Source organism: Malus domestica, chromosome 02, assembly GCF_042453785.1.
Source record: "Malus domestica chromosome 02, GDT2T_hap1".
NCBI classification, from domain to species: domain Eukaryota; kingdom Viridiplantae; phylum Streptophyta; class Magnoliopsida; order Rosales; family Rosaceae; genus Malus; species Malus domestica.
The window spans coordinates 3,259,863-3,329,512 of NC_091662.1; the positions used below are offsets into that span (position 1 = coordinate 3,259,863).

Consider the following 69,650-nt stretch of genomic DNA (forward strand, 5'->3'; position numbering starts at 1 on the left):
ATTTTTGTGAGAGCTGTCGAATATATATTACATGCGGCTACCTTTTTTTAATAGGACTGTAAATTTGACTATGTTCTCATATATTTTATACAACAAGATTATTTAACCGTTAAATTTTGATCATTATCGATCTAGACAAATCTCAATGAAAATGGTGGCCGATGTGGAAGAATAAGGTATGAGCAGTAACCAATCACATAGAAACAGCCAACAAAAGACCACAGCATAGAAAGAACCAACACAACACTACAGCTGCTCTCAACGGTGGATTGAGATCCTCTCCGGATCTAAAACACTCATGAGTCTGTGAACCGTGCAATTCAGAGCGTTCAAGAGAGAGATACATATATATATATATATATATATAGAGAGAATGTGTGTGAGTCTGTGAGATGAGCCAATAATATAGACTAATAAAAATCACATGATTTAAATTGAACGGTCAATATTAATCAATTAGGTAGTTCTAGAGTGTGAGATTCGGAAAGAATCTCAATTCTTCATTGGCTTCCAAAATCTTGGCCCGGCAGTCTATCTTAGTCTTACATGTCTAGTCTCTACCACGTGCGCTATCACTGTTTTTCTGATTAGTGACAGCAAAATGGGGAAGAAAAAAAAACACTGGGCAATCCGGTCCTGGTGTAAACTTGAAGCCACCGAGCACGAGTTTTGGCTTCCTTCTATGGACCACAATTTTAGGCCTAAGTCACGTTCTACACCACCATTCAAGTCTTCGTATCAAAATGAGCCACGAGCTTCGCATTTTTATAACATCTCGACGACATTTTGACATTCAACTGATTTATACTTTTTGACAAGTTTTGGTGTTAACTAATGACGTGGAAGAGATGGATCCACTCACAAAACATTGTCGATGTGATTCTTGCTCTACAAATGAGCCGTTAATGGTTGACTAGATTATCAACCTACAAGGGTGTAAATTGGACAAATGTCTTAAAAGTTGAGGGGCAATGTGAAAAATTATAACCTCGTGACTCATTTAGAAATCCATCTCTAACCTCGATGGCGGGAAGTGTCCTTAGTCTAAAATTCTACTATTTAATTTTTAACCGTTAAATCCGTAGTCAAGAATTTAATACCAAAGATTTAACGGTATAAAATCATCGTGTATAAAATACACTGAAATATACTAGAAACTCTCCAAAGATTTTTTTTTTGGGGTCAATAAACTCTCCAAAGAATAGTTTCTACAGAATAAAACATTCGAAGAATCGGGAGAACCGCCCTTGTCAGTACCAATATGGGTCACTCAGAAATGTCAGAGGCCCATTGACAAGGATTGTCAGGGGATAAAGATAGGCCCAAAGGCCCACTTAAACCATGGATATTTATGGATTCCTTCAGTCGAGGAGTGCTCCTTCACTAGGCCCACAGTATAATGGTTTCTTTTTCTCTTTTCGGAAAATTGCATAAAGTTATGAGTAAATTGTAGCTATGGTCCATTAACTTTAACTCAATTGGAGCAATGGTCCCTCAACTAAAAATCCATTACCTTTGGTCCCTCAACTTATCAAAACGTGCAGCTATGGTCTCTCAATTAAAAATTCATTACCATTGGTCCCTGAACTTTAATTCAAGTGGAGAAATGATCATTTAACTTTAATCTAATTGTAGCAATGGTCCTTACAATATAACTCATTTTGACAATTTTTTTAACATAGTTGACGAAAAGAACCATAATTATACATTTTGATGAGTTGAGGGACCCTAATTATATAAATGGTCATTCCAACATAGCTTATTTTGACAAAATTTTGACAAAATTGATGAAAATGACTATAGCTACACATTTTGATAAGTTGAGGGACCAATGGTAATGGATTTTTAGTTGAGGGACCATTGCTCCAATTTGATTAAAGTTGAAGGACCATTTGTACAATTTACTCTAAAGTTATATTACATCACCGCAAGTATTTACTAACAAAAATATTAAACACACATCTTTCTTTATTTTCTTATCTGTTTTTTATTTGTTGTTTTCATTTGATTTACTCATTTTATCAACAATTTAAAAAAAATACGTGGAAAATTACCTCTTTGGAAATAGTAGACAAATTATATTTTTAGATCATATTTTGTAAACCAAAAGATGTAGCGGTTAATGGTTGGATTTCATTTTAGTGATTTTAAAAATAAATCAACTATTAAACATTTTATCATGTGGTTGAGGATATGATCTCTAAACATCATTCAGAATGAGACCCACTCCGAATTTGTGTTTGGAGTCCGCAGATCAAGAGATTTGGACCATTCAAGAGAGAGAAAGAGAACTATGTAGTTTTAATTTTTTGAATTTTTGAGGTAGGCGAATGAGATGAGCTAATGAGATCGTCGGGATCTCTCTATCTACGAGCTATGAACAAATATCTAGAGTAGATCTCAATTTATTAGGAACTATAAAATTGAAATCGAATGATCTAAATCTCTTGCGGACACAGAAATCGGAAGTAGATCTCAATCCAACACCACCCCAGCCCTCTTATCACTATAATTCGTATTTTTGATTAAAAATTCAGGTCAAATAAATGAAAGTCAATTGTAATTATATTTCCCAAATCAAAACGAAATTATGGGAGCTATCAGCTCAAGGCTCAAGCTATCGACTGTTCAACTGTACTTACAATGCCGACTAGACTGTAATTTTCAAAAATCAGCATCAAACAAATCAATCAGTGTTTTTCGTTCTTTTGCAAAAGGATTTGGATGAGGCAGACAACAGATAGGTTCATTTGTGTGGTTCATCGGTTTCCACGATTCCCAACAAGGCAACGTAGACCCCCACCATTTTTGGAGGCAACCAAAACCTCCCTCTGCAGCAAACCTCACTGCTAAACCCCCACTGAAATTTGAGCTTAGACCCATGATCCTTTCATCTCCTCCGTCTGATCAAATCGTTCGAGCAGTTTGATTCGATCCAATGTCGTCCTTATCGTCGAAATTTGCTCTCAAGGATTTCAAGCTGAGAACATGCGACGCTTTCTGCAGGCCAGCTGCTTCTTTATCTGCAAGGAGGCTGCAGTCTCATCTGGGTACGTTGGATATAATATTTCGTTGATTTTTGTTTCTGGATTGTGATTTTTATTTGCGGAATTTGGCAATTGGGTTCTGGTTGTTTTGATGATTTATCTGTAAAGTTTTGTGCTTTGGGACTTTAAATTTGCTGACAAGAAATTTGGGTTAAGCTCGTTTTGATGTTTTATCTGTAAATTTTTGTGCTGTGAGACTTTGATTTGATCATTTTCGGGTTCCTGAATTGTGGGGAGTGTGACATTTATTTATGCCCCTCCGTTTCTAGCATTTATTTTTCCAACATTGATTGGTGTTTCAGACTTAAGAGGTGAACTTTCTGTGCCTGAGAATGTAAGGTGCTGTGCGATCCAAAGCAAGAAATGGAGTCCCATCGTTGCGAAACCACCTTCTTCGATAATTCAAACATCAAGGTATGTTTTATGTTTCTTGTTACCTTTGTTTGATGAAAGAAATGCGCATATATGTTAGCATATCAATGTGATCATGCACAAGAGTTACTGTTTAATGCTGGTGGGAACAATAGTGGTCTCGTAGTTCAATTTTGTAAAGGCAATCGGAATAAGTGTGTTTAGTCTTGGAGGAGAATGTGGAATATACACCAGTTGGATGATGTAGGACAATAACGGTCTCAACCATTTACGGTCTAGGCTGTCCTAATTTTAGCCATTTATTTGTAAAGATGATTACCGTTTTCATGCACTTCCTGGTTATGAATACCTAAGTCTACATTCATCAGCTTGTTGACAACTATATGTAGGAACCCCAAAGTTTTCTGCAAGGCTGCAACAAATTTATCTGGAGATCTTCCTAGTAGTACTCCTAGTGGGATGAACCTGTATGAGAAAATAATCGAAACTTTGACAACTCTATTTCCTGTGTGGGTAGGTGTTACATTGTATTTAACCAGATTCTCGTCTTTGGTACTTCTTAATTGCTTACTTCTGTGTATATTTAAAATAAAGCTTTCCCAAGAACACCTGCAAGTTTTAAATCTACTTCCGTGGACAGGTCATATTGGGCACCATCCTTGGGATCTACAAGCCAGCTGCGGTAATCTCTCTGTCTGCTACTTCATTGTGTGGCATATCAACTAGTGTATAACTAGCTTATTTATGGCGTTTCTACAGGTAACTTGGTTGCAGACAGACCTTTTCACGCTTGGCCTTGGTTTCCTCATGCTTTCCATGGGGTTGACATTGACCTTTGAGGACTTTAGACGATGTTTGCGTAATCCTTGGACAGTGAGTAGCATCCACTCACATTTAAATCACGGACAGTATCTGAAACAGAATAATCTAGTTTTAAATTATAATTAATTTTTCTGTTGCAGGTGGGTGTAGGTTTTCTTGCACAGTACATGATCAAACCCCTACTAGGTTTTGTTATTGCCCTGGTAATTCTTCGTCAAAACTTTTGTTGTCTGTCATGTAATTTACTAGTGAAATGTTTTACAGTTGTAATTAAATTTTTACTCAATTCAGACTTTAGCCAAAAAATCTCATGTTTACTGCCAGTGTTTGAAGATCTTCTCTTCTATTACAAAGAAGGGGAATGTTGACTGGATTAAGTTTATGGATTACATATTTTGGATTCTATATTGGTTAACAGCTTGCGAGTGTTTAGATGCAGGTGTAACATTGATGAAATATAAGTGTTATCTAAAATTCATTTTGATTTTCAGACTCTCAAACTTTCTGCACCTATTGCGACTGGTCTTATCTTGGTCTCGTGCTGTCCTGGTGGTCAGGCATCAAATGTTGCAACTTATATCTCTAAGGGAAACGTAGCGCTTTCTGTTCTCATGACAACGTAAGTTACATGCCCTCAAATGTTTTTGTTTGTTTTGACTTTTGGCAGGTCCTGGATATGTTTGCAGTATTTATTAACTTATACTGCTACTGAAGTATGATAAAACCAGACTCGACAGCCTTTTGTTTATCGTAATGTCACATATTGAAGCAACAATTATTTTGTGGTCATTCTGTAGGTGTTCAACAATAGGAGCTATTATTATGACACCACTTCTTACCAAGCTTCTTGCTGGCCAGCTTGTTCCAGTTGATGCTGTGGTAAGTTGGAACATGGTTAACAAACTTTGTTGATAAATTATGTAATACTTGAACTTCTTCAGTTTATAAGTAATACTTGCTGGCCAGCACTTCCAATAGTAATTAAAGAAATTTTACGGATAAAATATAAGGATACGGAAATAGTCTGTTTACGCTGAGATTTTCTCCCCGCCATCTTTGCAGGGCCTGGCTCTCAGCACTTTCCAGGTTGTTTTAATGCCAACAATTGTAGGAGGTAAATAGAAGGTTTTTACAGTTATCCTTGGAATTTGAAATCTTTCTACAAATCATAGCTTATTTCCAATATCTGGACATAAATTTATAATCAACCCTCTCCCCCCCTGCTTTCCATGACAGTACTGGCAAATGAGTTCTTCCCCAAATTCACTTCAAAAATAGCCGCGGTGACACCTTTAATTGGAGTAATGCTCACCACTCTACTCTGTGCCAGCCCGGTAAGTTGCAAACATATACTGAATTGACTTCCATATGGATACATTTTGTTTCTCCTCAGTAAATTCATAGTAGTTACATTACGAATCTAATAGGGTAACTTGTATGCGCATAATTGTTAAGATCGGGCAAGTTTCGGAAGTCTTGAAAACACAAGGAGCGCAACTGATACTCCCGGTGGCTATTCTGCACGGTGCTGCATTTGGTATTGGTTACTGGATTTCGAAATTATCATTTGGTGAATCTACATCTCGTACCATATCCATAGAGTGTGGGATGCAGGTAGTCATCTTCTATTCAGTATTTTCTTACTGATTTTCGCAGAGTGTTTGTCAAGTTGAACGAGTTCATACATTTAAGTACCCTCTAACTACTTTCTCGATATTTCGTTTGCAGAGCTCAGCACTTGGATTTTTACTTGCTCAAAAACATTTTACAAACCCTCTTGTTGCCGTCCCTTCTGCTGTCAGCGTTGTTTGCATGGCGGTATGATTATCTAAAACTCCCTTAATTTCCTTCTTAACTACCCTTTTGAGTTAATTAATTATGGGAGTTCTACAAATTACAACGTTATTTACTATCATCGTGCATTGTCCCTCCGAACAGCTTGGTGGGAGTGCTCTTGCTGTCTTCTGGAGAAACAGACCAATTCCAATCGATGACAAGGATGATTTCAAGGAATGAGAAACTTGGCCTCCCTTTTTGTCTGGGTATTTTTTACTTGATTACTTGTTAGAGATGGTACTTTTTATTACCAAGTTATATGTGCATTAGACATCAGTTTTATGTCAAGTTTTATTACTGTTAAAGCTATTAACACGGGGCTTTTCGCTCAAGTTGTTAAACGCTTACCATTGCGTTGAGATCCTGTGTTCGAATCTCGTCTCTTCTTCTATCAAGAAAAGGGCTTTGCATGTATATTGTTGGAAATTTGAGTAGTTTGAGTAAAAATTTCCTTGTCCCACATTGGCCATTCCCAAAAGCTTTTATCACTTTATAAGGTTTTGTCCTTTAAAGAGAGTGATTGGAGTAATAGGCCTGGAGACTAAAATTGGGCTCACCCTTAGGGTTGGGCTTTGGGGTGTAATAATTATTTGGTAATTAATATATAATTAATATATATTTAATTGTCAAAAGATGGACCTTGGGCATTGGGCTCTAATAATTAAATTATTTAATTAATTATTTTTCGGATTTACTTAATTATTTTTTAATTAAATTCGAATTTAATTAATTTTTTTTTTTATGAAAAGACTCATCATTTCAGATGAAGTCCGAGAGTTCTTTCTGAACACAGAGCAAAGCATCTCTTTGAAGAGATGTCTCCCAACAGTCACATCTCATTCTCATACCTGTTGCAAACAGGCATCCATCTGCTATATATACATCTATCTGCATAGCATTTAAAACACAAAAAAATAATCATCTTCATCTTGTACACTCCTAAACCTTCTTACTGAGAGAACCACACTAAATTCGCCATAAGTTAAATTTTTAGGTGCTGGAATTTTAACTTGATCGTTGAATCCTGGTGAAGCAGACGTCCGTAGAACTACAAGCACAGAGTAGGGACGAAATTTCTGTTTCAAGGACATTGCGGTAGGCAAGCCTCGATCTTCAAAGTTGTCTGTTTTATAATTCATATTCTAGTTTATATTCTGTTAGTTTCTATTGCATTTATTATTTATTAACATATATAAATTATCACAGATTGTTGACTTATATCCAACACACATTGGAGGAAGTGCTTGAATTCAACCATGTGATTTATGGCAGATTTTTGTACACAACTGGGTTTATAATTTTTTTTTTTTGGAAGGACTGGGTTTATAATTTATATATGCAATCAGTTTATTTTTTATTCCCTTGTTATGCATCAGTTCTGGGATTAGGGTTTTTTCAGGAAACTGGAATTGAAAGTTCATGAGCTAATGGTATGCTCTACACTAATCATAAATTAATCAGCTTTTAATTATAAAAATGGAGGAATAAAGGGTCATGAATGGTTGTTTATTTTTTAAAAAGAGAACAACCGGTTGCGAACCACCGTATCAACTCCTTTCGAACCCGGAAGAAGATACTTAGGAATTACAATCCATATGCGACCGCAATCAAACAATTTTACGGAAAAAGATTTTCTACGGATCTCTTTCATCAAGATCACCTGATCAAATGATCTGGATCTTTAAAATTTCATCAAACGATAAAAAATTATTATAACTTTTAAATAATCAAAATAGATGGACCGTTTAATGAAATTTTAAAAATTCAGATCGTTTTGATCTGGTAATCTTGACGAAGGAAATCCGAAATTTTACAACCCAAGTATTTGAACGCAAGACCTTTTAGAAAAAATTGAGAGGACTGGAATTGCCCAACCACCTATCTTTTGACTTCTGTGACCCCTTTTCAGCAAATCCGCGAAAGCATGTCCAACTCTTTTGGTTCCTTTTCTCTGGCACCAATGAAGACAATTAGCAGTAAATATTATAAACTGTGATGTGATTGATATATGCATACTTTTTACCGACCACAGATTGAAAAAGAGATAGAGGATCACTCCAAACTTATTCTCATCTTTTGACCAATCTGTGTGTCCTACTGTGATTGAATCAAAGAAAACTCGAAGTAGAACAGTTCCATCAGCTAGTTAGTCAAGTATTGGAACAAGATTACATGTATTGAAAGTTGTACTTATATAATCGGATGATATCTAAACATGGAATAAGTTGTTCTCTTGTTAGCGTGTTGACTGGTTAAGTACTCTTTCAAGTCAAAATAACATTAAAAACCACTTGTTAGGTTGCCCTATCTCTTTAATGCAAAGACAAGGAGAAGTAAAATGCCTTACGTCAAAATAAATTACATAAGAAAAACAATTGAATTATAGAAAAAAATGAGACCATTAAAATTAGGGAGTTTTAATGAAAAACCCGCGGTATTGTTCACTTTAACGAAAAATCATATTTTTACACTAAAAAGTCAAACCTGGTACTATTTATTTTACCCTTTATTTTGTCATTATCGTTAAAATTCAAAGTTTTCAATCTATTTTTATTAGTTTTCCTTTAAAATTATTTGATGTGGAAATCATGGTTTAAATGATATAAACATGGATGTTTTGCTTGCAACCAAGTTATTAAAAAATTGGCAAAAATAGAACTCCCAACGAACATTTTAAAAATACATAAATTAAAGACCAACATGTTTCTGCACGGGTTGCGTGCCATTTTAGAATTGTGTGTAACTTTTCTTTTAATATAGAGGCATCCACCGATTACAATTTTTTTTTTAATGCAATCTTGATAGAATGAGGCGGCAATACATTTTTGTTTATAAATTCAATGGCCCATAAAAAATTCATCTTTGTTCACCGTTAATTATTTTAATTATTTTGTGAAAAATCTACATTAAATAAATATAAAATGACAAAAATATTTTCAAGTTTATCAAATTATTTTGGTCAATTGTTTATTAAAAGTGTTATTTTATTTTGATTCTTGTTTAACAGAATTTTTACAGAATGATTAAAATAATTAATAGTAAATAAACTTAAAAACCACTTCAAACTCAGGAACTAAAATGCAAAAGTTACGTTAATTCAGGAACTATTTCGGCAAAAATGCCAAATGGAAATTATTATTTTAGTGGTGACTTAATGAGGGGGTGACCGTCTTCCTTCAACTTTCTTTTATAAGTTTAATAGAATGAGAAAGAGAATATATTTTGTCAAAAAAAAAAATAAAAAATAGAAAGATAGAATATTAAAAAAAAAACAATAAACAACAACAACAAACCAACTCTCAGTTGCTTCCGCAGAACAAAAAAAGACAGAGCCTCCGACATTCTACTTCATCATCATCTGCGAAGTGTCCCAAGTTTCGGATTTTCCTGCAAATTAAACTTGCTGCGAATATCTTAGTCATGTCTCAGAGCCAGACCAATTGGGAAGCTGATAAAATGTTAGTAATTTTGCACTGTAAAATTTCCTTTTCTCCTAACGTTATTTTGGTCGAAATTTTTCTGGGGTTTTTCACGTTCTTACTGCCATGGCAGCAACTTGGATTCTGGGGGTTTTTTTGTAGTGAGTTTTTGGTTGTAGGGTTTTGGTGGGTACTATTGTTTTCTCATCTTTTATTCCAAATGGGTATTTTATGGTGTTTTGCTTTTTGGCATTTGGGTTTGTTTCACTTATGTTGTTCGTTTTCTCGCATAAATAACCATCCTTTCGTTTAAAGATTGAACCTTTGCTGTTGGGTTGTGGTAAATTTGTGTTTTTTCATGTTTTGCTGACCTTAATCTGTATTGGGTTGTTTGATTTTTACATGTTTTTGCAAGCTATTTCGAGATATCCTCAATGTTTTTTTTGTGTATGATAAGGTTGTGTTCTTGTTGTTGGTAAAGCCCTGGCTGTCTGGCTCCCAGTTTTCTATTTTTTCCTCGTGCTCCAGAAAAAAAAGGGGAAAATAAGAAAGAAATTTAACTTTCCAGACTTGTATGGGGACACTGGGGATCCAAAAAGTTGTTTTTCTTACATTTTCTTAGCGGAAGTAAAGCAACATGGCTTTTGGTGCTGTGGATTTCTTAAAACGGTTTAAAATTTTGTTTCTCGTGTTTGATTCAGTTAGTTCTAGGAACTAAATAATTCGCTTCAACAAAATTTGACATTAAAAAAGATAATTAGTGATAAGAATTTGAGTTTTCGGGGCTCGAAGATCTTCACTTTTAATAGTTCCATTCATTTTCTTGGCACTGGGTTGGTGGATTATCATCATGTGAGATGTTATGTTTCTGCATTTTGTACCTTCTGCCACTGTTATTTTCTGCAGATTCTCAAGTGTTAAGAGTTTTTTTTTGGATTCGTGACGTGTGGAAACATTATAATGTGTTTGGATCACAGGTTGGATGTGTATATCTATGATTACCTTATGAAGAGAAAATTACATGCTTCTGCAAAGGCATTTCAAGATGAAGGAAAAGTTTCCACGGATCCTGTAGGTGAGAATATACTTAAATCTGCCAAAGAAAAGAGATTCATTGTATATACGTGAATTTATATCTGAAATTGAATTTAACTAAATTTCTTTGATTTTATGGTTGCTTCAGCTATTGATGCACCTGGTGGCTTTCTTTTCGAATGGTGGTCTGTCTTTTGGGACATATTCATTGCTAGGACGAATGAGAAGCACTCAGAAGCAGCTGCATCTTACATTGAGGTATGGACTTAGATTTGACTTCATTCCTGGCTCTATTGTTTTTGCCGCCTTTGCAATATAGTTGGCATCTTTTGAATTTCTCCATTTTAAGTCGTTTCAATGATTGTCTGGATGTGTTAGACTCAAGTGATAAAGGCGAGGGAGCAGCAGCAGCAGCAGAAGCCTCAGCTGCAAGATCAAATGCAAATGCAGCAGCTTCTATTACAAAGGCATGCTCAGCAGCAACAGCAGCAGCGACAACAACAACAACAACAGCAGCAGCCACAGCAGCAACAGCAACAGCAGCAGCAGCGTCGAGATGGGACCCAGCTTCATAATGGCACTGCCAATGATTCTCTTTTGAGGCAGAACCCTGCAACTGCAAATTCTATGGCAACAAAAATGTACGAGGAGAGATTAAAGCTTCCACCACAGAGAGATGCTATAGATGATGCAGCTATCAAGGTAATGAGTTTTGCCATATTACTCCGAGAGACTTTCTTTCTATCTTATATTCGTTTAATCTAGTTACAAACTCACAATACATATACCATGCAGCAAAGGTTAGGCGATAATATGAGTCAGCTTTTGGATCCCAATCATGCGTCGATGATGAAAGCAGCCACAGCAGGTGGCCAGCCTCCTGGGTATTTCTCTTAAGATTCCACATTTATCATGACTCAGCTTTACGGTGTAACACATGTTCTTTGCATGCAATTGATACTTAGTATGAAAGTGGTTCAACTCCTTTACAGTCAAATGCTGCATGGTACACCTGGAGGTGTGTTGGGGAATCTTCAACAACCTCACAGTCGGAGTCAGCAACTTCCTGGTTCTTCACAGGTGATTATCATCAGTGATCTGTTTCCTCGTCTTTTATCCCTACAATTTGATTTTCTTATTGTGGGTGTGTTTTCTATGATGAAACAGGACATAAAGAGTGAGGTGATGAACCCCAGAGCTGTTGCTCCAGAAGGATCATTGATTGGCGCTCATGGTACTGAATCTACTGATTGATATCATCAGTTAGGACTCATATTTAATGCAGAAAATGCAATTTCCATATCAGTCTGTTGCATATTTCATTGCATGTTAATGTGAAGAAATCATTACTCATATTTGTGTTTAATTCTTCTCTTACAAATGATTCGTGTTTACATTTTAGGATCAAATCAAGGCAATAACAATTTGACTCTGAAAGGATGGCCTTTAACGGTAGGACTGAATATACCCTTCCACTCTATATAATTGTAATGTATCTTTTCTGTGTGTTTCTTTCAAATTAGATAAACAGTGGTTTTCTGATTGAGTTACACCTTTTTAGGGATTTGATCGGCTTCGATCTGGGATTCTTCAGCAGCAAAATTCTTTGATGCAGTCCCCACAACCCTATAATCAACTTCTGCAACAGCAGCAACTTATGCTAGCACAACAAAATTTGGCTTCCCCATCTTCCAATGATTTGGACAATAGGCGGATGAAAATGCTTCTCAACAATCGAAATATGGTTCTTGGGAAGGATGGTCAATTAAGTTCTGTCGATGTACCTAATGTTGGATCACCAGCGCAAGTTGGTTGCCCGGTCTTGCCTCGTGGAGATGCTGACATGCTAATGAAGGTATCATTTCTTCGTCTACACTAGATTTTTTTAATAGCTTAACTATTATCACTAGATGTCAACTTCATGCTTCCTATATATATTTGCTTATATAGCCAACTTATCAGTTACAGCAACAGCAGATGCAAAGCAACAATCAACAGCAGCAGCCATATTCGCAGCATCCGCTTTCAGGTCAGCATTCTCAGAATTCAAGCCAACACCTTCAGCAGCATGAAAAAATTATGGGTTCTGGCAGCATGGCGCCAGATGGTAGCATGCCTAACACCTTACAAGGGAATGATCAGGTTTTCTGTTACTGCCTATTGAATTCATGTGTTCTGTAGCTATGTCCTTTTTCTTATCTATCTCTTTCTTTTCTTCAACTTGATCATTCAGTAAAAACGTTTTATAAATATATTGTGTAGTTTGCATGCTTTAACTTCCATCCTACATAACTGGTTTTATAATACTAAACTCAATTTCATCATATTTCTAGAGCCAATGGCTTTTTTATCTGTATTTTCGCTGTGAACATGATTAGTGTTGAATACTGTTATATGAGATTCTCACTTTAGTTTTCCTTGTTTAAGGCTTCAAAGAATCAACTTGGGCGAAAGAGAAAGCAGCCAGTGTCATCTTCGGGTCCTGCCAATAGCTCAGGGACAGTTAATACCACAGGACCATCTCCCAGTTCACCTTCAACGCCTTCTACTCACACAGCAGGAGATGTCATGTCTATGCCAACTTTACCCCATAATGGTGGTTCGTCGAAGTCTCTACTTATGTTTGGCTCTGATGGCTTGGGCTCACGTGCATCAGCGCCAAATAAATTGGTTAGAAACTTGAAATTATTTTATCTAACTTCTATGTATTGATTGCGTTTGGGATGACTTGATTTGTGTTACCCTAAGTCACTTGTAGTGGGTATAACATGCTCTTAGAGATTTGACTCACGTGTGATTTTCTTATCATGAATGTGCCCTTTGCGAGAAAACGTAGAAAGTTTACTTATCAGGGATTGTTCTTAGAACTTCATTGGCAATCTGTAACTGAGCTATATATTGCAGACTGATGTAGACCGTTTTGTTGACGATGGATCTTTGGAGGATAACGTTGAGTCGTTCTTATCACATGATGATGCTGACCCTAGAGGTAGAGTCGTTCGGTGTTCAGATGTCAGCAAAGGTATGAACTTTGTTAATTATGTCAGAAGATGTATGTCTTGGTTTCTTCATACTAGAAATGTAACAAAAGGCTTTCTACATCTTCTTGATGAAATAGGCTTCAGTTTTAAGGAAGTCCAGCTTATTCCTGCAAGTACAAATAAAGTTGAATGTTGCCACTTATCTTCAGATGGAAAATCACTTGCCACTGGTGGGCATGACCGAAAGGTAAGCCTAGATCGAAATTTCATATAGATACTATGGGCATGACCAACTTAAATTGCTATCTGCTCCTTTTTTTAAAGAAGTGTTGCAAATATGAATGGTTCAAGTTTGATACTGTTTTGGTTGATCATATGGTTTATATAAACACACAATACTCATGATTAATTGATTATCTTGTGGTGCAGGCTGTATTGTGGTGCACTGAAACTTATAGTGTCAAGTCTACACTTGACGAGCATTCTCAATGGATAACTGACGTTCGCTTTAGTCCTAGCATGTCAAGGCTTGCTACATCTTCTGCTGACAAAACCGTCAGGGTTTGGGATGCTGATAACGTGGGTCAACATTTTTGTTTTTTCTTAATTCAATACAGTGCTGATAATGTTTCATGCAATTGATGATTTGATGTTATTTTGTGCAGCCTGGATATTCACTACGTACTTTTACGGGACATTCTTCCACTGTCATGTCGGTGGACTTCCACCCCAGCAAAGAGGACTTTCTCTGCTCCTGTGATAACAACAGTGAGATACGGTACTGGAGTATCAAGAACGGTAGTTGTGCTGGAGTTTTCAAGGTATACAGCATGGTGTTAATTTGTCTACTCTATATACGGAGTACCAGAATTCTGTTTCTCCGTCTAGTAAATCCATTTGTATCTAATAATTTTACCCTATTTTTTCAGGGTGGTGCAACTCAGGTGAGGTTTCAACCGTGTTTTGGAAGAAACCTTGCTGCTGCAGCAGATAATTTCGTATCCATCTTGGATGTCGAGACACAAGTTTGCAGGCTTAAGTTACAGGTTTCTTGTTACTTCCCGTTATTTTTAATAGTTTTGGTATTGATTTTTAATTGTTAGGATGGGTAGTAGTGTCCACATTTGGGCTTTAGTGAAACTGTGAGTATATGAAAACAAGATTAATGTGTTCTTTTGCCTGGACACTCTTTTCTTTACAAATCGAATTAATGTATATACGATTTATACTTATCACCTCAAAATATATGAATCAAAATCTTATGATTACGGTCCTTGTTTCTTAAACTTTCCTAACCATCATGTTCATCATGATTGCTTTCTGATTTGTTTCTTGTGGTATTCATCATAGGGTCATAAAAGCGCTGTCCATTCTGTGTGCTGGGATCCTTCTGGCGATTATCTAGCATCAGTGAGTGACGATTTGGTTCGAGTGTGGACAATTGGTTCCAGCTGCAAAGGGGAATTCATTCACGAGTTGAGCTGTTCTGGCAACAAATTCAATACGTGTGTGTTCCATCCGACTTATCCTGCATTGTTGGTCATTGGCTGTTATGAGGTAAGTCATAACTTCTCTACCTTTGTTTTACACGATGACTTGCTCTTATCGAAGATGCTAAGCGAATTTTTGTTTTGATGTGGTGGGAATTCAGACTTTGGAGCTTTGGAACATGACCGAGAACAAGACAATGACTCTGCACGCTCACGACAAGCTAGTGTCTTCTCTGGCGGTATCAAGTGCTACTGGGTTAGTTGCTTCAGCCAGCCATGACAAGTGCGTCAAGCTCTGGAAGTGAGTCAGTATTTAGATGCTTTAGTTGTTTATATGGTTACTGTGTTGTAGCACGAAAAAAGGGGCTTTAGATCTTTAGTTTAATCAACCGCAGTTAACCTATACAAGAATTTTGTTGCCCCAAGCCTGACTGCGATGTCAAAACGATCTCGATCGAAGAATCTCGTTCAACTTAAGGGGATTATATGTAAATATATTTTCGGCCAAAGGAAATATCATCAGATGTATGCTAGTACAGCTTGTGTGCATCTGTCTGGATTAGTTCAAGCGCCTTTGTCGAAATACGTTGCTTTGTACTCAAGGTACTCTATCCATGTTACCGGAGATAGAGCGGACGATTGTGGTCAATCAACGGTGATATCTTCACGTCCATTGGCTGGCCATGGAAGTATGCGATCGAAATCCGATGGTGTAGTTCGTTCACAACTGCACGATGCACCGCAATCCTGAAGCGTCCGTTCTACAGTATGTGCATCAAATCACCAACGTTTATGACAAGTGCGCGGGATCCAGGACTTTGGAGGCCGCTTATGTTGATTTGGTTTACCATGCTTCCGACGTACGATATATCGGATTGTATACGAGTGTCCATAACTCGAGAAAAATCGATTGTGATGAGAGGTCAAGCGGATATGTCTCGGAGAATAGAGTCTCACATCATAGATATAAACTAATGTACAGTTTATATGTCAAAGGGTACAACCTTTATCACCGATACTTTTTAGGATGGAATTGTACTATTGCTTGGTTAGCATGGTGGCTAAGTTGGAGATAAGATCGGTATTGAACTATTGACTCGTCTTTTTGATACATAAGCTTCTCTATCGTGACACGACTCTTGAATCACAACTCTTGTGAGATGGTCCGAAGCCATTGGATCTTTTTTATTCATTTTTTTTCTTATTGTCAGTCATGTATGATTGACAGGCCAATAAAAAGCACAAAATAGTTATCATACGGAACCTTAGAAAACAAAAAAGACGATGGCATTTTATTCGGTAAGTTGAAGAAATGCGTTCAAACCAAAAGTATGGAACAAGTAATTAGTTTACAAATGAAAAATTCCAGCCAGTCCACCGGCTGTTATCTGCACTCGATCTAAAACAAACAAATAAGTTGGTCCTATATATATATGTAAATCTTGTAGCTATATACCTCAACTGTTTCTTCAGGAGAAGCTGCTATACTTGTGCTATACTTGTAATACAAGTAACAATCCCAGAACTGAAGCAATGTGGTAACAAAATCAGACATGTCATCTTCTCTGGAAGTTGAACGATTTTATTGCGAAGGCAAAAATAAAGGCGAAAAACACGCAGAAACCGACCACCATAATGCCGGCTACACCCAGAAAATCATGCTTATAACCAAACCCTACTTTGAGTAACTGCCTCACAGGCATTTTATGGATTCCGTCAGCTAGTGTCAAAAGACTGTCATCCTCGCCGTACTGTGAAACAAAGAGGCCGTACAGACTCCAGGCTACCGGGTTTGCCCAGTAATACCATCTCCACCATATTGGAATTCTCTGAACAAGTGCAATGCGTTAGATAGCTAACTCAATCAATCAGTGTTTTCACCTGTAAATCAGGTTTTCGTGCTAGTTTCGTGTCTGAAACTAGCACTGTACATCCGAGATGTAGCGCAGAATGCAAGTGATCAAATTAAGCAAACTGAGAAGAAAGAAAGCAGTCACTTTCGTTACCTTGTGAGGAATCATAAAGCCGCTGAAGAGGTTCCACAGCATATAAAATGGAGCAGCAATTACAGCGGCCACGTTATGATTTGGGGTGACAGCGGTTGTCATCATTCCGTAGAAGGTGAAGTACAGCATTGTGAAGTACATAAAGAATATGTACCAAAGAAACTTCAAAGCAGTCCACTCAAATGAGGCCGTGGAGTAAAAAATTGTGCAGTAGAAAATTGCTTGTGCAAACACATAAGGGAGCTCTATCACCACCTGCAGGCATGACCAAAGCATTAGATAACTTTTCGGGATACCAGGGTATTGTGCGTTAAAAGAGTCGCATAACACAACAAAGGTAAACCTGAGCAAATGCAAATGGTAAAGCTGAGTACATCCCTGCAGCTCTCTCTCGATATGAAACAAAACGTTCTACAGAAACAACAGGTTGAACAGCAGTGGCATTGGTGATTCCGCTAAATAGGATTGCTGCATACATGGATCCCATGGCATTTAATAAATCCTGCTGTGTATCCCTGTAAAGAGAACGAAAGTAAGTTCCTGTCGTATATAGAACCTAATGGTATGGATACTAGTAATCATAGCTCAAAATCTATTACAGTTGCAATAAAATCAAAAGATTAAGAAAAAGAAGGAAACCTCTTAGCTCCAAATCTCCAACAAATTGTTCCTAACATCAACGAGATGATGACAGTGTAAAAGAAGCGAACTGCAGTGTACTGAGGGTTCCGCCAGTAAGACAGATTTTGCTTCCAAAGACAAGTGAGAAATTGTTCGACAAATGATTGAGAGTACTTGGTTGGAAAGTTTAATTCTTTCGAATTGGCGCTTGGCTTGCTTAGGATTTCAACCAACTCTTTGTTATGTCTGAAACAAAGGAATATAGGTTGTTAGCTAAAGAAGCAGATAGTTCTCTGTACAAGCAACACTGCCAGGATTCATGTAGTAATCATACCGAAACAAGTTAGAACTTCGGTAAACTTCTGCAAAATCCACACCTAGACGACTTTCTTCAACTGTAGAAGTAACATCAAGCATCCATGTGGCAGGATTATATCCAGGCCTGATCTTTTCTACTCCTTCGACGGCCTGCAGAACCAAATATTTACATGGTAAGTTGACAGTTGTAACCATTTCGCAATCACAAACTTTATAAAAGAAATACTGGCATGCAAGATCCGACCTCAAAGTACTTGATGAGTTCACAAGACTTGGGACCAAGTGGACCAGCATATATGAGCTCTCCTCCACGCTTCAAAAATAGGAGCTGCAATGATAGATAAGATTATAGCAGGATGAATCAAGATACTAAAGCGTTATTCTCGGCTCAGTATATATTTACATGGAGAGAGAGGGAGAGAGGGGGAGAGGGGGAGAGGGAGGGAGAGAGAGAGAGAGAGAGAGAGAGAGAGAGAGAGAGAGAGAGAGTACCTCATCAAAGGATTCAAAGATGTCTATGCTAGGCTGGTGGATTGTGCATACAATAGTACGTCCAGTATTGACGATATTCCTCACAGTCCTCATCACAATAGCTGCAGAACGTGCATCCAACCCTGATGTTGGTTCATCCATGAAAACTATTGAGGGGTTGGCAACCAGCTCAACAGCTATCGTTAGCCTTTTTCTTTGTTCTGTAGACAAACCATCCACCCCCGGTAGACCAACCAACGCCCCACTTAAAGGAGTGAGCTCCACTAGTTCCATCACCTCTTCTACAAAAGCCTGAATGTATTTTTTTTTTAAATTATTAAAATGATGGATTAATTGATCTTATAATGAAGACATACATAAACAGTAAATAATTTTATGTGCATACCCTTTGTATCTCCAACTCAACATCTGATGGTAACCGAAGCCAAACAGAGAAGAGAAGCGATTCCAGGACAGTCAAGCAGGGGGAATGAATATCAGACTGCTCACAGTAACCAGAAATTCTCGCAAAAGTTTCTTGTCTTTTTGGATAACCAGATATATGAATGCTCCCTTCTATCGTCCCACCAGTTTTTCGACCAGCTAATACATCCATGAGGGTGGTTTTCCCTGCACCACTTACTCCAACCAATGCTGTAAGCACCCCAGGCCTAAATGCTCCAGTGACATTACTCAACAGCTGCAATTTCTCTTCTTGAATGCCCTGCTGCTTCAATTCCTGCAGCCGTACTTGGATCAGAAACTATTATATATATATAGTCAACATGTTTCCGAGAATAGATGGCGCAAGCGAGTAGTGTTAAATTCTCACCAGAGGGACATCGACGTAGTAATTGATATTGCTGAAAGACATGGAAAGTTGTTGAAATGGGAGCACCATTCCTCTCTGCTTAAAATATTTTGCTGCACAGGATATGAACAAGAATTTTGGAAATTAGACTGATCCATAGTTAATTGAAAAGAGTTGTTCTAAAACATTCAATTTCCGAACTTCTTTACAAACCATTTAATGACTCTGAATGCTGCAAGTACTGTCTCAGCTCAATAACAACAGTTTCTCCTTTTCTTCTCCTTTCTCTCTCTTGAAGCTCTTCCTTGGTGACTACTGCTTGTCGTTTCCCCAAGGCTATTGTATATATCATAAATCAACTCAATTAGCTTTCTTTCTTTGAGTTTGTTTGGCTACATGTAGCACTAAAGAGAAAACAAACATTAGGGTATTCTTGCGAGCAGAAATGACTTACGGTTAAGGTACGCTAGGAAGAATGTGAAGAGCATGTTGAATAAAATTGTATATCCAAGCAAAGCACCAGCACCAATCCAAAACCAGTAGCTCTGTGGAAACAAACTGCGTGCTCTTAGCAATGCCTCGCCTAATGGAATGGTCTCGTTTCCAATTCTCTGCATAAATAACAGAAAATACTAATTAGAAGTTCCAAATTAGAATCCCAGAGACTGGCTTGATAAAATATGTATCTTCTATACAGTGTGGAATTTTGTTAATATTTACACGATTTAGCAAAATTAATAAAAAATTATAATCCATTAATCAAAATTGAATATACAGTGAATTGGAAGGTTACCTTATCCCATTTATGTCCAAGGAATTCATTTACGGAAGCTGCATTTTGAGCATACATCAAGGGAGAAAACCAGAAACCCCATATCCACCACTTTGGTATACGATCTGTTGCAATCAAATAAAGACATTAGTAAAATTATAAACTCAAATTGGAAACATATAGGCAATGGCATTGACAAAATGTTAGTTTACCTTTTGAGATGATGTATCCTCCAAGAGCCATAACAACTAACATAGCAAAAGATCCAAAAGTGTTGGCTACTATCATATTTCGACCCAAGGATCCCATAAGACGGAAGAGAGCTATTGACATCTGGTGTAGCAAGAAATATATCAAGAACTGCCCACAGAATCTGCATATTCAACAATTTAACCTAAGAATTTCATCCCAACTTTCAGAATGCATGGAGAAATCCAAAGGAACGTATGATTTACCTAGTAATTGAAGGATCAAATCCAATGACATAGTATGTGATTGCCACCCAGAAACCAGACTCTATGAATGAATTTGGAACACTTAAGGCCCAGGACGGAATGGTATAGACCCAGCTAGGGTAGAAATGCAAGTCCCTATGCTTGTAAAGTACCGGAAGCTTGGCAACCAACATTGACACCTCCATGAAGCCATTGAAAAGAATAATAACCATGGAAAAGTATAGTGCGCCGAGATATAGGCCTCCATCATCAATTGTATTGTGGTGCAATGTTGACCGGAAAAAAACACTCATTGTGACCATAGCAACAAAAAGAAGCTGGAAGACAGAACATATTACTTGGGAAATCAGCACCAGATAGCAAAAAGAAACCGGAAAAAAAAGATACTCATTGTGGCACAATGTAACAATTTCATCTTACAGATGATTGGGATAAGGGAAAAAAAGATACTAAGGTATTCTACAAGCTAACTCAGAAGTGAACTGGTACCTGAATGAACTTGAAAATGTAGATAAATGCATTTCGCTTCATTAGAAGAAGTTGCCAGTTATAGCTTGTTTTGAGAAGCTCACACCTCTTCACGCCATAGAGAGACGTAGCTAAAGCTGCAGGATGGTTATAGCGTTTATCAAAAGGAACATCTAGTTCTTCAGACAAAGTCTTCCCAGCTTGAAATAAACGATAAGCATCAACAAACTTTGCCGGTGGAACATAGCGGTACGGGAGATCAGGATTGGACCAGTACTGCTCTTGGTCCTTCTTTGATATAACCTGCGTACAAGGAAAACAATTGTCAACCATTCCATGTAACAGAATGCAAATTCACAACTACAACTCAAGATTTCTATATATAACTTACTTCTTGCAAGAAGTCTGCCACATTCTTTCTCAGTGGACATCTAAATCCCATATATGAAAAGAAATCAAGAGCAGTTTCGCGGGGTCCCTGATACACAATCTGGCCCTCACACAAAAGTATAACATCATCAAACAATTCATAGGTCTCTGGAGCAGGTTGAAGCAAAGATATGACAGTGGTTGCATCAAGTGCTCGAGTTGAATGCCTTAGATATTTGATGATTTGATAAGTAGTAGAACTGTCAAGACCAGTTGATATTTCATCCATGAACAGAACTCTCGCTGGACCTACTAATAATTCCCCTGGAAATCATAGTGGAGTTATTAGCAAACAGTTTTACCTTACTAATGCACAAGAACTCCCTCCCTCGTCAAAAATTAAAAAACAAAGTATGCACCTGTAGTAAGCCGCTTCTTTTGCCCCCCTGAGATTCCCTTGAGCATTTCATCTCCAACCAATGTATCAGCACATATGTCCAACCCTAAAATCTTTGTCAAACATATTTTAGTATCAAAAGATAATCCAAGAATAAAACTAGATTATGACATACTATACACGACAATGAAATCCAAACAAGGGATAAATGAAAAAACCTAATCTAATATCTCTACTAAAACAAATTTTCCATAATCTCTTCTCCTTCCGTTTGAACTTCAAATCACAATTTGCCCGCTTTAACAATGTGGTCCAGAATGTTGTTGAAACAAGACATTTCCGCTTTTGGGAGAATATAACCACACAAAATATTTTCATTCTTAAAATGAAAATAACCGGACAGACTATATGTATTCGGAAATGACATGCATCAAACAAGTACCTTCATGATGTACTCCACCACAAGGCTTGTCTCCTTCCCCCCAAGAGCTAATGACTGGAAAAGAAATTGTGTCAGCAATCATTTCATATACAATGGAATCGACATATCTAACAACTGCAAGTACCTTCATGAATATATCAAGATCTTCATCGGGTATTATCCCAGCGCACTTCTCTCTTCTTGCAAGTTCTACTAACATATCTATGATGACAAGTATTCATGTCAGCATATAAACAAGAACGATACATACACAAACACGTGACCTCGCAAAGCTTACCATATTTGGTTCCAACACCTTGACATCGTCCGGCAAACTCAAGAGTTTCCCTTACAGTCATCTCTGCTACGTGCCAATCCTGTTGGCTGACATAAGCAGATGTCCGCTGAGGGACAAACTCGCTTAAGCCATGTCCGTTATACGTGACGTTCCCTGACATCTTCAAAATAATCAAAGTACAAATGAGCAGAAGGAAATGTCAAATGGGGAGAGAAACTAGTAGAAAATCTGTCATTAAATCTGAAAAATGCGGTAATTTCACAACATGAAATATTGTCTCATCCCTTCAAACATTTTCTAAATAGGATAAGAATTCATGACTCCATGAAAACTCAAAAGTAACGGAATTACCTGCAAACCGGTTCCCAGGCGCCCGGCAAGAGCCAAAAGTAGCGTGGTCTTTCCGGAGCTTGGTGGACCCAATAGTAATGTCAATCTAGAAGACAAGACCAACGGCTTCTTAGGCGTGTAAACACAGAGACATTCTGATGTCACTTTGGCGGTATACCAAGTCAGTCAAACACTACAGGCGAGAAATTGACTTGAAATACCGCCACAATGGCATCTGAATATAACCAAGTCCTTCTCGTAAACACTGGACTGGAAATTCAGTAACCGAGTACTGACTGAAGCTTAAAAAACTTACCTTGAAGGTCTTACAATCCCGCTAATGTTGTCTAAAATCGTTAACTTGCTTCTCTGCCCCCTGTATATTCGCAATTGCCTAAAAAGGGCCTAAAAGGCCATCCGAAAAATGCAAAGATTACAAATTTTTCAGACAATTATGTAATTTAAGAAAATTAAAGGGAGAATTTGAATGAGTTCATACCTCCGCCATATTAAAAACAAAATTGGGAATAGTCGGCAGCGCTCTGCTTCCGACGTGGACGAAAGCTTCAACCTTCAACTTCTGAAATCGGACCTCGATCTTCGGAAAATTCAATGCTACTCTGCACACTCAAATAAAGAACACCAAAACAAATTAAGCACAACAAAAAAGTTCCGGAATTGAAAAGGACAAAATGAAAATCTGTTTGGTTGCTGAGAAAACGAGAGAAAACAGAAACTTCAGTACTCGCAGTCTCTGCTGACATTTTCTCAGCAGCCAAACAGACTCGAATTAAGCACAAGAGAAAAGTTTAGAAATTGGAAAGAACAAAAAGAAAACCCTCCGTTTGGTTGCTGAGAAAATAATCACATTAGGCATTGTTATACTGAAATCAATGATTTTCTCAGCAGCCAAACAGTGTCAATCAAAGTATCTAGTAAAATTGAAGAGGATTACGCGTCAAATCTTCGGCGCATGCGATCGAAAAATTGCTCGGGGTCGTCGTCGGCAGAGCTAACAAGCCGGTCGAGAAGGAGCTTCTGCTCCTTAGCCTCGAGCTCGCTGACGTCGATCTCCATGGTGTCTCCGACGACGTTTCTGAAAATGCCGCGCCGTACTCGAGCGTAGGTCGGGAGCCGCTCCAGCGCGGCCCACCGCAGCGCTTCCTCATCGTCCCCTTCCTCCCGAAACGACCCCGATCTCGCGAACACGTTCTCCGCCGAGTTCCACATCGGAAATCCCCAAAAGCTCTCCCTAGCCACAGAAAAATGCACAGGCTTAGGCTGAAGAGGGAGATAAGAGAGAGAGAGAGAGAGAGAGAGAGAGAGAGAGAGGCTAATTAAAAGTGGAGTGTGAATGTGAGATGGACATGTTTGATTGCTGGAAATGGTGGTTGGAGCTCTGCATTTAATTTTTCTGTGTAAATAAGTAAGTCTTGTTGTTTGTTGTGACGGATGAGAGAGAGACAGCTTCTACTTTCTCTCTCTAAAATGACCGTTAAAATTTTTCAGATTTTGTGCAGGACAACAAAGAGAGGGTTTCATTTAATGGCCGCGGGAAAGACAATAAGCCGGAGGCCTCTTTCAAACGTCGACTCGCGCGGCTGTTTAAATCAATTCTATTCGCTCCACGGATGAAGCTTCTATCTCATCCAACGGCTGGACTTAATCGTGAAAAGGGGAAGTTTCAAATTTATCTATTTTTAGAGGCTCAAAATAATTGATACCCTTGTTTTCTTTTTCACATACGAAATAAGAAAACTCTGTTCTATGGTACTATTGATCGAGACCCTTCAAAAACAACTCGAGCGCTTTCAACACCTCTCGAATAATATAACAAGAAGTAAATATGACACTCAAGACAATAAAAATGACTCGACAAGCGCTCGAGAAAAGCTTAAGACGTACTTGAGAGTGGCAACTAAAGGTAGATAAACAATTTGAGTGCAATTAAATTATGACTCAGAAGCGAGGCGTAATAGTTGAATAGGTACTTCCTAACGTCACGTGTTGATTCTGCACGCATTTCGATGTCAGGACATATGACATATGGACGGTTTAAGGACTTATTTTTGTGTGAGATGTATCAGTGAAATAAGCTAATAGGGACCGCATGATTTAAATTAAGTGATCGAAATCTCTCAGTCTATCAACTTCAAGCGCAAAATTCTAAGAAGTTCTCAATTTACAAGACCAAGACCTATTAAGTATTTTCACATACAAAAATAGCATATTTTATAAATTAAAGAATCAAACATATTTTTGAGCCCACTAAAAATCAAATTTCCAACATTCCCACTGTGAAGTGTGAAACGACCGTTGGTTTTGTTGATAGGTCTGGCGCGTGTGGGTTATTTTCGTGGGAATTTAAATGAAACGGTTGGAAAGGTGTGATTTTACTGATTTACCACCCTGTTGGGTTGATTCGGAGTTCAAAAACGGCATGTCTTTAAACCGAAGCATTTATCCATTATCCACCATTTCGTCGCAAAGGTGAGGCATTGCCTATTTTGTGGAAGCTTTTCCATTGCCATTGCTCGCTATACTCGTGTGTTCTCTCCCAATGTTAGTTCTCGTTATTTCTAACTGTTGATGCATTCTAATTCTCCACAGTTCTTAGTTGAGTTTGACATTGTCAGTTGCTCATAATTTATAATCGTTGATTCATAATAAGTCATAGCTAATCATGTTAGTCGCCTATTGTTGATGGATGGTAGGTAAGATATTTGATGATTATTATCTACAATTCCTCATCGTTGATATCCAAAATTTCTAACAATTGATGCATTGTGGGTCATGGCTGCTCTGGTATTCCAAAATTCTTCATCATTGATGCATTATTGGTTAGGAATGCTTTGGTCAATCGTCTACAATCCTAATTGTTAACGCATTGTCAGATAAGAACAGTCTAGACCATCACTTGCAATTCCGTATGTGAACGACAGAACATATAAACTTTTGTATGTTTCAGGTCAGAATTGTATTTGATCATATGGTTAATATGATAAATGGAGGGTAAATGCAATTTCTTAATTTGTATATTTTTTGGTAGCATGAGAACTTCATTTCATCAATATGGCATGGCAGTTCTTAACCCCACTGAAAGTGACATTTTCATCAGAATAGCTTCTGTTAAATTGTCTTGTTGTCTTCTCTATATCGTATGAAAAATTGTGGACTTTCAAATCCTAGTCGTTTTCATGTACCAAAAATATTGCAATTTCTGCCATCGATGGTCAGAAAATATTTGACCTACTCAAACCAAAATCTAGAACCACCACGGAATGATTCAGTGGTAGGAGACGAATTACAGACTCATATTCCATATGACACGTTTTGGGTTTAATCTCTGGCGCTAGAGAAAGAACAAGTGACAAGTCAATATGGCATGGCAGTTCTTAACCCCACTGAAAGTGACATTTTCATCAGAATAGCTTCTGTTAAATTGTCTTGTTGTCTTCTCTATATCGTATGAAAAATTGTGGACTTTCAAATCCTAGTCGTTTTCATGTACCAAAAATATTGCAATTTCTGCCATCGATGGTCAGAAAATATTTGACCTACTCAAACCAAAATCTAGAACCACCACGGAATGATTCAGTGGTAGGAGACGAATTACAGACTCATATTCCATATGACACGTTTTGGGTTTAATCTCTGGCGCTGGTGAATTACATGATAATAGTTAAGGGAAGGCTGAAATATCTTTGTAAGTCTTCCGAGCTCTCAAAAAAGTAAAATATATAACGTAGAGAGAAAATGTCATAACTTTTATAGTCAAGCTAGGAAGTTGTCTTCGACACTACACGTATATAACAAAGGGTAATGTCAAGGAGACTAAATTTGTAAACAAAATTTTAGAAACTAAAGGACATGAAAGTTGATGACTGATTTATTACTTAAAGGTTGATAAACGTAGTCATTCCTATTGATGACACATGATTTAACAAGGAAGAAATCTATGGTAAGAGTTAGGTGATCAAAAAGCAAAAAAGACAGGTGGGATTTAAATTCTGCCTCCGTTACGGACGAGAATTTGGTTTATATGGAGAAAGAACAAGTGACAAGTCAAAGGAAAAGAAAAAAAAACTATTCAGACAACGGAAATTGGAAAACATTTCCCTGCCAACTGCATATTATTATTGTTCCTTTGCCCTTTACTTGTTGGCAATGGCGTTGGGATATTAATGGGAAAACTAAATGCCCAAGGCCCAGCATTGAAAATATGTAACACCACCACTGCTGGTTCATATGTAGTTGCAAAAGCTCAATAATTCATTCAAATCCTTCAAATACAACAATAAAACTTTGTTCCACTAAGCAGGTCAATGGTATGAATCCTGGAACATCATTGTGCTCAATTTTGCGTCAAGTCATCATTTACCCCTATTACCCTAAACCTATGTGTCAAAAGTGCATTCTCTAACATGAGAATTTGTAGGTCTTCGGTTCACATATCCAACCATTTTAACCAATTTTCCTTCATCTATCTTCAATTGCAGTTATTCACACTTTATCTCAGATATCCTCGTTCCTAATATTGTCCTTCTAATCCACCAAATAAGTGGTGGAATTTATTGCTATATGTTTTTGATGTGCACACCTTGACGAAAATATTGTTTAAAGTTTCAATAAAATTGACCAAGATGCTAAGGCATTTACATAATTGAGCATGTTTATGGAACAATGTGATCATACATACAAAATCATATGTCTGAAGTTTGAAATATGCAAGGTTGAGATGTGCATGGCACATAGACTCGTGACTCTGTGAGTTGTTTAATTATTACATCAAGAAAACCAAACTTCCTCACCTCTCTTGAATCTTAACGGGCAATATTGCATCAAGGACTTACTTCCCTCGTTGTGTACTAGTTGGTGGAGAGTAGTTCACATCGGTGAATGGTGAGCGACTATTAACAATAGTCATGATCAATCATAAGAATTAGAAAACCATGTATAAGGATGTGTGTGTGCGCGCGCGTATGAGGCCTTTAAGCGAAGGGATCTTTATTTTTATTTTTTATTTTTTTAAAATAGGAATTAGTTGTGAGGTACATATTACATCGAACTTCAACGATCCGAACCGTCTATTATTCAAGTTGTACCTCATAGATCATCCTTAGAAAATATAGCCAAATCGGATATACTTCAGATATCTAAATGAGTTCAAATAAATTAACGAACACTTTGTTCTATAATAAACAATGAAATTTCATCGTGATAATTAAATAGTTAAATGGTTTTATATTGAATTAAATTTTTGTAATGATGATCTATGAATCAAGACTTACAAAATAAATGGTTCATATAGTTGAAATTCAATGTGGAGTGGGTCCCACAACTAATCCACATTATATACAGTTTATAGGTTGAACCGGAATTTTATGACGCGAATGTACACAAAGACGGAGTAATTAATGCACATGCACTCTTTAAGTTTGTTATATTCTTTTATATTAAACAAAATAAAGGAGAACTAGGAGATATAAACAATATGAATGTGAAGATGATACTCTAAATGAATTACAATTTTAGATTGTAAATTTAAATGTCAATTATCAATAATAAGTGATTTAACAGGTGGAGTTCACTTTGTAGAGATAAGCGTGGTTCAATTTGATTCAATTCAAGTCTTAAACAATACCCCAATCAATGTAGCAACATCGTTAAGATTGGTTTTGGTTTAATAGTTTCTTAATACGTTAATTCGACCTGAACCAAACCAAGCTAATTATAATTTAATTTAGTTCAACCTAAATTTTTACCTTTTAATTCTAAAAGTCGAACCTATAAATTTAAGTTTAAGACCTCTCTTCCTATAGGCATTCGGCCTTAATAATCCATGCTTTCGGCCCATACAACATATCACCTTTAAGGCTACACATGGGCCTGACCTTGTCGGTTGTCCATTACATTTTAGGCTTTAATTTTGGGCCGCTGGCCCTCATTCTCACAAAAGGCGAACCAATACCCTGGACGATGCCGTTTCAATGCCGCGGCAAACAGGCGCTGAAAAATGGAGGGAGTTCCGGCGCCGCTTCCGACGCCGCAATCGAAACCTTAAGAACCAGAGGATGGTGCTTCGCGACCACGAACAAGTGGAGGCGATGATCCTGCTCCACTCCGCCTTGTCCGACGACAAGCGTACGGTGGTGAATTCAGTGGAAGCCGAGCTCACCAACATGGTCCTCAAATCTATCTCCGCTAGGTCCTTGCCCGACCCGCATACGCTCCAAATGTCCTCTCACCTCCTCGGCTCCAAGGTCCTCCAGGTAAATCACACCTCTCTGTATTTCTCGTTAATTTATCTCGTTTTCTGTTTGGTTGCTGAGAAAATAGATGAAGAGAAAGAACAATGTGGGCTCACAGAAGCGTCGTTCCTGGAACTAAGGTACTTACTGCTACTTGATGATTGCTTGCTCAATGCTCAGCTTGTGTTATACATGTAAATAAGTTAAAGATTTCTTTGATTGATCACTTTTTGGAATTTGAATATGTTCAGTTTAGTATGAAATTGAGATAGATTATGGAAAACAACGGCAAATGGGATAATAACATATTTAGAAACTAACACTTTCTTAGAACATAGTAATGAACACTGTGCTTCGTATTTGTGTATGCAATCTTGAAGCGAATCCACATCCAATTTTTAATTGATGTAAGTGTATTTTCATGAAACTCAGTATGAATTTCATAAGAAGTTTTAGGTGTCTCTCTAAACTCAATATGAACTTCAATCAATCGCAGATGAATAAAAAGTATTCATTTGAGAAGTTGCAAGTTGGGGCAGCTAAAAGTCGGTTTCCTCAACAGGACAAATTGCTGTTACCATAATTTTCAACCACTCAACGTTGTTATTGCAGGCATAACTCATGGGGATGATACAATCATGGGCAGATTACTCTAGTCTGATGTTAGCTCCAGGAGTAGTGGACTATCGCCAGAAATACTGAGGTTAGATCAGTTGGAAGGCAGCAGAACCTTCAATTGAAAGCAAGAGGATAAAAATTATAAAAAAATTGAGACAGATAACAGACAGAAGGCAGATTCCCTTGATGAAAGAACTCAAGACAAACCGAGTAGCTCAGCAACGAAACCAACCAGCTGCACAAAATCTTCCTCAAAAAATGAGTCATCGAAACCGTGATGACAAGCATTCAAGAGGCAGACAGTTTGGGGGAAAAGGGGAGGCAAGAGGAAGAGCCCGATGGGAAAAGAGAAAAGCCGGGGCAAAGCCTTCAATTGGAGGTGCCTGTACAGGTAGTAGTCGTGATGAGGAACTTGCACGGCAGCTCCAAAATCAATTTGATTTGGATGATTATCATGTCAGTGTGTCAGCATATTCTGATCATTAAAATTGGTATTGGTGTTGTATTGCAAGATTTCTGATGTTATTGTGCTGCAACTGAAGGTACAAAAGTGTCCTCATGATGTGGATGCAGAGAATATTAAAATGAGCATGTTCAGCTACCAAAAAGCTGTCTCCTTTTATTTTTATTTTTTTAATTGAAGTCCATAAACACGTGTAAGCTATATTTGTTGTGTTCATTTTGTTTTACTGTGTCTGTGTGACATCTTAACCTGATGGTGTTTACAGAAGGACACAACATGTAGATGTAGCAAATGTGTTTTGTAAGGGCCGAAGAAACTGATCATGGGCAGGTGTTTGCAATTGGTTTTCAGGTAAGGGATGTAATTAGCACTCATAAAGTGGGGAACAGTCAAAGTTCACCATTTTTAGAATAAGTGGCAATAGCGGAACTGAGAAATGAAATTGTAGAGCGCATGTATATTTATCCTTCGAAAGTGTAGTTTTTGGGAACACAATTTCATGCACAATTCATATTTTTGCTTTTCATTTTTTTCTGTTTGTTCTGTTAATGGTTAAGAAGACATGAATCATATGTATGTAAATATTGCATATCGTATATATACCTAGAACTTTTGACATGTTTTATATGGTTTTAAAACCTGTAGCATCACTAGTAGAAACTAAAATCGGTGAAGGAAGCTTTTGAACTCATCAGAGTGGAAGGGAAGTGGAGAAAATTTCCGAGATATTCTATTGAGCAATCCATCATTTCTGAGTCTTGCAAATGAGATTTTTTTTATCTTAACAGGAACAACCCAACTCCGCCTATGTCTTACATGGCCGGTCCCAAGCCCGGATAAAGGAGGAGGGGGAGGGCGTCAGGTAGTCGACAGCCGGCACTCCATGATCACGTCGAATCCTTATGAAAATGAACAGGAACAACCCTACAATCTTACAGACAACTTCCTTATAAAGTTTTGGAGAATCCAACAGAAGACTCTTTTGATTGCGCAAACGAGTTCATCGACTGCAAAGGTATTAGAAAAGGTAATAAATCTTTTAGTAAATGTAGAGTCAAAAGGTAGTAGAAACCATTGATTGGCATCTTGAGGCTATCATTGATTTTCTTTCTAACCTTAAAAGTAAATTCGAGTAGTATTTGTCAAATATTTGGGTGAATGTCTTATATTGATTGTTGTAATGTTACTTGATGTAATAAATTCAAAATTCAAAACAACTAATTGAAATAAATCATAGGAATCCGAAGAAAAAAAAGCATGAAATCTGGACTCGCCTCATTCTGCACAAATGAGTTTATCAGATGCGTCATGGCTTGGTCCTCCCTCATCATCATGGCTTGGTCCTCCCTCATCATCATGGCTTGCTCCTTCCTCATCCCAATCCCAGTCAAAATCGCTTCTAGTGTCGTGCATATTTTCCTTCATAAGTTTGTCCCATACTAGATTAACCCCTGTTCTCATTATTTTAACAGAATTATCCCACTTCGCCAATCGAATTTCAAAAACTATATCAACTTTATCCCCGCCTTGCAAATTGAGCTCATTGTTCGACAGTTGTCCCTGCCAAAGATAATCATCTTCATAATTCTCATACTCCACAGGTACTCTGGTTTTGTAGGCCAGCAACTTCGTACGCTTGGTATTACTTATAATAGTAATCTTAAGATCAGGTAATTCTTTTCTTCCGCATTTGCGGAACAAGCAGAACAGAGTTAGCCCTTTAAAATTATGATCATCGGTCGGGAGAATATCAAAACTGACTTGAGTGCCCTCGTTGACAAAAGCAAACCAATCAGGAACATAATTCCCATGGAGAGCAATGCCACCTAATCCGCAAGAAGTCCATCCCTATATATACAATACAAGTGTCATATATATATATACATGTATGCGCACGATAGGAAGGCAATGAGAGGGAGAGAGCGAGATACCTGTAGGATGTTCTTCCTAAAATCAGCTGTGAGATTGGTGCACCTTTTCATATCAATCCACACCATGGAGTTTAATGACTTATCCAAGCCTGGAACCTCAGTGAGTTTGGCTGAATCACTTACATCCAGTTCTCTCATATTTGACATTTCCGAAAAGTCCGGCATTGTTTCCAATCCAGGGCAATCATCGGCAAGCAGAACTTTCAGATTTGTTGGCAAATCAAGGATTGTACAAAGACATTTGCTTCCATTTAACCACAATGTTTCGAGCTTTGAAAGACCACTGAGTTTTGGTAAGCTACGAAACTTATTACCATTCAAAGATAAACGAGTGAGATTCTTCAATCCTACTATGGAAGGTGGTACTTCTCTTAAGGCTGTTTCCTCTGCTTCAAGTATTCTCAATGATATCATCTCCCCTAAATCCTCATGCACTTCTCTGAAATCTCTACATCCATTAAGAAGAAGAGTCTCAACAGATTTGGACTTATAGAAATCCCCTGGAAGAGAAATAAGCTTATCACACCACTTAAGGTTCACCAAAGAAAGTCTTTTAAGATGACCAATGGAGGGGTGAATCTCGGACAAAAGGAAACACCCTTCCATTATCAACTCTTCAAGATTTGGGACTTGTGAAAAGTCCAGTGATTTCTGTAAGCACCAGGAATAGCTGAGATCAAGGGTTTTCAAGTTATGTAGCGACTGTTGCAGAAAATCAAAAGAAAATTGAAATTAATATCCGAAATGAAGATGTTATAAAAAAAAGAGAAGAAAACCAAAAAACAAATAGAAACAGAACATCATCAGGTGTAATTCATTGTACCTTGGAACCCTCCCAAACTTGTACCAGATAGCTCCACTGCATCTCTAAACCAACTAGTTTATCTTGATTGAAAATGTCATCTGGTATGGACTTTAAAGGGCATCCTTCCCAACTCAGATATTTGTATTTTCCTTTGAGTTTTATGCTGATGCTGTAAAGGGATAAACGAGTGAGATTCTTCAATCCTAATATGGAAGGTGGTACTTCTCTTATGGCTGGTTGCTCTGCTTCAAGTGTTCTCAATGATATCATCTCCCCTATATCCTCATGCAGTTCTCTGAATTGGTAACAGCTATTAAGAAGAAGAGTCTCAATAGATTTTGACTTATAGAAATCCCCTGGAAGAGAAATAAGCTCGTGACATCCGCTAAGGTTCACCAAAGAAAGTCTTTTAAGATGACCAATGGAGGGGTGAATCTCGGACAAACTCTTACACGATACCAATATCAACTCTTCAAGATTTGGGACTTGTGAAAAGTCCGGTGATTTCTGTAAGGAATGGGAATAGCTGAGATCAAGGTTTTTCAAGTTATGTAGCGACTGTTGCAGAAAAGCAAAAGAAAATTGAAATTAATATCTGAAATGAAGATGTTACAAAAAAAAGAGAAGAAATCCAAAAAACAAATAGAAACAGAACATCATCAGGTGTAATTCATTATACCTTGGAACCCTTCCAAACTTGTACCAGTTTGCTAAACGGCATGTGTAAAACAACTAGTCTTGGTTGATTAAAAAAGTCATCTGGTATGGACTTTAAAGGGCAGTAATTCCAACGCAACCATATTAACTCTTTGGGAAGATGTTTGTATTCTCCATTGAGCTCTACGTTGCTGAGCAGAAGCAATCTCAGTTTCTTCATTTTGGCAAATGCTTTTGTACTGAAACTAGTTCCTTTAGTGGAATATAGAGCAAGTCCTTCAATTTTTCCAGTTCCCTGTTAACAAAAAAAAAAAAAGTTATAGTGGTAAGAAACGGTATATCTGCATATGTTTACATGTATTATTATTATTCATTACGCAAAATCACGTACGGTGAATATATTTACACATGAATGTTGTTTAATGTATAATTGACTTGCGCGGGTTACATATATGGTTTTCTTGTATGATGCATAAATCCAAAATTTATTGGGAATGAACTTACAGATTTATTTGTCAATACATCGGTGACCTCTTGACGGTTCCACAACCTACTCCAATTTCCAGGGTGATTAGGAGATTTTTCAGAAATGATTACTCTGGCCATTTCTCGAAGCAAATCATGCATATTCAAATTGTTGCCTTCAACAGTTACAAGACATCGTTCGCAAAGGACACTGATTCCTACTATTGCATAAAATCCACATCCATCTAATATTTTGGCAACATAGTCCTTGTCCTTTCCAATAAAGAAACAAGATATGTCAAGGAATGTAGCCTTCTCTGTATCATTTAGCCCTTCAAAGCTTATTCTTAGTGGTTTTATTATTTCTCCTTCAGGAATTCTTTCCAATTTCTCCAATTGACTTTTCCACTCTTTAATGGGTCTTTTAAACAAAAGAGAACCTAAAACTTCAAGGGCTAGTGGCAAACCTCCACAATAAGAAACAACATTTTTTGAGACTTCAAGATATTCTTCATCAGGGCAACTTTTTTTAAAGGCATGCCAACTAAAGAGCTCCAGAGCTTCTTCCTTATTCATTTCCCGAAGCGGATATGTCTTGTCCACTTCCACTTGCTTTAGTAAATGTTTATTTCGTGTCGTCATGATAATTCTACTTCCTGGACCAAACCAATCGTGACTTCGGGCTATTGCATCCAATTGTTTCCGGTCATCGATATCGTCAATGATGATAAGTACCCTTCTATGTTGAACTACTTGTTGTATCATACTGATACCTAAGTCAACACTTTTTATTTGAGACTTCTGTTTCAAGATGTCAGAAATAAGTGTTTCTTGCAAATAAACCAGACCATGTTTACTTGAAGTGTCGCGAACGTCGGCAAGGAAACTTTTGAATTCAAACATATGATGAATTTGGTTATAAATGGCTTTGGCAGTTGTTGTTTTACCCAAGCCACCCATCCCCCAAATTCCAACCATGAGAACATCATTTGATCCACCACTTGAAAGATCATTGATAATATCTTGAATGCGAGATTTGATTCCAATTGGGTGCTTGGCCACATGTAATTTGTTTGTTCTGTGGAGCCATTCCCAAATATTCTGGTCAACAATTTTTTTAATGAACTCTGCTTCGTACCTGAAAATTGAATTCGTAAGCGTTAATGGGACTCTGAGGCCCTGTAGGAGATATCAGTACATAAACAATTTTCTTTCTTTTCTTCATATATATATAATACACTAACTAGCAGCTAGCATGTGATTTTGTGCCGATAACTTGAATAAAAGAAAGAAAGTAGTTAGGTGTATGAATTAAACTACAATTACGGGTTAGGTTTTATATGAGAGATTAAGGTGTATTCATTAAGCATGTGAACTAAAGTTTAGATCCGTCGAGCTTTTCTTAAAAAAAAAAAAAAAAAAAAAAAAAAAAGAGGATTATATAAAATGTTAATTAAGCATGTTAATTAATTGAGAGATCAAGTCATTCACTAAAATGTTTCAAATCTTGAAATAAGCAGGTAAATGATTACCCGTTGCCAGTTGTTTGGTGGTCAGACAAATTTGTAGCTTCTGTATGAGCCTCTCTTCGCCTCTTGCTGACATGTGAAGGATCAGCGTGAGAGATTAAGGTGTATTAATTAAGTATGTTAATCAGAGTATTACAACTTAAATCTTGAAAAGCAGGTGAATAATTACCCATCATTAGCGATTTTAAGATGGTGGCCAGACAATTTTCCAGCTTCTGTGAGAGCCTCTCTCCATTGCTTTACCCTTTTTTGTTTAGCTTCACGTTTCTTGTCATCTGTTTCTTCATGGATGTCCTTTTCGTGTTCCCGAAATGCTTCAGCTAAATCTCCGTTCTGATTCCTGACATGCGAAGGATCAACGTGATAGAATATTGGCAAAACATGTCGCCCCAATTTGTCTCTGCACTCCATGATCTTCACCAGCTCGTCAAGACACCAACTCGAATCCGCATACATCTTTGAGAAGACAATGATAGAGATCTTCGACTCTTCGATTGCCCCTAACAGTTCCCCTCTTATTTCTTCCCCTCTTTTTAGACCGTCCTCGTCAATAAAGACACGGTATCCTTTGTCTTTTAGTGCCTGGTGGAGGTAGCCGGTGAAGCCATATCGCGTGTCTTTGCCGCTGAAGCTCAAGAACACGTCGTAACTCCAAAGTTTTGACTTGGAGGAGGACGAAGAGGAGGCTTCGTGGGCTGTCATGGTGGTAGCCACCGTTATGGCACTGCAGTGGTTCAGATCAGAGACTGAAAAAATGGCAATGGTTGTGGATGTGTTGCCGAAGGATGATACCTAAACACAAGTCAAGATCCTTCAATAAACAAAAGCAAAAGGTTTATAATATAATAATGTTGGCGTATGGACTGGAGAAACGACACGCTACCGGGCGGGAAGGGACAAGGAAAGAGAGTGGAAAAGAGGAAAGAAAGGAACACAAAAGGACAGACTACCGACACGTAATAGGACGATGGAAGGCAGGAAAACGTGTGTTGATCCCTAGGATCCCCAGCAATTAGATCCGGCGAGGATCCAATTCCGGCAGGAAAGAAAGGAACTCTGAAATATGCTTTATCCACGTGAAGGAAAAGGCTCATGTTTGCTTTTCTTCAAGAATATCTGAACACAAGGAAAAGGCTCACGTGAAGGAAAAAGGCTCCTGTTTAATTAAGATCTACCTCACATTACATTTATTCCCAACCAATGTTAGTAACATTCTGTTTTAGTTTTGCCTTTATACATTAATTTTCTCCAAGAACATATACATTAATTTTTTTCGCACTATGTTTTTATTCTGCTATATCTCTCCTTGCCAAAGATAATCGCTTTCGAGTTCATGAGATTTTGGTAGTACTGAGGTAAATGTTATTAAGGCGTGCAAAGCAGCATGCTTGGTAGAATTTATATCAACACTTTAAATATCACTTTCAGGCATAACAAAATCAGCAATATTTTCCTCATAAGCAAACTCAAACCACTTGGGAATATCATAAATACAATGAGACAAATGCCACCACATCGACAAGAAGTCCATTCCTATACATGTTTAAGTGTACAAGAATCTCACATAAAATTTGACAAAATTAAAGGTAACTTATATTTGACAAAATTAAAGATAACTTATATTTGACAAAATTAAAGATAACTTATATTGTGGTTTCCACTTCTAATTATACCAAAGTATTTTATGATTAAACTTTCATATATGCTATGTTGTGCATGGGGTAAGATTCAAGTTGAGAGAAAGTATTGGTGTGATTAATGATGGGTCGTTGATCAATCTATAAATCTTTACAATATTTGCATTTGTTATGTGTGTGTGGTAAGCTACCAAGGATAATACCGAAATAAATACCCAAGTCTAAATCTTAATAATATAGCTTTCACGTTAAAAACTTGAGAAATGACCGAGTTCAAGGAACGGAGAGTTGCACAAAATTGAAGTTGCAGAGACAATCCATTTTAGTATAAAAATATTCACGTACATATAAACTAGCGCAGAGTCAAAGTCATGCAACTTTGTCGTTTTGAGATTTTAATTAAACATATAAAGTTCTATTTTTGTTGTTTTGATTTTTAAACTGGTAGTAAAACGTTACCAGATGAGCTTTTAATTTATATTAGTCCTAATTACTGTAAGAAACACCATACCAACAAGCCACCAAAGTCTTAAGTGTTATATTATAAATAAAACTAGTTTTTGGTTTGGAATTATGATGCTTTATGGCTTCGTTTGGAGTTATGATGTTTTATAAAAAAACTAAACAATGAGAGAAGGTATTGATAAGAATTTGCTCACCTTATCCAATCAATGCCAATGATCCTGAAGTGAGTGTCAAGTGCATTGAAATTTGTATAGAACTCTTTTTCCTGTCAAGTGCACTGAGAATCACACATCTGTGAATCATAAGAATAATGTTAGAATTCTTTTTCCTGTCAAATTGAATGGTGATGATTTGATTTAGTAATCATAAATATTTAACACATTGTACTAAAAAAAATTGAACGTAATAAAGAATGTAAGGATTGACAAAAGTACAGACATAATCAGAATTTTAGAAAGCAAATTATCAAACGTTCAAATTTTTTAAAGCTTTTGGATTAGTTTTTTACTTGCATTGTTGTCTATAATTTATTGAACTCCAAGAGAGATAATTGGGAAGCGAAGGTCCCATGGGATGGAAGGTTGTTGACAATCGGTAACAGATGAAAGCCCACAAAACTCAAAAATAACTATTTTTTAAAATACGGGGTTTTGTAAATCTTATTAAGCTTTAAGCACAAATGAGTTTGTTCTTATATTCACCATTTATTTTTTCTATCGATTAAGAGGCTATAATTTCAGGAAAAAATTAGTAGGTCGAAGTCCTATTCAAAAGAAAGATAAATAAATATATTTCAATTTGAAATTGGGCATAAGGAAAATGAGAAAAAAAAAATTCTTTACTTTCATTTGCATCGATGAGGAGAATAGAGATAAAGAGAACTACATGCAATTAGCTGTGCAAACCATTTATTTAATATTAAACTAAATTAACATTGAAATCTTGAACTGCATTACAATAGTTGAGATTAAGTTACTAAAAAATGTTTTTTAATATTAACAGAGAGATTATATAATTGACAAAGAAACTAAAGAAGGTGCATATACAAATATATAACTGCATATATATGTATATATTAGTACTGTGTTTGGTGTGCTGGAGGAATACAAAAAACTGAGACTTTTTTAAAGCATAGAAACAGAGAGAAGAAACAATTGGAAGTGAAGTTTGAAATCTTAAGGAGGGGCATTAAAAGAAGCACAAAAATGTACGCTGATGATTTTGCACTTTGGTGAGTGGTATTAGTAGCACTGCTTTTCTGGTTAACAAAAGTAGGACTTATGGGGGTTGAGACACTTGTACAAATCTTATCAACAAAGGAATAGATGATATATATAATTATATATAGGTCATAAATTAAACATGCCAGATTTATAATATGAAAAACTTTTAACAAAGCAAAATTCTTTTCGTCCCAACTATCACACACTAAACCTGTTTTGTTACTGTATTTATAAAATAACTAAAGGTCACAGTACAAAAAGAGAAACAGTCCTGAGACCCCAACAAAAATTTGCAAACTTTCAACAGCTAAATAATGGATATTAAAATCAAAACTCTCATGAGGCATTTTCTTTAAAGATTCCCAATTCTCAACCACCAATTTGTCAGGCAACACACTGATTAGATTCAGATCTAACGGGTTGGAATCAAGGAAAATAAATAAAAGAAAAAAGGGAAAATCCCCACAGATTTTGAAATGTACAGAATACCCCAGATGGCCAATATGTAAAACCCCTCCCCCCCCCCCCCCCAAAACAAAAACAAAAGTTGGGGGCATAAGAAAGATCTTAAGATCAGATCCCAGAAGATAAAAATTATTAAAAAGTAAGAAAGTCAGTACCGTTTTACTGAAAACAGCAGCTTTCTCCTCCTCTCTTCAGAAACAACTACAACCAGAAGAAAATAACCCCAAAAGAAAAAGGATTAGTCCCAAACAATTAAGTAAATTCAATTTAACTGACAGAAAATTAAAAAAAAACCCATTCCTTATAATTTCAGATCGTAATTTCAGGATTAAATTCTGCGAGAAATTGGCAGAAAGGAAAGAGATAGATAGATATATAGATAGGGGGAGAGAGAGAATGAACCTTAGCACCCAGAACAGAGAGATAAACATCCTCCAGTTGAATTAAAGTTTCAATAAAAATGATTAATCAGAGAGCCGAAAAGGAGTACGCTTTGGAGAAGAGTTTGAGAGAAAGTTGGGTTACAGTGAAAGTAAAACTGTAGAACGGACCAGATAGATCTTCATGTATAGAAATATTGGGGGTAGAGCAAGTTGGGTTAGAGTGATATAGTTTTGGCAAGTGACAGGCAGGGCAAGGAAAATGTGGATGGAGCAATGCCAAAAGTCTACGTGCTATATTATAAGATGAGGCTTTAATTTATATTAGTCATAATTTCCTAGTAAAAATCACTATACCAACAAGCCACAAAAGTCTACGTGCTATATTATATAAATAAAATTAGTTTCTGTTTTGGAGTTATGGTGCTTTAAAAGAGTTTGAACGAAATACTTCTGGTATTGTTTATTTTTAAATAAAAATCATATTTTTACATTTCCTTGATACTATTCAGTACATCTTTATTTATCATTTTTTATTAAAACTAAAAAAAAATTTGAACTTTTCGTTAGTTTTCTTGCTTTAAAAAGAAAAAATTTATTAAAAAATTTGAGACATTAAATTTGTTTGCTAAAAAGAAATGCTTTTGTAAACAACTGATGTCAAGAAGCATCGTTGAAGATAAGGAAATTGAGCGTCTCCAAAGCAAAATATATGAAAGTCCTGAGTGAATGAGTGAAGAAACAACCGAAGTTAGAGCCCACCGCACATCGCCACCCACTCTCATACATCTTGTCAAACTGAAAAAAACAAACGCAAACACCCATTATTTTAGCGAGAGAAAATAAACTAATATTACTGTAAAACAAACAAAGATCATCAACTTATTTTAGGACAAAATTTTATAATACTAGCATAAAATTATGTTAAAAAATATAAAATGACGAGAAATTCATACAGATTTTTATTTTTGTTAAAGTTTCCTTTAACTTTTTTCTTGTTTTAATTAGTGATAACTATTTTAAGTCTCCTCTGAAAGCAAAGCATCTTTTGAGGTCACTCTTTAAAAATTAATTATACTAAAGTTCAACAAAACATAATAATAATTAAACAAATCATGTTATTTAACTCAAGTTTTGACATGAAGGAGGATGAAGAGAAGGCTCCATGGACTGTCATGGCGGTATTCACCGATATGGTGCTGCAATGATTCAGATCACTACTGAAAAAATGGCAGTAGTTGTGTTTTGTTTGATTTATTGAATTCAATGTTTAAAATGTAATCATCTTCTCCAAGTGAAGGACTTTTTAAGTCTCCTCCGTGTAATAGTCACAGGTCGGTGGAAAAGCAAGTTAAGCTCCTTCAATGAACAAGAGCAAAAGTAATCCTCCACTCTATTTCTTACTTGTTTCGCGGCAACGACATCCAAACGCGAAACATCTTCATGATTTCGGCCCACCCAACAAGACCAGTATATCGACCTTTAAGGCTACAAATGGGCCTGCCCTTGTGGGCCTTAATTTTGGGCTATTGGCCCTCATTATCATAAAACAGGAACCAATACTCCCTACGATGCCGTTTCATGACTTATTTGGGACTGTACAGTCTGTACCGTACATTTGTCCTTTTTACCGCCAGGTCCTTGCCGGATCCGCATTCGCTCCGAAAGTCCTCTCACCATCCTTTGTGTTCTCGTTAATTTTTATTAAAAAAAGAATATAAACAAATAATATTACTCTCTTCTAAAAGCCAGCAGAAAAAAAAAAAATCGAGATCCTTCAATCGTCGGCATGATGTACACATGTTGTTCACCATGGGAAGGGAAAAATCGGAGTCTTCCATTTGCTTCCAGAACTCTGGAGCTCTCTCTTGGACCCGAACCCCTGGCCTCCACAAATGCGGCTCACCCATGTTTTTGTGGTGTATAATTTGATCAACCGTGAGCTGCCAACCACTTGGAAAATGCTAGATTTAGATTGAGCTGTTTATAAGATGGTTTACCTATTATCTTTTAATTTCATAGACCCCTTGTAAGTTGTAAGCAATCCAATAAAAACAGGTTTGGTCATGATTGAAAATGGAGTTTACTCAAGTAAACCATCTCCAAGAATACGCATATGAAAACGTGAAACAAATTGCACGCTAACCTAATACTAATCATAATAATGTACAAAAGTTAAATATAGAATCATAGCAACAGAGGTATGCAGATTCAATTTTGCGATGGCAACAAATTAAAATTGCTCACACAAAAAATTATTCTTCTACATCTTTGATGGGAACATAATCCTCTACTTTTTTTACCAAAAGAAAAAAAAAAAAACACACACACACACACACAACAGGATAACTAAAGGAGGATGATTATCTACCCTCCTATTCTCATCCCCTCCTCTTACACATTGTTTTTTGTCTTATTATCTCTATAAAAAAATCAATATAAGATGTTGACGTGGCTTAACCGTGACCGTTCAAATAGGAGAGGATGGAAGGGTGGAGAGATTAGGAGGGTAAAGAATACTCCTCCATAACTAAGGTCCTTATTAGTCATTTTACAAATGGATAAATTTGTAATTAAAAAATTCATTAAAAAGTGAGTGGGAAGATAAGACATTAGGATGAAAATAACAACTCTCAAAATATATATGACTATTGGACGCGACGAATATCATTTTGTATTACAAAATAAGTTAAAAAATGTCACTTAGTACTACAGTCTAGTGGTATTACTCTCAACTTGTAAGTGAGAGGTTTTAAGTTCAATTCTTGCCAAAAGTGAATTTGAACTATATTATTACTAGTCCATTATGAGGCTAAGCTAACCTCATATCTCTTAGTGTAGATATATCATTTGTTAAACAAAAAAAAGAAGCACAACATAGCAATGCATGGTTGAGACATAGACTCGTGAGTTGTTTAATTATTCCTTCAAGAAAGCCTAACTTCCTCATCTCTCTTGAATCTTAACGGACGATATTGCATCAAGGACTTGCTTCTCTCGCTGTGTGTGTGTGTGTGTGTGAATGGTACCTTTTGATATGGTTAAAATGTGGGTTATCAGTAATTCAGCTATGGCCAACAAATACCAACTTATACACCATTTATAGGTTCAACCAAAATTTTATGACGCAGTTGTACACATATATGGAGTAATGCATCGGTTATAAATGACAAAAGAACGAGGATGAGGAGTGATTTCCGTAGTCTCTTGTTGTCCACCTGCACTCCTTAAGTTTGTTATATTCTTTTATATTGAACAAAATAAAAGAGAACTAGTGGGCATAAATAATGAGGTGTGAAGATCATTACTCTAAACAAATCCCTTTTATCTTTTTTTTTTAAAGAAAGGGACCAGCTGGTGACTTCGCCACGACAGTCTACCTGGGAGTCAGGAAGACTTACATAGGCATTTTAGCCATCTCATGGCCATCATCGTGTAATTCGCCAATGCTAGGAATTGAATTGAACATAAGATATGCCACTTGAAATACAAGCCTGAAATTCATCCCCGACCACTGGGCCATCCTATGGTGGTTCAAGCAGATCACATTTTTAGACTGTTTGAATTAATATGCCAATTATCAATAATAATTAATGTTACAAGTGGTCGTCACTTTGGAGAGTTATCAGTTTGATTCGGTTCCATTCTTAAACAATACACCAATCAACGTAGCAACATCGTTCAAATTGATTTTGATTTTAGCAGTTTCCAAATACATCAAACCGAGCCAAACCAAGCCAAGCTATGGATTTAGTTCAATCTGAAATTGCTCCCTTTCATTATAAAATACGTTAAACTGCTTGGATTGGTTTCCATACAATGATATCATTTTTTGGGGCAATGCAATGTTTTATTTCCATTAGAAGCAGAGGCATAAATTTATATGAAACTCGTTATTCATAAAATTCAAATTTAAAATCTCTTATCTATAAGTGAAAAGAAATATTACTATATCATAATATTAAGTGTCAGCCACTTGAAATGGTTTAGTTTGAACAGTTCGGACGATTTTTCCCCACACCTGCGTACTCGCCGCAAAAGTGATGTGCCATGTCGGACTGGATCATCCTATAGCCATTGGGCCATAATGGGCCAATTCATGCCTTCGGCCCACCTAACATATCGACCTTTAAGGCTACACATGGGCCTGCCCTTGTCGGTTGTCCGTTACAATGTTGGTGTTGATTTTGGCCATTTGCCCTCATTCTCACAAAAGGGGAACCAATCCCCCTACGATGCCGTTTGTTGACATACTTGGGACCGTACCGTACATTTGCCTTTTTTGTTGCAAAATTCAGAAAAACCCGGCGAACAGGCGCCAAAAATATAGAGGGGAGTTCCGACGCCGCAATCGAACCCTAAGAAGCAAATGGTGGTGCTTCGGGGACCTTGAACAAGTGAAGGCGATGATCCTGACCCACTCCGCCTTGCCCGACGACACGCGTACGGTGGTGAATACAGTGCAAGCCGAGCTCACTAACATGGACCTCAAATCCATCTCCGCCAGGTCCTTGCCCGACCCGCATGCGATCTCAAAGTCCTCTCACATCCTCGGCCCCAAAGTCCTCCAGGTTAATCACACCTCTCTATAGTTCTCGTTAATTTTTCTTGTTTTCTGTTTGGTTGCCGAGAAAAAAGATTAAGAGAAAGAAAAATGTGGTCTTTCGTTTGGGGTTTATTATTTATTTATCAGAATGCTTGGGTAAGAGACGTTGGTAAAATCTTGTTCCAAGTTACTTTCTGATACTTGATGCTTTTTTGATTTTGAATATGTTCAGTTTAGTATTCAAACTTAGCATTTCATAATCTAGCTCAATTTCATGCTAGTTTGAATACCAAACTGAACGTATTCAAAAATCCAAACCTTATGCTAGCATGTCAGGAGTCAAGATTAATGAAAAGGTACTAGAAACTGTTGACTGACGTCTTGAAGCTTTCATTGATTTTCTAACCTTAAAAGTAAATTCCTGAAATATGTGGTGGAAGCAGGGTAAGTATTTGTGCGAATTCGAGTAGTATTTGTCAAACCTTTTGATGAATGTCTTATATTGATTGTTGTAATGTTGAAATGTTTCTAGATGCAATATATGTAAGTAAATTATGCAACGGAAAAACTTATTCACAATTATCAACTTAACCACTTACCTGTAGAAGACATCGTCTCAGAGAACTAGGATTAATAACTGAAGTTCTTCTGCAACTCTACACAACCGAAAGCAAGGCTCGCTCAATGGGGCTTGAGTTTTCTGTAAACTTGCGTGTTCTGTGAGAGAGCAGGGACCTCAGTTTTATACTTCATACGATGGAATTCAATCAGGATCCCTCCCATTAAGTGATCCTTATCAAAGAGTAGCCTTATCACCGTGAAACACTTATGCATTATATCAGCTAGAAGAGTTCTAGTCTTACCGAGAATGTATCTGACTTGAATCTCCAAAGAAATACAATTCCTGATAAGTCTACCACAAGTGTCAATCCTAATCTCCTTATCATTCCAAATGTCTTTAATCAAATCACAAAGTGTTTGCTCTCATATAGAACTTACATTCTCCCACTAGAGCAAATACTTTGTCAACTTGTATAGTTTATACTTAATATGGAATGAATCTGAATTGGCCATGAGATTAGTCTTTGACATTTTCTCGATTTACCAGTCTCTGTCATTAACAAGTATTCATGAGAACTATAGGGCAACACACTCAACTTTCAAAGAGTACCGTCCCCATAATTACTTACAATGAAACTAACCAACACATGAGACTCCAACAAGATATAAAAACAATGTAAGACATGACTGGATATGTATTTGTAATATGTCAAACATTTGGTCCCCTTCAGGATTGAAAGCAATCCCAATGCTTCTGAACGAAGCCCTTAGGTTGTTTTTTCCTTCATGATAATTCAAGATCATTAATCATCATGCATAAAAACATTCATGCATTATCATAACTATATGCTGTATACTTTTTGGGAACTTTAACAACCTTACAACATTTTTCTTTATTAGCTAAGAAGCCTTTATTATTAATACTCGAATACAACTTCCAGAACATGAACTGCAACTGAAGAAAACTAACATTTAAAATGAACCTGATATGCAGCTCCCACTGATTTCCTGCATCAGTTTGCTCCCACTGGTTTCCTGCATGAGTTTGCTGCATCAAAATCACCCATTACCCCTATGCTTTGCTGACATGCTTCTTGAAAACCGCTATGATAACAGCCTTATTCAATGGATGAACAATCATTGAATTAGTCTCCAATTACTCAATCTTGACCAAACTAGCTACCACCTTTTCTCGAGAAATGAGATACTTCATATCCAAGTTCCTTGTTGCATTTTACCTTTTATTATTCTAAGTGAAAAATATAGCTACTCTGTCGTCAAATAAATCTGTATAGGTCTCAAGATTGAGTCTACCTCTTGTAGTCCTGTTATGAAATTCTTCAACCAAATGGCTAGATTCACAGTTTCACAATAGGACAAGTATTCTGCAAACATAGTTTGAAGCAACCACAGTCTGTTATTTTACACTCTTCCAAGATACTGCTCCACATGCCATTAAGATCACACAACCCCATGTTGATTTCATATCATCTGGACAACCCGCAAAATCTAAGTCATTGTAACCTTCTAAAACGATGTTTTATGTCCTTATGTAGACTAACATATGATCTTTGGTCCTATGTCATTCTGTAGACTAACGTATGATCTTTTAGTTCTCTAAAGATATCTCTACACTCTTTGCTGCATTCTAGTAAGCCTCTCCAGCACTGGATTGGAACCTACCAAGCACCGAAATGGTGAAGGCTAAATCAGGCCTTGTGCACACTTGTGCATACATCAAACTCCCAACCCAGGATGCATATTGCTTATCTTCCATCATCTTCCTCTCCAAGTCTGTTTTGGGACACTACAGTTCGATCAATATATCACCCTTTGATATGGGCATTTCTGTAGTCTCACATGAAGACATATTAAATCTTTTTTATGTATGCTCTTTGTGGAAAACCCAACAGCCCTCTTATTCTCTCACTTTTGATCTGAATCCCTTGGACATAAGTGTCATCTCTCAGGTCTTTCATCTCGAAGTGTCTTTGCAAGAAAACTTTAGTTTCATCCAACAAACTATGACTATTTGTGGTGAGCAATATAGCATCTACATAAAGAACTAGAATGATAAAATTGCTCCCACAGAATCTCAAATAAACACAATTTATCTGATGGGTTCTCTATGAAACCTTCTTTTACAACTCGATGAAATTTTAGGTACCATTGTCTTGATGTCTGCTGTAATCCAATTGTCTATTTTTGGACTCGAGATGACTTGTTTGAAAATCCCAGGATCACAAAACTCTGATAAATTAAAATCTGTCTCTACCAAATACACAAAATATGATGAGAATGTTGACTTTCTTACCCTATCTGATTTCCTCAAAACAGTGGAACATTACCGACTGCCAAAACTGTTGACTCCAGTCGGTGGTTACTGCCATTCACGGCTGCTTCATCTTCATCCACGTGTCCTTGCTGATTTCCTGCATGCGGTTCACCGTCTAACAACACCTCAATTTCAGTGTCATGCTTCAGTTCATTGCCACTTGAAACTCTTTCCTCCACGTGCCTTGTATGATGACGAATTTGCTGCTCACCATGCAACAACACATCATTTTTGCCATGCTGAAAATAGCAATCATCATAGCCCTCATCTTCTTCCACTTGACTTGGAAGTTCAACCACTATTGCTACAGTCGGTGTTGGCTCAGTATTAATCCCTATTTGGCCATTTCAGTATTAATCTCCATTTGACCATCTTCTTGCCACGTTTGTCAGGTGTCAATTCCACGTACCCCGCATGAGTGTTTGCATGTTGTTGCAATCGGTGTAGTCGGTGCTCACTGCTGCTGGCCACGTTTGTTTGCTGGTTGTCGGTGATCGCAGCTGCCACTCACAGTTACTGACTCATCATGGCTTGCATGATCATGAGTATGTTTCTCATTGAGCAACAGCACATTATCGGTGCTTTGGTGTAACAGACCATCATCATTACACATACTTAATTTCTTATAATTGATCTGTAATTTCAACCAAGGCTGCTGCAATCGGTGAATGTTCAGCATCATTCCCCATTTAATCATCTTCTTCAAATATAAGATTGTCATTGTCCATCTCTAACTCCATAAACAACTTGGTAGATTAGTCTTACAAATCGTACTCCTTACTATGTCCATTAGGGTTCTCCTTCTTTTCTTAGCCACTTCGTTTTGCTCGAGATTTCTAGTGTGGTGTATTGAGCTACAATTCCATTTTCTTGTAGAAAAAAAAAAAAGGGCAAATGGACTAAGATGTCTGCCAGTTTGAGTGTATCTACCATTGTATTCACCTCTCCTATCAGACCTAACCTCCTTAAATTTTTTTTTTTTTTTTTTTTTTTTTTTTTTCTTCCAATTGGTTTTCGATGTCAATTTTGAAATCTTAAAGTTTCAAGTGCATTTGATTATTTTGAATTAGATAGATGAAACAAAATCAAGAAAAGGTAGTTTATGAAATATTTATGTCCCTCTATAGTTTGTGTGGGAAAAAAGACCACAAACGTCCGTATGGATGATTTCTAAAGTTTCTTTGCTTCTTGTTGATCCTTTCTTTCTACTACTTGTCATTTTTCCCTTAGCATAATCCACACAGAACTCAAAACCATTAAAAATTACGGGAGGCAAAATATCATTATTGACAAGTAACTCATCCTTTGTTTTGACATATGACCTAGCCTCTTTTGCTATAAGTTTGATGATTGTCGAGTCTTAGTATGTTCATTTGAATGTTAAAATAAATTCGACTTTGTTGAGTTTTATTTGATGTTCTCCTTGTTATGAAGTTCTGCAATGAATTCGTAACATGAATAGAAAAGCTAGAGTCAAGCCACCATTTAGTGCTAGGTATAATAATTAAATTAGACTCAAAACAAGCAAAAAAGTTTTTACCTTTCTTCATATGGCAAGCCAAGCCTTATACAAAAATAATGTTTGAGAATCGATGGCTTGTTAGGTTTGGTGTTTCTTTTAGGAGAGGGAACCCTTTTGGTAGAATTCTTTCTAGTATCGGTGGTTAAGGGTGTATGTGCCTCGGTGGTACTTCGTACATAGTTCAAAGACTTAATCTTCTCATTTTCAAACTTTTTCATCCTTTCCTCCTCACTCACACATACTGAAATTAACTCATTCACATCCCACTTTTCACGCAATGCATTGTAGGACAATTTGAGATGTGTATAACTATCAGGCAGGGAACTCAATATCACATGTACCAAGAAAGTTTCAGGGATTAGTACCTCGAGAGCTTTGAGTTTTCCAGCGATGTCCACCATTTTTAAAATGTACTCACACACACTCTCTATGCCATCATGTCTCATGTTTGTCAGTGAATTCATGAGATTACCTGTTTCAATTTTTGGTGACTCCTGGTACTTTTCTTCAATGGACTTAAGGAAATTGTTTGCATTGGTAGCATCCGTCTCAGTTTTTGGTGACTCTTGGTACTTCTGCTCAATGGACTTGAGAAATCCTTTGCATTGGTAGCATCTGTGAAGGCTCCTCGAACCACATCAATCATGCTTCTTTTGATAATCAATAAGGAAATTCTGTTTGATTTGTGCCACTTTTCATATTTAGACTTCTGACTTGAGGTGCTTCCATCTGTTCGTGTAGGGGGCTCTTCAGTTCTAAGTGCTAAGTCCCAATCCATGACACCTAGCACGATCTCAAGATCTTGCTTCCATTTCTTATAGTTGACACCAGTGAGTGGTTCAACTGTATTAAGGTGCATGGAGCTAGGATTCATAACTGTCAAAGCACATAGTTCAGTTATTAATCCTAGTTCTTTGAGACGATGTCTTCTACAGGTAAGTGGTTAAGTTGATAATTGTGAATAAGTTTTTCCGTTGCATAATTTACTTACAATATATCTTCAAAATTCAAAACAACTAATTGAAAACAATCATAGGAATCTGAAAGAAGTATGAAATATGGACTGGTCTTCATTATCGAACTGGAAAAGCGAAAAACAAAAGAGGCGTTTGACGAACGGACTCTGATGTGACTCTGATATGTGATGATGACGAATCACCACCTAGATTGTGCCTCACCATTGAACCAAGCTGGATGTCCCATACTAGATTAACCCATGTTGTAATTAATGAAACATAATTGTATGATCCAGCCAAATTAGATCAACTTCAACTTTATCCCTGCCTTGCAGATTGAGCTTCAAGACACGAGTCGGAGTGCAGATGATGGCAGAATGTTTGAAAGTGGAGAAAAATTCGGAGATTTTCTGTTGAGAAATCCATCACTTTAGTTTTGCTGAATGTTACCTGAACAAGTAGATGAGTGATCAAGAGACAAAGAAAGGCGTGTAAGAGGATCTTTGTCCATTGGGTCGGATATGTGATCTCTGTTACTGACTGCAGGACCCTGTGGCTGGAAGAGTACTGGGAGATTCTCCAGACGAGTTTGAGGCTGAGCATGAGGCTGCCACAAACGAGGCTGTCGCAAACGAGACTGAATATGACGGCCTGCAGGAAGAGTATCAAGAGACAAGGAAGGGCATAAATGCGCACGGTCAAGGGGATCATGATCATGCACTACTACTGCTAGTTTTCTTCTGTCACATGCGCCCATTAAGTCGGCTATCTGCTCTCTTCCATCACTTCACCTGATGCGAATCCTGATGTACTCCTTGACTTTTTAACTTCATCTTCATCTTCATCTTCATCTTCATCTTCATCTCCATCTCCATCTTCATCTTCATCTCCATCTCCATCTTCATCTTCATCTTCATCTTCATCTCCATCTTCATCTTCATATGTGCATGGTTCTTCAACTTCGTCTTCATCTTTATCTGTACTTGGTTCTTCATCTTCATCTTCATCTGTACATGGTTCTTCATCTTCATCTTCATCAGATGCCCACACAACAGCAGATGACTCCGCGTAGAACCGAGCTGGATGTCGGTAAAAACCATAATCAACTTTGTCCAAATCATTCGTATTTTCCTTCATAGGTTTGTTCCACACTAGATTAACCATTGTTCTCTTCAATGACACTGGATGGTAAGTTGTTCTCTTCGGTGGCCCATAATAATTAGATATTATAACTTCAATTTTATCCCCACTTTCCAATTCGAGCATATCGTTCGATAATTGACCTTGCCAAAGTAAGTACTTATTCCAAATTTGGTTGCCAAAGAAAACGTGCAACTCAGTACGCTTGGTATTATTTATAACAGTAATGCCAAATTTAAAAATTTGTGCAACTACATAGTTGCAAAAGCAGCACACAGTCAACCCTTCAAAAGTACGGCCATCGTTCGGGGGAATATCAAAACTGACTCTATTACCATCGTTAACAAACTCAAACCAATCAGGAACAAAATTCCTGTACAGAAAAATGCCACCAAATCCGCAAGAAGTCCATCCCTATATATACAATGCAAGTGTCAAATATATATACATGTACCTGTGCGTTTGTGTGTGCATGCACACGATAGGAACAGAGAGAGAGAGAGAGAGAGAGAGAGAGAGAGAGAGAGAGAGAGAGAGAGAGAGAGAGAGAGAGAGAGAGAGAGAGAGAGAGATACCTGTAGGATGTTCTTCCTAAAATCAGTTGTGAGATTGATGCACCCTCGCATATTAATCCATGTCATGGAGTTTAATGACTTGTGCAAGCCTGGAACTTCAGTGAGTTTGTGTGAATTCCTTACTTTCAGTTCTCTCATATTTGACATTTCCGAAAAATTGGGCATTGTTTTCAATGCAGGGCACTCATTCGCATACAGAAATTTCAAACTTGTTGGTAAATCAGATATTGTATGAAGTTTCTTGCAATTATATAACTCCAGAGCTTCAAGCTTTGAAAGACCACTGAGGCTGGGTAGGATACGAAAATAGTTCGATCCAAGGTGCAAAGCTTGTAAAGAAATTAGACTCCCAAGATCCTTAAGGATTCCATCATCATCTAAACTGCAGGATGAGAGATATAAATGAGTGAGATTCTTCAATCTTACTATGGAAGGTGGTACTCGTCTAATGGCTGTGAAATCCGCTACAAGTGTTCTCAGTGATATCATCTCCCCTATATCCTCATGCAGTTCTACGAATTTTGAACATCCACTAAGAAGAAGAGTCTCAACAGATTTCGACTTGTAGAAATCCCCTGGAAGAGAAATAAGATTGAGACACCTCTCAAGGTTCACCAAAGAAAGTCTTTTAAGATGACCAACGGAGGGGTGAATCTCGGACAACCTCTCACAACTTTGCAATATCAACTCTTCAAGATTTGGGACTTGTGAAAAGTCTGGTGATTTCTGTAAGGACCAGGAATGGCTGAGATTAAGGGTTTTCAAGTTATGTAGCGACTGTTGCAGAAAATCAAAAGAAAATTGAAATTAATATCCGAAATGAAGATGTTATAAAATAAAAAAAGAGATGAAATCCAAAAAACAAATAGAAACAGAACATCATCAGGTGGAATTCAGTGTACCTTGGAACCCTCCCAAACTTGTACCAGTTCGCTCCCCTGCATGTCTAAAATAACTAGTTTATCTTGATTGAAAAAGTCATTTGGTATGGACTTTAAATGGCACCCTCCCCAGCACAACCATATTAATTCTCTGGGAAAATGTTTGTATTCTCCTTTGAGCTCTGCGTCGCTGAAGTGAAGCAATTTCAGTTTCTTCATATTGGCAAATGCTTCTGTACTGAAACTAGGCATGTAGCTCAACAAATGATCAGGGGATTGTAGAAAAAGTCCTTCAACTTCTTCGGTTCCCTGTTAACAAAAGGTTATATTCATGTGTAAGAAACGGATTATTTGCATATTATTATTCATTATGTTAAATCACCTACGGTGAATATATTTACACATAAATCTTGTTTAGTGTATAATAGACATACATGGGTTATATATATGTTTTCAAGTAGAATGCATTAATGCAAAATTTTATTGGGAATGTACTTACAGATTTATTTTCCAAGACATCGACGACCTCTTGATAGTTCCACAACCTACTCCATTTTCCAAGGTGATTAGGGGATTTTTCAGAAATGATTACCCTGGCCATTTCTCGAAGCAAATCATGCATATTCAACACATTGTCTTCAACCGTTACAAGGCATCGTTCACGGAGGACACTGATTTCTATTGTCGCAAAAAATCCACATCCATCTAATATTTTTGCGACATAGTCCTTGTTCATTCGAATAAAGAAACAAGATATGTCAAGGAATATAGCCTTCTGTCTATCATCTAGACCATCAAAGCTTATTCTTAGTGGTTTTATTATTTTTCCATCTGGAGTTCTTTCCAATTTCTCCAATTGACTTTCCCACTCTGCCATGGTTCTTTCATACAAAAATGAACCTAAAACTTTAAGGGCTAGTGGCAAACCTCCACAATAAGAAACAACCTTTTTTGAGAGTTCAAGATATCCTTTGTTTGGACAACTATTTCCAAAGGCATGCCAACTAAAGAGCTCCAGAGCTTCTCCTTTCTCGAATTTCTGAGCCGGATATATGTTGTGCACTTTCCCTTGCTTTAGTAAATGTTCATCTCTTGTTGTTAGGATAATTCTACTCCCTGGACCAAACCAATTATGATTTCCAGCTATTGCATCCAGTTGTTCTTCTTTGTCTATGTTGTCCAAGATGACAAGTACCCTTTTATGTCGAAATTGTTGTATCATACCGATACCTTCATCAACAGAGCTTATTTCAAGCTTCTTTTTCAAGATGTCAGAAATAAGTTTTTCTTGCAAATAAACCAGACCATGTTTACTTGTAGCATCGCGAACGTCGGCAAGGAAACTTTTGAATTGGAACATAGGATGAATTTGGTTATAAATGGCTTTGGCAATTGTTGTTTTACCCACTCCACCCATCCCCCAAATTCCAACCATGCGAACATCATTTGATCCACCACTTGAAAGATAAGTGATGATATCTTGAATGCGAGAATCGATTCCAACTGGATGATTGGCCACATGTAATTCGTTTGTGCTGGTGAGCCATTTACAAATATTCTCATCAACAATTTTTCTAATGAACTCTGCTTCGCGCCTGAAAATTGAATTCGTAAGCATTAGTGGACGCAATGAAGGCTTTGTAGGATACATCAGTACATAAACAATTTTCTTTCTTTATGTATTTAATATGGAATCAACTTACTCATACATTTATGTATTTAATCTGTAGAGAATTTTATTTTTTTTCTTTCCTAATATGCCCCTAATTTAATGTTCCAGATTTTAACCAAACAATTATTGCTTCTCTTTTTTATTAAAATATAGCTTTTTAAACATTTCTAATTTGTTATGGATTTTTTTTTGTTTAAATAAATTATGTTCTGAAGCTCTGGGTGGAGTTGTCTTCCAATTTTATTTTCTTTTAAATTGTCCTTGCCGTTCTTTTTTCAAATGCATTATTCTGTTCCTGGAAATTTCTTCCCACTAAAAACAATATAGGAGGACAAAGTTAACCAAGAATTGGTACAAGAAAAGAAAATGACAAATGGGAATTCAAAGTGGAAAATAAAATGCTAATATAAGATTCTTTTTTAATTCTTTTACTTTGTTTAATTGCATTATTTTTATAACAATTTCCACAATTTTTTTACATGAATTTCACAAAATCGGTATTTCAATGAATCTTTCTCTTGTATCATATAAAAGCCGGAGGTTTATAAGTTATAATGTTTTTTTTGTCTGTTGGATATAAATTATAATGCTGGAATATCTATAAATAGTAGGCAGTGACCCCCTATATTGATTTTGTGGAGATTAAAAAATGGGAGTTTTAACGAAAAGCCCACGGTACTGTTCACTTTAACGAAAAACCACATTTTTACACTAAAAAGTCAAACCTGGTACTATTCATTTTACCCTTTATTTTGTCCTTATCATTAAAACTCAAAGTTTTCAAGCCCTTTTCATTAGTTTTCTTTTAAAAAATCTCAGAAGATGGCAAAGCAAAAAGAAAAAAAAATGTCAAAACTAATAAGAAATGCTTAAAAATAAATTTTAATAAAAAAAATATAAGTAATAATTGATGGGTTAAAATCTGAAACATTAATTAGGGGCGCATTGGGAAGAGAAGAATAAAATTCTATACACATTAAATACACATTAGTGTAAGTTGATTCCACATGGCATGAAATGAGTGGGAAATGCAAGTGAGAAAAGACAAATAAAGAAGGTAGCTAGCAGTCTTTTTAGTTTGATATGAGAGATTAAGGTGTATTAATTAAGCAAGTTAATAAGAGTAATACAACTCGAAGATGTCTAAATTTCAGATTTATTTCTTGATTTTATAAATTCGTATATTTTTTGTCATCTGTGTGTGATACTCCCTCGTCTAACAATTGTCCACTAAAATGTTTGAAATCTTGAAAGGAATGTGAATGATTACCCATTGTCAGTGATTTGAAGATGGTGGCCAGACAAATTTGCAGCTTCTGTGAGAGCCTTTCTCCACTGCTTTACCCTTTCTCGTTTAGCTTCACATTTCTTGCCATCTTTTTCTTCACCGATGCCCTCTTCGTGCTTCTGAAATGCTTCGGCTAAATCTCCGTCCTGCTTCCTGACATGTGAAGGATCAACATGATAGAATATTGGCAAAACATGTCGCCCCAGTTTGGATCTGCACTCCATGATCTTCACCAGCTCGTCAAGACACCAACTTGAATCCGCATATCTCTTTGAGAAGACAATGATGGAGATCCTCGACCATTCAATTGTCCGGAACAGTTCCTCTTTTATTTCTTCCCCTCTTTTTAGATCGTCCTCATCGATATAAGCCTGGTATCCCCTGTCTTTTAATGCCGCGTGGAGATGGCCCGTGAAGCCCTTGCGCGTGTCTTCGCCTCTGAAGCTCAAGAACACGTCGTAATTCCAAAGTTTTGACTTGGAGGAGGAAGAAGAAGACGCTTCGTGGGCTGTCATGGCACCGTTATGGCACTTCAGTAGTTCAGGTCACAAAAAGCTGGCCAGAGTAAACTCGCCGGAAACTGGGTTTTGGCCCTTTTTCTACACATTTTCAATCGTCATAACTTCCTTATTTCTCAACCAAATTGAGTAATTCAAGAATGAAAATCTTACCTCGAAACGAGACAAAAGGACTTGTACCCTTGGTTTGGCCGGAAAATGGCCGGAAAGTTGTGGACTATCTGAGCTTCGATCCCGACGATCGGGAAGGAAGTTCAAAGTGAGGCTGGGTGCTCTGAGCTCGTGAGGACAAGACGAAGCTCGTGGTGTCCTTGGTTTGGGCGGCCAGGAAGGCTGTGCACCGTTAGCACACAGTGTTCTGCACAGCGAGAGCGACAGAGAGAGAGTGCGTGAGGTAGGAGAGAGAGGTCTGCGTGGAAAGTGAGAAAGGGAAGGAGGAGGAACGTGGCCTGAGCAAGTAAATGAATGATCAGGAGACAAAGAAATTGTTGGATGCCACAATTGTCTTTGAGAGCGTCGGAACTCTTTGTCGGTTTAAAAAGGGGAAGAGAGGATAAAAGGACAAAGACTATATTATAACAATGACTTCTTGGTCATGATTAGCTATTCACCTAGTCAACAATGAATATGTATAATTATAAAACATGATATGATTATATATGCAAGTAACGACCCCAAAGCTTATTGGTGCTAAATAACTAATGTAATAAAATTATCTTATTACACATTGGATTCCTTAACAAGTGGACTTTTTTTTTTCAGTTTAGAAGTCTAGTAGTGATTATTTCTTAAGATTTTTTTTTGGAAACGTTATTAGTACTTTAAAATTTTCATTATACACTCCTTATAATTGTATTTTTTTTCCTAATATAGAAAGTTTGGAGTGTAGAATGAAATTTTTGAAGTGCTAATACCAATTTCCTTTTATTTTTCACCAATTTTAATATTTAATCTATATTCCACTCATCATTCGTTAATAATTTGTGGATTGGCAAGTTTGCTGTAGGATGGATTGAGGGGAGGCTTCTTTCAGATAGTCTGTATGAAATATTGGAGAGATAAATTGTGGAATAAAAAATAATTTCAAAATTTCTGGAACTAACACGTGGTTTTTATTCATAATTGGCTAGAATGACCTTATTAATTTAGCTAGGTCCACCTGTTCCACGTGCAGTTCAATTACCACTAATGTAGTATTAAGTTTAATTTTCTCCCTTAGTCGTGGGGAAGTGGTCGAGAGGAGATCGAAGTTTTTACCCTTAGATTTGTTCACTGATTATTTCTAGCGGTGCATACACAGTTGTAGATGGGGCAGGTGTAGGGTGGCACGATAAAACTTGAATCATTTGAATCGAGGAAAAACCATATTTCTGTTAAGTTTTGTTTGTATCAACTATCACACAAAAAACACATTTAGTTAACTTTTTTTTTTAATAAATGTTCTACATTTATTTACTTTGCAATTGTTAGTGTTTGTAGGTTTTAGAATTGAACTAGCGAGGGTGTACGTGCGACGCTACGGGTTGTAAAATTGTATAAATATGTAGAAAGTTCTAAATATGTGTACAATCATTATATTAATGCTTATGCGTTTGAAAATTGAGAAAGGTCGCCTAGAACTGCTAAGGTGCCCACCTAAATCGTCTAGACACCCGCCAAGACCCGCCTAGATTGCGACTCACTTAGACAGAAAATAGATAACTTTCATTTTTGATTTTATTTTTTTAATAAATTGTAAGAAACTTGTTAAATATTTAAATAAGCACACATTATATGCTTGTTCCTCATTCATTATGTTCAGATACTTCATAATATATATGTCATTTGATTTTGTAGTTTATGATAAAATTATATATATTTTAAAGTATAAACAAACACTTACTTACACGAAATATAACGGATTTAGTTAAATCCGCCTATGCACCCGCCTAGACTCTGCCTAGCTAACTAGGCGCTAGGGCTCAGTCCGCCGTCTGACTAGCGGCTAAAATCTTTTAAAACCTTGTGTACGATAGACAATACTATTTACATACATGTTTAAATCTATTTACAATCCTATTTACAATAAAATAAAATAAAGCAATCTTTATAAAACAAATTGGTTAACCAATCAACTTTCGAAAAGTTTGTCTCATTACAAAAGCATGTGATCTAAAAGATCCTTCAGTCAACAAAAACAAAAAGTTTATAATATAATAACGTTTGCATATGGACACGAGAAATAACATACAGCCGGGCGGGAAGGTGCAAGGAAAGGAGAGAGGATCCGGAGATTTTCAAATTACATACGTGCAGTCAGAAATCATTGTAATTTTTTAATTTAAAACTAAATATAAACAGTACTTGATGAAAACTAACCGTACGATACATGATGAATGGATGAGATTGGAGAATCTTCGGAATCATCATAAAGAGGATCTGGCAAGGATCCTCTAGGCAAGGAAAGTGATTACTATCAATTATAGATTATTTTAGGTTGAAATTTGGAAGCATTTGAGAAGTAGCTTGACAACAACCACATAATAAACAAAAGTGATTAAATAATAAACCCAAATGTAAAAGGATAATTAACAATTATTCTATAAAATAGACCAATTCTAACTAATATAGATACATTTTGTAATAAAACTCTACACCTGAGCAGTTGGTAATTAATAGTCTGATTTGTTTTATCCGTGGGCTGACTTGGAGGGTAGAAACAATTAATAGCCTGATTTGTTTTTAAATTTTGAATTTATGTATTTACAAAGGTGTGAATTTATGGTGGCCATGAACACTTTCATGGAAGTAATTCCATTTTTTGTACTAATTTCCAGAATTTTTTTAGGGGAATTATTTGTTTGTCTTAGCTAACAGAGTAAATCTGGGTTCTGTACACAACAACATATCGAAAGAAAAAAAGTATATATAACGATGATTTGTGTGCTGTTGTTTAATTGTGGATTACATCATATTGATAAATGTTATATAGTTTATGAATAAATGTGATTCGTTACGAATGTTTATGAAAAGCGAAGACATAAACACTAATTGAAATAGTAAACCAAGTTATCATTGTAAATGGTACTAAATGACTGACTATATCGTCCGATTGTTGTTTACGTGCTTTAATTTTTCATCATCGGAAACCGTTTTTCGGAGTTTCTTTTTCAAAAACATGCTCTTTTAGTGAATTGAAGAATATAAACGTTTTGAATCGTTAACATCATGTTCCAACTTTCAAGGTTAGTGCAAATATTGCTCAATGTTCAATAAAGTCAATCATTGAAAAACAAATTTTCAAAATTTAAACCTATTAAATAATAATAAATAAAATAAGACAGATAACACTCGTAAAACAAATTCTCTCGATGAAAGAACTCAAGACAAACCTAGTCAGCAGGCCAAAAGAAACAGTTACTCGTATGCTAGTAACATGTCAAGGCAAGTCAAGTGTATATAGATAGATAGATAGATAGATATATATATATATATCTGGTCAAGTTGGTGGAGGAAGTTTGTAACTGGATCGAGAATCTGCAAAACTACAGCAAGCTGCCGGAGTGAGGCTTCTCGCGGACAGTCTCTATGCAATCTTAGAATTTTGGAAGTTTGCTACCGTTACCTACGACCATCCTGCAGTTGCTCTTTGTCATATTTTAAGGGAACAGCGTCTAAGTTATTCCGGTGCTGCATTAGCCTGACAAAACGTCGACGGGCAAAATAGAGGGGGCTTCGTGGGTTGTCATGGCGGTATCTACTGTTATGGCACTGAGTGGTTCAGAAGACAATTGAAAAAATGGCGGTGGTTGTGTGACCTAAACACAAGTTTTTTACCACAGTGATGGAAATATGTTATGTCATTACATGACGGCGTGTGTTTGAATTTGATGGTTAATCTACCATCTAACATACTAACGTTATCACTCGACTAAAAAAAAACACTTGTCAAACTCCTTCAATCAACAAAAGCGAAAGTTTATAATATAATAATGTTGGCATATGAACTTGAGAAACGACATAGTACCTGATGAGAAGGTGCAAGAAAAGATAGAAGAAAAAAAAACACATGTCAAACTCCTTCAACCAACAAAAGCTAAAGTTTATAATATAATAATATTGACATATGAACTTGAGAAACGACATAGGGCCTGATGAGAAGATGGAAGAAAATATAGAAGAAGAGAGGAAAGAAAGGAACGCGAAAGGATAGACTATTAAAATGATGCTACAACCCGTGAAGAAGAATTTAAAATGACGCGGGAGTGGAAGCATTTGAGACAAAAGTTTTCCATACTCCACAGAGCCAAAAGTGGTCGCGTAACCTACCGACACTTAATAAGGCGGTGGAAAAGCAGGAGCTGCATTTTAAAGAAAAAATTCAAGGACGTTTCCATTTGGAAACCACGATGCCACTCGTGGCCGCACGATCTGATCACTGGACGGCTAAGATTGAAGATTCGCAAAAAATTCGTTTCTGAATACGACAAGATAATCGGCAACTTCTTGTGGTGGGTATATAATATATGTGGGAATTCTGAAAGATGCTTTATTCACGTGGTTTTCCACTTATTCGATTAAGCCTCATATTGGTTCCACAATTAATAACAATTAAAGGTAACATTTTCTCTCTCTTCCTCAACCTCTCTATTCCTCGTGATGAACGCAAAGTCTGTAAAAATTTCAAACCATTTCTCACTTTCAAATTTGGGAGAGAGAAAGGGACATGCACTCAAATTGTAAGTTCGCCCGATAAATTTTTCCGTTTCAGAATCCAAATCGTGGGTTTTTTCCCCTTCAGGTATTCAAATTTTGGCTTTGGTCGAGAATTTTCAAGGGATTTTTGTAACTTGGGAGCCATTTTTTAAAGGGAACTTTCATGAAAAGGACATAAACTAAGTTTATTTTAATAAAAAATCATGTTATAACTTTATTTAATTAAAAAGACTTAAATTTTAATGAAAAATCATTAAATTTTAATAAAAAGGACAAAAGAACTTTAATTTTAATGAAAATGACATAATTATAATATTAAAAAAAATTATAAAAAAAAATTCTGACGCGCGGACCCATGCAAATCCTCACACAAACTGTTTATGAAACTTTCTTCACTATTTATGAAATTTAAGACACTGTTTATGAAACTTTCTACACTGTTTATGAAATTTAACGACACTGTTTATAAAAATATACACATATATTCATCTGCCTGCCATATAAGAAAAAACAGAGGCAATTTGCTGATAGTTGTTTAGGAGTAGTCCCACCACCAATCCAAAATTTCAAATTTTCACCATTAATAATATCAAATCTGCCACTAGAAGATGAAGAAGACGGAGGAGAAAGAAAGGGAACTTATGGTGCAGCAGCCATGCCGGATACAAACGCCCAGCGGAAGGAGCAAAATTGCAATCACAATCTCACAACAGATCTCACAGCGCCTCGGCATCTTTGTTTCTCAGATTTTTTTTTTCTAGAGAGAGAGTTGAGCTGTTGAAATAGAATGAGAGAGATGAGGTTTGGTGGACGTGAAGTTGTCTGATGGGAGTTTTGGGGGATTTTGGTTGGGGGGTGAGGGACGCACGCTCAACGAGATTTGGATTTTTTTTATGTTTTTTTATTTTTTTATTTTTTTATCCTTATCATTAAATAAAGTTAGTGTATGATTTTTCATTAAAATGTAAAGATTTGAAGCCCTTTTCATTAGTTTTCCTTTTTTTAAATTTCATAGTCGGAGGGCGGACTGAAATGTAGGGGGTGAAGTTGGAGGCAAAAGTACTTTGGTGTTCTTGGATTCATCAAGATGGAGGAAGAGGAAGGGGAAAGAGGAAGGGTGAGAGAGAGAGAGAGAGAAAATTAAATTGCCTTTAATGTTATTTTTTCAGTTAAATTAACAATGGGAAAATGATACTCGCGGTCGTTGGGGAGTAGTATTCTTTTTCTTTCTATTCTCGTCCTTTTCTATTCTCTCATTTCGCACATTATTTTTTGTTTTATTGTCTCTTTAAAAAAATATATATAAAATGTTGACATAGCTGAACTGTGACGGTTCAAATAGTAGGGGAAAGAAGGGAAAAGAGATTAGGAGGGGAGAGAATCATTCTCCCGTCGCAGGATCCTTTTCCTAGAGATTCTAGGGATCCCGTAATCATGTTCGTACATCGTACGATCAGTTTTCGTTAGATACTATTTATATTTGAATTTTAAATTTTAAATGATTTGTGACCACATGATGTACAATGAACAAACATGATTACGAAATTCCTAGGATCTCTAAAGAAATGATTCGGCAATGATCCTTTTCCTTAACAATGAGAATGAGGCACAACTCACCATTAATTATGAAGGCTCAGTTACACATGGAGTTGAATAGGGTTGAGTCTGGCGGAAGTGAGTCCTGCTAAGCATTTGTCTTTCAAGAATACGAGGGCATAAACAATTAAGATCTACCTCCTCCTATTTCATCTGCAATGTCAACCGGCTAAATTGATCAGCGAATCGTTCAATATCTCTTTCTACGAAAGATAATCGCCTTCGCGTCCATGAGATTTGGTAGTACTTAGGTAAATGTTATCAAGGTGTGTAAGGGCTGATTTAGAATTGTTGTGCTTTGAAAAAAAAACTGCTTCTGCTGTGTTGCGAGAATAAATCGCTGTGAAATAAAGCAGTTGAGTATTTGGTAAACTTTTTTGTAAAAGTGCTTTTAGCAAAAAAAAAAAAAAGTGTTAAAGTGTTTGGTAAATTTTTATGTAAAACCGTTGTAACTGTGTAAAATGACTAAAAAAAGATATGATGTTGAATATTATATAATAATTTTTTTATCTTTTCTTTTAAGAAAGTGTTATTAACATTTCAAAAATCTTATTCTACATTTCTCACAAATATTTTTTTTTTCCAAATATATAAAGTTTGGAATGTAGAATGAGATTTTTAGAGTGCCAATAATATTTCCCTTCTTTTATTATGACATTTATATACGAAGAGTGTACTTTTACCCTTTTTTTTATTAAGATATTTATAAAAAATTTTTATCTTATTCTTTTCTCCAAAAGTGTTTCTTCTTTATGTTGTCCCTATTGCTCACCAGAACTCTTCTCTTCTTCCTCCACTCCTTCTCCACCCTCATCCGCCTTCAAATCCACCTTCTGCAACTCACCAGCTACATCCTCCTCCGCCTTCAAATCCTTACCAACTTCATCCTCCTTCTTCAAATCCACATTCTGCCACTCACCAGCTCCATCCTCCTCTACCTTCTATATTGAATCTAGCTTTTGCACCTCATCGGGCTCTCCATCGTCCTCCCCTTCTCTTTCAAATCCAGTTTATGAAGCTTGTCGAGGACCACATGATCAAGATCAGACGGTGCAGGATTGAAATTGGGAGAAGAAGGCAAAAACCCTAGGTTGGAATGAGCGTGGTTGGTGCTGGGCGTTTCGGGATCTGGGGGAACAAGAGAGATAGCTTCAGAGATTGCTATTCTCCCTCTTGCGAAATCGGTTTGCGTAGAAGCTGGGCAAGGAAAAAAAGTCGATTTTTCAAAGCTGGGTTTTGCAGCTTTGTGTTTTTGGCTTTTTTTTCATCCAAACTTTGAAAAAGAAAAAGCTGAAGTTAAATGTTTACCAAACACAAAAAAACTCCCAACTTTTTTTTTATACCCATTTTTTTCAAAAGCATCTCAGTACCAAACCAGGCTAAAACAACATGCTTGGTATAATTTATAACAATAATCACAAGAAGACTTTCAGGTTGTTTACTTGACGAATGAATGCATCAGACAACCAACCTTTTAAAATTATGACCATTACTTTTAGACATAACAAAGTCGGCTACATTTTCCTCATAAGCAAACTCAAACAACTCAGGAATACCATAAATCCAATTGAGATCAATGCCACCATATCCACAAGAAGTCCATCCTTCTACATGTTGAAGAGTGTAAGGATCTCACATAAAATTTGACAAAATTAGAGATAACTTATATTGTGCGGTTTCCGCTTCTAATTATATCAAAGTATTTTGTGATAAAATTTTCACATATGAAGTGTTGTGCATGTGATAAAATTTAAATTGATAGAAATTATTAATGTGGTTAATGGTGAGTCCTTATAAAGCATGTGATAAAATTTTCAGTTTTCAAAATTGTTTGTAAAACGTTCTTAGATGAGCCCTTAACGTATGTTAGCCACCATTAGTTAGTAAACGTTACCATACCAACAAGCCACCAAAGTCTATGTGCTATATTATAAATAAAACTGGTTTCTATGAAAAAACACTTTACAAAACGGATAAGCACTTCACAAACCACTTTTGTTTTCTAGAAGCCATTTTTGTTCATAAGCACTTTACTAGGAGTACGTCAAAATTTTTGGATTTTTTTTTCACAAATGATCATTGAGATTGATCAAACTTATCATTTTGATACCTCACTTTTAAAATCAATCAATGTCATCCCTGACATTCACTACCGCACATCAATTTGGTCATTCGGTTAAGATTTCGTTAACTATTATGTTAGTTTGTATGTGGTGTTGGAAAAATAAGGTCTAATTGCTATATTAAATCACATAGAAAATCAAGAAATAATTCATGCAATTATATATCAAAGTAATGCATGCACATGAGTAACTAATGTTAAATGAAAATGACATAATGGACTAGAAAAACTTGGAAATACGGTCTAGATAAGTGTTTGACACTTTATCCTTAAGACAAGTTTACGTCCCACTACGGTGCTAATGGTTGATTAGCGATTTTCTCCCAAGATACAAAGACCATGTCCTTGTAATAGTAGCACTACAAATCACAAGGGTCCATGAACCACGATAGTGTTGAAAACCTTCATATGAACTCACTGGGACTCTCTAATATTTAGTGCACTTTATGTATGATTATATAAAATAATGAAAAGTTATTTATGTTTATAGGGGACTTTCCTAATTATAGAATTTGAGATACCTCTTTGGAAAACATGTAATGATTCATGAAGAGTCAGAATCTACAACTCTTTATTAGGATAGACACATATTTCTACCAAAAGGCATCACTTTCTAATTTCCATTCAATTAATTAATGTAACATAATAAAAATAATATTGAATTTTCCAACATGTGGGACCCACAAATCCAACGAAATGATAACACGTGGATTACTCAAAATAAGGGATTTTATCGCAAATGGTCATTGACATTGATCCAACTCCTTATTTTGGTTCCTGAGTTTCAAAAATCAATAAATTTGATCTCTAACTTTCACTACCGCACGTCAATTAATTTCATCATTCCGTTCAAGTTTTATCAATATTTTTTGTCCCAGTAATCCAATCATATGGCACCATGTAGATTCAATTTTTTTTAAAGATTTAAAACCAAAAGTAAAATAAGAAACAAAAAACAAAAACTAAAAGAAAAAAGTCATCGTCGTCTTCATCAGGGTATGCTAAAAAAGAAAAAGCACAATGACACCATTAAAGTACTTAGTCTCCTGAATTCACTCATTATCCTTTCTAGTTGATCATAATCCTATCAAATTTGAATTCAATTTTAGATTGAATTTTTTTCCAATTGGGGTCGTGAGATGTGAGAAAAATGTCAGTGCGGAATATTCGTCTGTTGGCTCACTCTTAAGAAAATAGTATCTTATAGTTCATTAACGTGGAGCCATATGATTGAATTAGTGAGACCACATCAACATACAAACGAAAAATATTGATGAAATTTTGACGAAAGAACTACATTGATGTGCAGTGGTGAAATTCAAGAACCAAATTTATCAGTTTTTGAAACTCAGAGACCAGAATGAGGAGTTGGATCAATATCAGAGACCATTTGCGATAAAAACCCTTATTTTGTGTAATCCACATGTCACTATTTCATTGGATTTGTGGGTCTCACGTACAAACTAACAGAATAGTAAATGAAATCTTAACGGAATGACTAAATTGATGTGGGTAGTGAATGTCATGATTGACATTAACTGATTTTTGAAAATGAGAAACCAAAATGATGAGTTGAATCAAACTTAGACACCATTTATTATAAAAACTCTAAAACACCTCCAAGTCTGTAACCCCACCTTTCAATTCAACCTTTGCGCCACCGATTCACCTTCATCAACCTCCGTAATGGCATCCATCGCTTGCTAGGGCTCTCGAGAGCACATTGCACCACTACCTCACCAACCTAATCAAATCCATAGTTATGGCTATTCGAATCCAACCAGAAGTCCAATCTCGACTCCTCCGTCCCCGTCCGCAATTACCAGACCCAGTTCTCCCGCTCAAAGTCTTCGTCGGTCGCCGTTAGGCCCTTGTCGTCTTTGTTCATGGCCCTTGCCGAGGAGATTCTAGGCGAGAGCTGCGAAAGCCCGATCGTGCTGGGGTTGGATGGGCGTACATGAGAGAAATGAGGGAGGGTTGGGTGGAAGCGGGGGTGAGCCGGTGAGGTTAGAGAGTAGAGCGGGGGTCAGGTTAGAGGGAACGGCCCAGATTGTGTAATTAACCCTTTTCTTAATTTTTTTAATTTTTTAATTTTTAATTTTTTATATTTTAGGAAGAATAACAGATGAATAAAAGAATAAAGAAAACTAATGAAAAGAACTTGAAAAATTTGAGTTTTAACGATAAGGACAAAATAAAGGGTAAAGTGAATAGTAACATGATTGACTTTTTAGTATACAAATATGATTTTTCGTTAAAATGAACAATATCGAGAGTTTTTCGTTAAAGTTCTCTAAAAAATATTACAGCTTGGTGCTTTTTTTTGTATTATTAAGTTTAGTTTTATGTCATTTAGTTGTGGGGAAAGGAAAAGGATACTCGCCGAATCGTTTTTTAGGGATCCTAGAGATCTCGCAATCGTATCCGTTCATCGTATATTGTGTGTGTTCAGTTTTCATTAGGTATTATTAATATTTGAATTTTAAATGATTTCTGACCATACGATATACGATGAACGAACAATATTACGGGATTCCTAGAAGAAGGATCCATCGAGGATCCTTTTCCGTGGGGAAGGGGTGGATATATAGCTATATACGGGGCAGGTGTAAGGTGGCAAAATAAAACTTGAATCATTTGAATGATGGGAAAGCCAAATTTATGCTAAGTTTTGTCTGTATCAACGATCACACAGTAAACACGTTTAGTTAACTTATTTATTTATTTTATTATAAATGTCTTACATTTTTTTACTTTGTAATTGTGAGTGTTTGTAGGTTTTAGATTAAACTAGACAGGGTACCTGCGCTATATGGCGAGTTGTAAAATTACAAACATGTAGAAAATTTTAACTATATGTACAATAGACAATACTATTTAAGTACATGTGAAAATTTATTTACGACTCACAATAAAAGGCCAAAATAAGTGTCTAGGGGTAATGAACTGCTTATTGTAAAAAGTATTTTAGCAACCTTCGTACAACAAATTAGTTAACCGATCAACTTTTCAAAAAATAGTCTCGGTACAAAAGCATGGCCTAATATGTAAGGAAATCTTGTAATCCATATTTCAATTGATATCTTTTAAATGTCAAGGTACCATTGTGTGTTCAAATGTTTAGTAATCAATCTGCTAAAATAAAATAAACCTCCAGAGTTTATAGTAGTGACTAAACATTTTATTTTGTCTGCTTGCGTCGCTTTTAATTCGGATCGAAGGTGTGAGAGAGTTGGTAGGATAAGGGTGAACAAAATTGACTATTATTTAAAGTTGAATTTCTTCACTGCCGGCCCGGAAGGTGAAGTGAAAGAAAGAGAAAAAAAATAGGAAAGAAATGAACACAAAATAACAAAGACTATCCAAAAGGTTATAACAATGACTTTTTGGGTTAATTAAAACTATTTAACTATTAATAATGTATTATTTTAGGTTGAAATTCGGAAACATTTGAGAGGTAGCATGACAACAACCACCTAATAAATAAAAGTGGTTAGAGTATAGACCCAAAGGTGAAAGGGTAACTAAAAACAATTATTTCAAGATGGACAGTGATGAATCGATATTATTTTACATTTTTATACTAATCTTAGTTATAATTTATTACTTATTTTTGGAGGATTTTGATACTTTGTTTTATATTTCAATTAGAACATGTGAATCTACTTTGGGCAAAAAGCGATGAAATAATTTTTTTTTGAAGTTATTCCAATTGGAGTGGATTCGTGAGTATTTGAAGATGATTTTGTAAGGTGGGGTGTTGGTTGAGTGTAATGAATTAATTGTCCTAGATTTTGTGATAAATTAATTGGAATGGATCCATGAGTCTTTGCCCATGCCAAGAGAGTTAGGTGTCAGGCTAAATGTGGCCTGAGCAAGTAGATGAATAATCGGGAGACAAAGAAATTGTTGGATGCCACAATTCTCCATTAGAGTGTTGGAACTCTTTGTCAGTTTACAAATCTTTTGGAGGCCTTGAGTAGGCATTAGGCTCTTTTAAATGAGTTAGTAGTGTCAGACGTGTAAGTGTTAGCTCAAACCAACATAAAGATTGTAAAATTGTAAACATACGCCACAAGTAAATTGAGCTTCTTAATTAAAGGATTGTGCCATAAAAAGGTTAAATCTATGTTAAGTTCTTTTACGTGTCTTGTTGTTAAGGACTTATATATGTATGTATGTATGTATGTATTTTGTTAATCACAAATTGATCGAATCATGGTAGTGGTTGTGTTGCAGCAAGTCAAGCTCCTTTGGTCAACAAAAATAAAAGTTTATAATATAATAATTTTGGCGTATGAACTTGAGAAACAATATACTGCCGGCTGAGAAGGTGTAGAGAGAGAGAGAGAGAGAGAGAGAGAGAGAGAGAGAGATGAAGGAAATGAACATGAAAGGACAAATACTATCCAACATATTATAACAATGACTTCTTGGCTATGATTACAGCTATTCAACTAATGCATTAAGAATAAAATATGAAATGATCATATATGCAAGTAGTTATTAATTAGTTGTGATTAATATCTTAGGAGTTTTTTTTCTTCAATTGTAATCTATATTCTTGTAACACTCATCATTTGTTAATAATTTGTGCTTCGACAAATTTGTTGCAGGATCGATCAAAGGGAGAGGCTTCTTTCAGGTAGTATGTACGCAATATTGGAGAGAGAGATAATGTTCAGAGAAACTGATTTCAGATGAAGCTAAGAAAGTAGTGAATGACATAGTAGTTTTAAATGGAGGAGTCATACATTTGCAGTAGTTTGTTCACTTGACGAGTAAATACAGCAGACAACTAACACTTTAAAATTACGACCACCACTTTTAGACATAATAAAGTCGACTACATTTCTCTCCTAAGTAAACTCAAACCACTCGGCAATATTATAAATCCCATTGAAATTGAATGCCACCATATTCGCAAAAAGTCCATCCCTATACATGTTGAAGAGTACAAGAATTTCACATCAAATTTATCAAAATTAAAGATGACTTATGTTGTGCATTTACCACGCTTCTGATTATATCAAGGTGTTTTGTGATAACTTTCACATATGATGTTTTGTGCATGTGGTAAAATTCAAGTTGAAAGAAAGTATCAATGTGATTAATAGTGGGTCACTGATCAGTCTTTACGAATCTTGACAATATTTGCATTTGTTGTGTGTGTGTGGTAAGCGACCATACTAATATAAATACCCAAGCCTCATGTCTATAATAATATAATCTTCACGTCCATTTTTGTTTATCAGATAATCTTCACATCTAAAACTTGAGAAACGATCGGGGATGGAGAGATGCACGAAATTGCAGAGACAATACATTTTAGTATAATAATCTTCACGTACATATAAACTAACACAGAGTCAAAGTCATGTAGCTTCGCCAGAGCACAATAAAACACCACCATCCAAAATGTGCTTGTGAAAATGAAATTTTTTAAGGAGACTATATTTTTGTACCATTTTAGTATACGATCTTACGTGGTAAATGATGTGTACATGCCACATCAGTGAATGAATCTATTTGATTAGATATTAGTTGTATGTATCAGTTATCATGTCAGATGGTACAAAAATGTGATCACCCTAGCATTATGTTGTGAAAAGACC

At 36.4% G+C, this 69,650-nt stretch overlaps 6 protein-coding genes and 1 long non-coding RNA gene across 21 annotated transcripts; 3 read left to right on the plus strand and 4 right to left on the minus strand.

Annotated features, from left to right (window-relative positions):
• Positions 1-2,459: 2,459 nt before the first annotated feature.
• Positions 2,460-7,434, plus strand: LOC103418008 (sodium/pyruvate cotransporter BASS2, chloroplastic). 3 transcript variants are annotated; one of them, XR_011571836.1, is made up of 15 exons: positions 2,575-3,050; positions 3,350-3,461; positions 3,809-3,932; positions 4,060-4,101; positions 4,179-4,292; positions 4,382-4,444; positions 4,733-4,860; positions 5,039-5,120; positions 5,304-5,355; positions 5,478-5,575; positions 5,697-5,855; positions 5,970-6,059; positions 6,180-6,283; positions 7,072-7,172; positions 7,284-7,434. XR_011571836.1 is itself a non-coding variant. In XM_008356168.4 (13 exons), the coding sequence occupies exons 1-13, from the start codon at positions 2,939-2,941 to the stop codon at positions 6,255-6,257; spliced, it is 1,254 nt and encodes a 417-aa protein (XP_008354390.2). In that variant the 5' UTR covers positions 2,460-2,938; the 3' UTR covers positions 6,258-6,539. The 3 variants fall into 3 exon arrangements, 1 of the variants encoding a protein (XP_008354390.2); XR_011571835.1 differs by having other exon boundaries at positions 7,114-7,172; XM_008356168.4 differs by lacking the exons at positions 7,072-7,172; positions 7,284-7,434 and having other exon boundaries at positions 2,460-3,050; positions 6,180-6,539.
• Positions 7,435-9,294: 1,860 nt separating this feature from the next.
• On the plus strand, positions 9,295-15,538 carry LOC103448562 (transcriptional corepressor LEUNIG-like). 3 transcript variants are annotated; one of them, XM_008387826.4, is made up of 18 exons: positions 9,295-9,535; positions 10,474-10,571; positions 10,680-10,789; positions 10,910-11,233; positions 11,327-11,415; positions 11,524-11,611; positions 11,699-11,765; positions 11,934-11,983; positions 12,093-12,386; positions 12,494-12,673; positions 12,959-13,201; positions 13,436-13,553; positions 13,650-13,759; positions 13,942-14,091; positions 14,178-14,333; positions 14,442-14,558; positions 14,863-15,069; positions 15,164-15,538. In XM_008387826.4, the coding sequence occupies exons 1-18, from the start codon at positions 9,498-9,500 to the stop codon at positions 15,305-15,307; spliced, it is 2,583 nt and encodes an 860-aa protein (XP_008386048.2). In that variant the 5' UTR covers positions 9,295-9,497; the 3' UTR covers positions 15,308-15,538. The 3 variants fall into 3 exon arrangements, with proteins under 3 accessions (XP_008386048.2, XP_070661908.1, XP_008386062.2); XM_070805807.1 differs by having other exon boundaries at positions 9,298-9,535; positions 12,500-12,673; XM_008387840.4 differs by having other exon boundaries at positions 9,298-9,535; positions 12,509-12,673.
• Positions 15,539-16,267: 729 nt separating this feature from the next.
• Positions 16,268-24,257, minus strand: LOC103448554 (ABC transporter G family member 32). Of its 2 annotated transcripts, none has more exons than XM_008387815.4 (24): positions 23,695-24,257; positions 23,239-23,359; positions 23,056-23,144; positions 22,761-22,845; positions 22,410-22,569; positions 22,257-22,333; positions 22,133-22,186; positions 21,713-21,803; positions 21,316-21,617; positions 20,946-21,227; positions 20,457-20,773; positions 20,214-20,374; positions 20,023-20,126; positions 19,684-19,840; positions 19,443-19,565; positions 19,251-19,342; positions 18,825-19,157; positions 18,440-18,730; positions 18,192-18,275; positions 17,964-18,097; positions 17,648-17,875; positions 17,352-17,523; positions 17,009-17,263; positions 16,268-16,831 (listed from the first exon to the last, which is right to left on the minus strand). In XM_008387815.4, exons 1-24 carry the CDS (start codon positions 23,967-23,969, stop codon positions 16,559-16,561), a joined length of 4,260 nt encoding a protein of 1,419 aa, XP_008386037.2. In that variant the 5' UTR covers positions 23,970-24,257; the 3' UTR covers positions 16,268-16,558. The 2 variants fall into 2 exon arrangements, with proteins under 2 accessions (XP_008386037.2, XP_028965405.1); XM_029109572.2 differs by having other exon boundaries at positions 18,825-19,168; positions 19,251-19,325; positions 23,695-24,255.
• A 4,433-nt stretch (positions 24,258-28,690) lies between these two features.
• On the plus strand, positions 28,691-29,939 carry LOC108170164 (uncharacterized). The gene is made up of 2 exons (XM_029109611.2): positions 28,691-29,130; positions 29,603-29,939. The coding sequence occupies exons 1-2, from the start codon at positions 28,730-28,732 to the stop codon at positions 29,619-29,621; spliced, it is 420 nt and encodes a 139-aa protein (XP_028965444.2). The 5' UTR covers positions 28,691-28,729; the 3' UTR covers positions 29,622-29,939.
• On the minus strand, positions 29,537-29,952 carry LOC139188451 (uncharacterized). Its single transcript, XR_011571874.1, has 2 exons — positions 29,816-29,952; positions 29,537-29,720 (listed from the first exon to the last, which is right to left on the minus strand). It is a non-coding gene; the product is annotated as an uncharacterized lncRNA (long non-coding RNA).
• A 1,257-nt stretch (positions 29,953-31,209) lies between these two features.
• Positions 31,210-39,914, minus strand: LOC103407677 (disease resistance protein RUN1-like). Of its 9 annotated transcripts, XM_070805767.1 has the most exons (10): positions 39,651-39,914; positions 39,404-39,449; positions 37,755-37,852; positions 35,628-36,250; positions 35,462-35,527; positions 33,969-35,067; positions 33,487-33,759; positions 32,826-33,365; positions 32,003-32,704; positions 31,210-31,919 (listed from the first exon to the last, which is right to left on the minus strand). In XM_070805767.1, the coding sequence occupies exons 4-10, from the start codon at positions 36,158-36,160 to the stop codon at positions 31,347-31,349; spliced, it is 3,786 nt and encodes a 1,261-aa protein (XP_070661868.1). In that variant the 5' UTR covers positions 36,161-36,250; positions 37,755-37,852; positions 39,404-39,449; positions 39,651-39,914; the 3' UTR covers positions 31,210-31,346. The 9 variants fall into 9 exon arrangements, with proteins under 9 accessions (XP_070661868.1, XP_070661886.1, XP_070661870.1 ...); XM_070805785.1 differs by lacking the exons at positions 32,826-33,365; positions 37,755-37,852 and having other exon boundaries at positions 31,210-31,376; positions 31,448-31,919; XM_070805769.1 differs by lacking the exon at positions 35,462-35,527.
• A 10,254-nt stretch (positions 39,915-50,168) lies between these two features.
• Positions 50,169-55,906, minus strand: LOC103448681 (disease resistance protein RPV1). Of its 2 annotated transcripts, XM_070805805.1 has the most exons (6): positions 55,776-55,906; positions 55,087-55,703; positions 52,644-53,739; positions 52,166-52,453; positions 51,264-52,040; positions 50,169-51,102 (listed from the first exon to the last, which is right to left on the minus strand). In XM_070805805.1, the coding sequence occupies exons 2-6, from the start codon at positions 55,617-55,619 to the stop codon at positions 50,314-50,316; spliced, it is 3,483 nt and encodes a 1,160-aa protein (XP_070661906.1). In that variant the 5' UTR covers positions 55,620-55,703; positions 55,776-55,906; the 3' UTR covers positions 50,169-50,313. The 2 variants fall into 2 exon arrangements, with proteins under 2 accessions (XP_070661906.1, XP_028965413.2); XM_029109580.2 differs by lacking the exon at positions 55,776-55,906 and having other exon boundaries at positions 55,087-55,763.
• Between the last annotated feature and the right edge of the window lie 13,744 nt (positions 55,907-69,650).

Bases quoted from the DNA above. Each gene is read 5' to 3' on its own strand.
- LOC103418008 (XM_008356168.4), top strand. From the start codon at position 2,939: ATGTCGTCCTTATCGTCGAAATTTGCTCTCAAGGATTTCAAGCTGAGA. The intron at 5,356-5,477 runs GTAAATAGAAGG...TTTCCATGACAG, and splicing joins AATGCCAACAATTGTAGGAG to TACTGGCAAATGAGTTCTTC. The intron at 5,576-5,696 runs GTAAGTTGCAAA...ATAATTGTTAAG, and splicing joins CTCTACTCTGTGCCAGCCCG to ATCGGGCAAGTTTCGGAAGT.
- LOC103448562 (XM_008387826.4), top strand. From the start codon at position 9,498: ATGTCTCAGAGCCAGACCAATTGGGAAGCTGATAAAAT. The intron at 12,674-12,958 runs GTTTTCTGTTAC...TCCTTGTTTAAG, and splicing joins CCTTACAAGGGAATGATCAG to GCTTCAAAGAATCAACTTGG. The intron at 14,092-14,177 runs GTGGGTCAACAT...TATTTTGTGCAG, and splicing joins GGGTTTGGGATGCTGATAAC to CCTGGATATTCACTACGTAC.
- LOC108170164 (XM_029109611.2), top strand. From the start codon at position 28,730: ATGCCGCGGCAAACAGGCGCTGAAAAATGGAGGGAGTTCCGGCGCCGC.
- LOC103407677 (XM_070805767.1), bottom strand. From the start codon at position 36,160: ATGACAGCCCACGAAGCCTCCTCTTCGTCCTCCTCCAAGTCAAAACTT. The intron at 33,760-33,968 runs GTAAGTTCATTC...TTTTGTTAACAG, and splicing joins ATGTATTGACAAATAAATCT to GGAACTGGAAAAATTGAAGG. The intron at 32,705-32,825 runs GTACAATGAATT...TTTCTGCAACAG, and splicing joins AAGTTTGGGAGGGTTCCAAG to TCGCTACATAACTTGAAAAC.
- LOC103448554 (XM_008387815.4), bottom strand. From the start codon at position 23,969: ATGTGGAACTCGGCGGAGAACGTGTTCGCGAGATCGGGGTCGTTTCGG. The intron at 22,570-22,760 runs GTAATTCCGTTA...ATTATTTTGAAG, and splicing joins GCCTGGGAACCGGTTTGCAG to ATGTCAGGGAACGTCACGTA. The intron at 21,804-22,132 runs GTACTTGTTTGA...TGTTTGACAAAG, and splicing joins TGGTGGAGTACATCATGAAG to ATTTTAGGGTTGGACATATG.
- LOC103448681 (XM_070805805.1), bottom strand. From the start codon at position 55,619: ATGACAGCCCACGAAGCGTCTTCTTCTTCCTCCTCCAAGTCAAAACTT. The intron at 52,041-52,165 runs GTACACTGAATT...TTTCTGCAACAG, and splicing joins AAGTTTGGGAGGGTTCCAAG to TCGCTACATAACTTGAAAAC. The intron at 51,103-51,263 runs GTATCTCTCTCT...TTGTATATATAG, and splicing joins TTAGGAAGAACATCCTACAG to GGATGGACTTCTTGCGGATT.